The sequence below is a fragment of the Azolla caroliniana genome, unplaced genomic scaffold (assembly GCF_043228905.1).
Source record: "Azolla caroliniana isolate FFs.n. ecotype wild unplaced genomic scaffold, voAzoCaro1.0.p SCAF_193, whole genome shotgun sequence".
NCBI lineage: Eukaryota > Viridiplantae > Streptophyta > Polypodiopsida > Salviniales > Salviniaceae > Azolla > Azolla caroliniana.
In genome coordinates, this window is record NW_028230628.1 from 1 (window position 1) to 55707 (window position 55707).

Consider the following 55707-nt stretch of genomic DNA (forward strand, 5'->3'; position numbering starts at 1 on the left):
CATGCGATAATGTTGATTCCCAAAGGGAAGGTGAAGACCAATGTTGATTGTGTGATTGGTTGTACTGCCATCCTTTTCAACATTTAATAGGGACATTGAGCCAAACTAGGAATCCCACTTTATGGAAAATGGCATGATCCCCGATGTTGCTAACATGTGTAGGGGAAGTTGTTTTATTCGTGATATGAAAGCTAATACTGCTCGTGCACTAAATGATCTTCAAGTGTCACGCCCTTGAAGTTGTATAATGGCTTCTTGTGTCAGCATACCTTTGGGTGATAGGATTCTAACTCTCGAGATTTCCTTGGAGGAAGGCATTCATTGTGCTCATCTAATGGAGGTTGCATTCCCTTCACCACGGTGAGTGCTAACACTATCCAAATGATCATCAACTCTTCCCCATAAGAGCAAAGATAATATTGTATTCGACATCATGGGTTTGAGCATAAGCCCTTAGAACAATGAGGGAAACTTTTTACCGGTTCACAGTGCCACTAGAGTTGTATACTTCACTTTGTAGACATGTTGACGACCAATAGGCTTTGTGCGTGGTAAAGACAAAACAAGGTCCTGTGCTTTGTTGCGTAGTGATCTTGCATCTCTTTATCTATTGCCTTCACCCATTGAGGATCTTGGACCGCTTGCACCAAGTTATTCGTCTACTGCAACCTTCATTATGAAGGCATGGCGGTGTGGTTGTTATAGACGAGTTGTGTCACCGATTGCTTTTGTGCTTTTCACAAGTCTTTCGTCACGCTAAATATCCTTACAATAGACATACCTAAATTGTCATCAATTTAAAGGATCGAGCATTGTAGTTGCTTTTGTGCCTTTCACAAGTCTTTCTTAAATTTACACATAGACATAGACATAGACATAGAATAGACATAGACATAGACATACACGTACACGTACACGTACACGTACACATACACGTACACATACACATACACATACACAGACACAGACACATACACATATACAGATACACATACACGTACACATACACATACACATACACATACACATACACATACACATACACATACACATACACATACACATACACATACACATACACATACACATACACATACACATACACATACACATACACATACATATACACGTAGAGATACACGTACACAACGTACACGTACACATATACAGATACACGTACACATACACATACACAACGTACACGTACACGTACACGTACAGATACATGTACACATACGCATAGGCATACACATACGGATACACATACGCAGACTGGACAAAATACATACACTCGACTCCCTCCATCAATCGATCGTATTTCTTCTCCTGTCGTGTAGCAGATCGGCAGAACAGGGGGCCTCTTTTCTTCGCTCTCCCTCTCTCTCTCTCTCTCTCTCTTTTTCCGCTGCAATTCTCTCTCTCTCTCTCTCTCTTGCTGACCGTTACGTGGCCGTCATCTGCTGACCGTTACGTGGCCGTCATCTGCTGCCGCCGTCGTCTGCAGCCGCGTCGCCTGCTGCTGCCGACGACGCCGCCTGCTGTCGCTGCTGCTGCTGACGCCGCCGCCGTCGCCTGCTGCCGTCGTCGCCGTCGTCTGTCGACGGTCGTTGTCGTCTGCTGCCGCCGTCTGCCGTCTGCCGTCTGCCGACTGTCGCCTGCTGCTGCCTCCGTTTTCTGCCGCTGACGTCTGCAGACTGCCGCCGTCGTCTGTCGTCTGCAACTGCTGTCTGCTGCCGTCGTCGTCTGCAACCGCTGTCAGCCGCCGTCTGCTGCCGCTGCCGACTGTCGCCGTCCGCCGTCGTCTGACGTTTAACGTCTGCCGCCGTCGCCGTCGTCTGACGTCTAACGTTTGCCGCCGTCGCCGTCGTCGTCGGTTCTTGGCCATCGTCGTCACCCGTCGCTGTTGTGGGAAATCGGTGCCCTTGTCGCCGTCGTTGTTGTCATCGGTGTCGACCGTCGCTATCACCTACACCTCTTACGGCGTCGTGACGAGAGAGTACAAATGTGCTTCGACACTTGTACCTAGCGCGCAAGACATCGATGCTCGGCTAAGTTTTTTCTGCCCTTTTTGACTTTTTTCTTTCGTTTATTCTTTGAATTACAACATGACTTCTCGACGAAACCATAAGGAAACACACGACGAAATGATAAGTAAGGAAGAATTTTTAGATGTCCTTAACCGGTTAGTAAAATTTGAAAAATGGGCGAAAGAAATTGAAGCTGAAAAACAAAAAGATAAGGAAGAAAAAGAACTACTTTTTGCGGAAATAGCGAAACTTAAGGTAGACAATGTGAACCTCCGAAAACAAGTTAAGGACCTCGAGATATCTAGGGAAGATGGTGAAATATCTTCCCTAGAGGATATTAAGGACGAGATAAAAAAGGTTAAAGAAGAGGTTAAAAGTGATATGGAATTAGCTAAAACTGGGTGGGTTGATGTAGTAAAACGTAATATTAAAAAAGAACTAAAGGATGAAAACATTGTAAACACCACCCTCGAGGAAGAAAAAATGCGTCAAGCTCGACGCCTAAATGTACGAGTTACTGGGCTCAAGGAAGGGGCATCTCCGGATGAAGATGCACAAACATTAGGGAAAATGTTAGGGTACGAAGCCCTACCAATCACTAAAACCTGGAGGGTAGGGCGTGACACAACTAGGAAAACTCAGAATCTAGAATCGCCTTTTTTAAAAAGAGACCAATTCTTCGAGGCTTGGGCGGGGAGCCTATCTACCTCGATGAAGACTTGACCAAGATGCAAATTGAGCATCGTAAAACTTGTATGCCGCGAGTCATACAAGCTCGTAAAGAGGGGCATCGTGCTTTCTACCGGGACGGACGTGTCATAATAAATGATCGTGCCGCCAATTGACGGCGTGTGGCCCATGTGACAGATAATAAACTTAGGATCACTTTATGGAACTGTAACGGCGCACTTTGGACACATCCTGGCCGTCTAGAGGAGATTTTGAAAGTGTCTGATATACTTTTTGTAGTAGAAACACATCAAAGCCCAAATCGAGGACTGCCACGAGTTGACGGTTTTCGTTGGGAATCTGTCTTTAGACAAACCTCACGTCGACACACTACTAGAGGGTCTGGGGGGGTTGCGATATTATTTCGGAAAGAGATAAATAATAGGATAGAAATACTAAAGTCAGACCCAGAAGCCCATTTTATGTGGGTGAAAGTCCTCACTAGTAAGGATCAGGTGATATTTATCGCAATTTGTTACTTCCCCCCGAAAGGGTCCCGCTACAATATGGCTGGAGAGGCGAGTATAGTTGATGAAGGAACGCCACATGGGCCTTCTCCATACGAACCTTTGTCGGATGACATAATCCGATATTCTTCTCAAGGGGAAGTCTTCCTGGTAGGAGATTTCAATGCGAGAACCCAGTCCCGACAATGCACAATATTTCAGATGGATAGAAACCTAGAAATGGTGAATGTCGACCCTTTAGCCTTAGGCATAACATGTACATCGAAGGATCAAGGTGCGGATGCCACAAGCTTTGGCCATCATCTGCTTGAACTTGGAAGCCGACACCAGATGATCATATATAATGGCTTAGCCAAGTGGCCGGGCTCGGAAGAGCTCACATGTTTCCCACATGGAGGAGGGGAAAGCACCGTTGATTATCTAATAGGACGCCCTGAAGCTACCCACATGGTTAGCTCCTTCCGGGTGGCCCCATGCCCCATTGGGGCAGACCATACCTTCCTATACTTTGAGCTAAAATGTGACACCTCCCACACCACCAACTCTAGTAAACCAACCCATCACACTATAATACATTTCACGCATGAGCTCGCGGACATCTACTCTCGACATGTTCAAGCCCATCTTTCCTCGTTTGATTCTTCCTTGCCTTTAGAGAACCTCACTACAGAACTCACACACATCCTTCACTTAGCCGCCACTAGTAGCTTCCCATACACGAAAGACTCCAATCATAGTAGAATAGGGTCTATGCCACAAAACAAGTGGTATGACGAGGATTGTAGAGAGTTGTATAGACAACTTAAAGTATCGCGACTCAGTGGTACTATCTCCTTAGTACAGGCTCGCAAAGAGATGCGCAAGATGACACGTCGTAAAAGACGAGCTTGGGAAGCATCTCAATATTGGGAACTCTACCATATGCTCATGAGTAGGGATTGTGCCCTTGCATGGAAGAGACTACGGGAACCGAGACCACAAACACCCATCGAGGATCCCAATATTTGGCACACATATACCGAGAGACTCTACCATGTCCCGAACCAACCACCCATTCCAATGCCCTCCACACCTCGACCTACCATGGGGACACTTTTCACGACCTCTAGGGTCACGAAGGTCATAAAAAAATTACAACATAGGAAATCCATGGACCACACAGGATTGCGAGCCGAGCACATCATATATGCTCGAGAGTGCCTAGCTCCCCTTCTCACTCTAATCTTCAACCGCGCCCTCACCGAGGGTTTTCCACCACAATGGGCCATGAACACTGTGGCCCCTATACATAAAGGAGGGGACCCAATGGACCCAAATACATATAGGACCATTATGATAGGTCATACGCTTGCTAAACTATATGGTGCAGTAATGGAAGCGGAGCTCAGTGATTATATGGAAACATTAAGTCTTCGAGCACCTGAGCAGGCTGGCTTTAGACGAGCCTTCTCCACTATTGACCACATCTTCACACTTAGGTGCTTAATTGACCAAACAAAGGCTCGTAAGAAGAAACTATATTGTTGCTTTGTGGACTTTCGCAAAGCCTTTGATACAGTACCTAGGGAGAGGTTGTTTGATAGACTTAAGAGCTTGGAGATACCAAATGACATGATTTGGGCCATTTATGCCCTATATGAGCAAGTCTATGGGCGCGTAAGATGCCCAGGTGGCCTATCCGATTGTTTCACTAGCACCATTGGTGTAAAACAGGGTTGCCCCCTATCACCGACTCTTTTTGGGATCTACATTGATGAGATCACTGATTTTATTGCTCGTAAGGGAGGCAAAGGAGTGGCTATTGGGGATACGCAAGTTAGTCTCTTACTCTACGCAGACGACATTGTCTTGCTCTCGGAGTCGGAACACGACCTACAAAAGCATCTTAATGCCCTAGATGACTTTTGTACACAACGAGGACTGGTAATGAATCTAGCGAAAACTAAAGTCCTTATCTTTCATACATCGCCCAGAGTTAGGAGTAAATGTCACCTCATCCTCTCTCATAAATTAGTTGAGGTGGTGGGATCTTATGTATACTTGGGAGTCACTTTTAGTGCTCGCTCAGGTAAATTCTCGATGACCCAGGCAGCCAAAGATAGGCTAACGAGAGGATATGCATCCCTCTCACTCTTAGAGAGACAATGCCACCAAGCATACTTTCAAGAGCCACGGACTAAGGGATGGCTTTTCGACTCATTAGTGACCCCGTCCCTCATGTATGCATCAGTAGTATGGGCTCCAGGTCTACCATCTTTCATGTGGACGCAATTGGAGAGACCTTTAGTGGTGATGTTATCACGTCAACTCCGAAGCAAATCGACAGTACCACATGACATTATTAGAGCGGAGTTTAGCCTACCCCCGATGTTAGTAGAAGCACTCTTTCAAGTGGTAGCTTTTATTCATCGGATACATAGTCAACCACAAGATAGGATATCCCGTCGAGCCTTTGAGGCATCCCGATCCTTACATGTGTCTGGAGACACCAACTCTTGGTATAGCATTGTGGTGAGTTGGTTATTTGCAAATGGCATAGACATTAATAACCTACCTCCCCTTAAGTACAACCATGGGACTGATCAAACTTTAATCTCTCGTGAAGATCGTAATAAAGTGATACGCCAAGAAATATGGCAAATCTACACTCGATACAAATGGATCACCCCACGAGAGCCACTCCCATCTAAAATGGTGTACTATAAGGAACACTTCTTGCACTTCTCTAAGTTAGGGTTTATTACACGACCAAGATACCTAGATACTTTCTTATCAAATGCACTAAGGGTGGCCATTGGACGACTTAGGATATCATCTCACCAACTTGAGATTGAGAATGGTCGAGCTAATAGAGTCCCTAGAGAGGAAAGGCTATGTAGGTTATGCCACATAGAGATAGAGGATGAGTATCACTTCACATGCAAGTGCCCAACTTATGCCGAGATACGGGCGGAATACCAAGACATACTAGGACCCTCTCCCACCCTCTCCAAACTATTAGATACCCCGAGTGTAAAGAGACTAGGTAGGTATATCTTAGAGCTAAAACAACATAGGGAGGATAAATTACAAAGTGTTAATCATAACCCTTTTACTACTCATCAACATGTACCTAGTGTAATTTTTCAGGAACATGGGGAGACGATGAATGTGGATACACTTATGCCGCTCGGCCTCTCCCTTGAGGAAGCAGAAATACAAAGAGCAACCAAACGTCCTCGGATGTTGGGCTTCAACACAAGTCAATGTGGAGTAGAAAAGATTAAGAAGATAAGGGAACGTGAGCTACGTCGACTCGAAGCTATGGTTGGGGTACCTCTTACATGGGGACCACGGGCCACATCCACATCATGGCAACCCTTTGACCCCCCGCTTCTCTTCGAGAGACTTGGATGGAAATGAAATTAGGCCTAGTATAGAATCATTCTCATTGTAGAACATGTTTTTTTTATATAGAACATGTTTGTTGTTTTCTTAGAACTATTTAGCTTAAACTCTATTTTATCTTATTTTTATTTTTACTTTCGATGAATGGGTAAATATCCCATTTTTGTTGTACACCATTTGTCTCATGGGCCAATTTTGGCCTTAGAAGACGTTAATATATCTTTCTTTCTTTCTTTCTTTCTTTCTTTCTCCTCCTCCTCACCACTGCTGCAGACACATACAGCAACAAATCGACTCCCTCCCTCCATCGATCGATCAATATTTCTGTCCCTGTCGTGGAGCAGATCGGCAGTACTAGGCTTCTTTTTGATTCCCTCTGCTCGTCTTCGTCCTCCTTCTAATCCCCCCCCCCCTCTGCTGCGAATGACGACAGAGCTGGTCCTGAAATCCTCGTGCTGTTCGTGCGGCGTTACATCAGACCTTTATGGTAGCTCGTGTAGGCACCTCACACTATGCCCCGCCTGCGGCAAGACCATGATCGAGAACGCCTCCCCGTGCCACGACTGTGGCGTCCCTCTCTCCGGGTTAATCCGAGTTAGTCTACTTTTCTTGGGAAAAACCTTAAATTTTATTTAAATTCATTAATTTTCTCTCGTTGTTGGATTTCTTGCTTTGTATGAAAGCAGACACCTTATGGACTGGTTTAGGCTTGCTTATTTATTTATGCATTATTCTCATATTTTTTTTCATTTTGTTACATTTCATGCCTAAAACATCAAGATTTGGCGACCAAGACGTTACTTGGTATGAGAATCAGTTTCTCTCTTGTTGTGCTGTATTACTCAATTTGTTAATGCCCTCAAGGTAGCCCTGGGATTGCCCTTGATTGTTAGTTTTTTTCAGACTATTCTGAAAGTCAAGTTAAACTATTGGAGATGTCTCTGTTAGTGCTAAACACGTGATTGTTAATGTGTCAAGGTATTTTGTTGTAATTTTGGCCTACTCTCTCTAAATACAAGGGTTAAGCATAAAGACTCGGATATCATGGTTTTCACAGAGTGCAGGTTGTGCTATGATTTGATTATTAATGTCTTGAGGTGTAGTCTTGCAAAATTCACTTGGTTTTTAACTTCCCCTTCTCTCTGAACACATTGGTGAGAGCTAGAGCATAGCTTAAAACTTAGTAAAGGTATCATGGGTTGTCATAACTCTTGATTGCTAATGTCTCAATATGTCACCTGGCAAAAACATTTGAGTGTTTGTTTCAGCCTACTTTAATATAAATACACTCGATAAACCTAGGGATTTGGCTATCACAGGGCAAAACCTACTGAAAGTATCCCGGGCTGTGTGAACATTGGGTTGTCAGTTTTGGCCTACTCTTCCTATCGATAAACCTAAATTAGTGGTTCACTGATTAAAACCCATTGAAGCTATCCCATTCGTGCTGATATTTTTATGTAGCTTTGCCAACTACATTTGATGGTTAATTTTGGCATCCCCTCTGAATTCATTTGGGAAACCCAAAAATTAGGAGTCTATAGGTTAAAAATAACTGAGGTATCATGGGAGTAGCCTTGTGAGTACACTTGATAAGTTTGGCCTACTATTTGAGCACACTGAGAAAACCTAAAAATAAAATTTTTTACTGTCTCAAAGTCTATTCTTACTGGATATGTAGCCAATGGTCGGAAGCTATGGTATCTGATGTGACTTGTATTGGAGCTTAAGAAAATCACAAGAAGTTAGACTTGTTTGCTAATTTCTCCAGGTGTAACGTTACCTGAAGAAGTTTGATAGGGGCATTGTCAATGTGTATAGCCTCCCAAAATTCTATTCTACATTTTACTAAAAGACGAGAAAATTTGGTGTCAGTGCCTTTAATTGTACAGGGTAATTTTGCCTCAGTTTCCATTGTCATTGGAAAGAGGCAATGATTAGGTGTTCACATTTTAAAACTACTAAAGAATGCAGAGAAAATTGCTCATGGCATTGGAACACACTCTCCAGAATACTTGGGTTAAAGTAACAGTCTTACAATCCCTCAAGCTGAGTAGTATTTAATCTCTTCCCCTTCTTGGAGGTTGATATGAAAGTGGGCTTTTTGTAACTAACAAGTACTTATATTTAACTCCCGAGATTGTTATGCAAATTAAATGTGAAAAAGAGTTAGAACAAGCTATCTTATAGTTATGATTATAAAATCAAATATATTATGCTCACAACTTCTGGAATCGGCATATTTCTCCCCCCATGACATAAGTTGCAGTTACATTGATCTTAGGCATGTAGTGTCTAGATTCATGGTTGAACCCCACTCTCTAGAGTGCTCGGGTTAAAGCAACAGTATTATGATGCCTCAAGCTGAGTGGTAGATAATCTTGTCCCCTTGTTGGACGGTAAGAAGGTGGGCTTATTTATGCAAATTGTTTATCACAAGTACTTATAGTACACTTTGGATAGTACTATGCAGATTTCATTTGAAAAAGTGTTAGTACAAACTGTATTATAATTATGATTATTGAAACAAATAGGTCATGCTGAAGACTTCTGGAATTGTTACATATTTCTCCCCCTTATGAAATAGATTGTAGTTCTATTGTGTTTAGGCAGGTAGTGTCTAGATTCTACACCAAAAGCACCCTTGAAGTTTCTGAATGCATAGAGATGAAGCTCTATCCTCCTTCAAGGCTACAATGTTGTGGCATTAAATGCCATGCCGCTTTGATATTTCTGAATTCAAAGAGATCAATCTCTTGGCTGGTTCAAAACTACAATCTTGTGGCAACAAATGCCTCACCCCCTTGAAATTTCTGAAGGCAAAGAGATGAAGGTCTAGGCTGCTTCAAAGCTATAATGTTAGGCAGATCTTAAACACCATCGGCATCCCATACCACTGAATGTTACCTAAGATCATACATTGGATGAAAAATTCACAGCGGTATTGTTAAGAAGAGCCTTGCCACACCACTAGTGTCTCGCCGCATTATGATAGATATATTTGTCTCCTCCCAATGAGGTTAGCTACGCCTCATTTTATGCTTGCACCTTAGGTCCTTGGGTCACCACATGTACTTTCCATGCATCATTACCTTATGTGAATTGCCTTGACTTTTAATATACCTTTAGAACCATTAGAAATTTGTCCCTAAATAATGTATTAAGGTTCTGCATGTAACACAAATTGAGCTCAGAGTTAGGGATATAGGAATTAAAAACATGTGCCATTCAATAAATAAGTATAGAAAACCAATTCCATCGCTGCTATACAGATATGTTCTGTTTAATCCTTAACATGATTTGGCACGTAAAGTCTCATCCACATCGAACAAGGAATTTGTATTTTATCTGCACAACTCTGTTTACCTGTCTAGAGATTGTTGTGCTTCAATATGAGGGCCTTTTAATATGGTCTATCAACTCATAAATGAGAAACTTAAGGAGTCCATCCCATGCAAATCACTCAGAAGAGGCCGGAGTCTGCACAAAAGATTTTCTAACTATTACAAGACCCTTGATTGTTAGAAATATGTGGTTCTAAGGTCATGATAAATAGGATCCTTACAATGACATCCAACCCATGGAATGAAATGCCTAGGTACCATTAGCCACCATTTAAACGAGGCATTCGATGAAGGTATCGGTTTTAATAATGGTAAAAAACATGCCACACTAAATGGAAAGCCTATTTACAGCTTTTGTAATCTTTGCCCACATTGCATTCACAAATGAATGTTTGCACTTGTGAAGACTGTGGACCGAAAGTAGAAAATGGTGTCATGTGAGCAGAAAGTTATGACTCAAGCTTGAGCTGGAGTTGGTAGTCCTTTGTCAACCACAATGGAACTTTGGTGGCAAGATAATAAGGACATGCTCAGCTGGCTATTTAAAATTAAAACTGGGCTGACGATCAGTATGAACTGATAGTAAGTGGTTGTGGAGTCGTCAAAATTGGTTGCATAACTATCATGGTGGAAGCAACATGATTGTAACAGCTTTGGGAACTCTTTGGAATATGTTAGCAACATTTGGTCTACAAGTTGCAACAATTTGTAAACGGTTGCTTCATAAGAGATATTTTGCAGTAATCCGACACACGAATGTTCCAGATCAAATTATGATGGAGATAATACATTGCTTATTTGACACACAAGGGTATAATTTAACTGAATCCCCCTTCTTGGTTACTTCTGCAGATTAGATAGTTGAGCTTTAGCTTCTCTTAATAATAGAAAAGTTTTCTTTCTTTAATTAAGTGTCACTCTTTCATGGCTCTCCAAATCCTCTTGGGAGAGAACCCATAAGGGTATGGATAGATTGTACTACGAGTAGTATTGTCTCTCTTGCGAAGCTTCAAAAAGTCTGGAGTCATCTTCTACAGAACAATGTATTTCATATGATATCTATATCTAACTCTTATGATTCATGTCACTCTTTCTCCAGGAGTTCAATGTAAAGGCTCATCCAGTCAGCAAGCCACATTTTGTGGGTAGATTTTTACAAGGTCTTCCATCATTATCAAGAAAGAAGAGTGGTGATCCAAAGTGGACCATGCAAAGAGAGGGTCTGCAAGGTCGCCAACTTACTGATGCTCTTCGGGTATTTTTCTTTTTTATGTTGCTTGTACCGTTTATGTATCAATTGTATGTCAGAATAAGTTAATAATGAATGGTTTGGAATACAATATTTTCGAAGAATCATTTAGAGAAGAGGATGCAAAAAATTATATTGGCATGCACATAGTTTGACAATATTTTAGGTCATACTACAGATTTCACCTATGGTAAGGATAGATCTTTGTTAGCAATTCAGTGAATATTTTTCTTCATGCTGCCTGGAGTAATTTTATAATCGTACATACCACACTGAATTGAACATAGGTGCTCTTTTCCATGAGATTGCTGCTTTGATTCGTTGTGTCTGTATGTCAATTGTCTATGTGCTTGGATATTTGGATATTTGATTATTCATTTCATTCTTGAAAACAGATATGAAAAATAAAAAAATGGATTTAAGGCCCACGCTTATTGTAACGATACCTGAATATAGGAGAAATATAAGGCAAAACCATGGCTCTTGGAAGACGACCAAGTAATTTTATAATCGTACATACCACACTGAATTGAACATAGGTGCTCTTTTCCATGAGATTGCTGCTTTGATTTGTTGTGTCTGTATGTCAATTGTCTATGTGCTTGGATATTTGGATTTTTAATTATTCATTTCATTCTTGAAAACAGATATGAAAAATAAAAAAATGGATTTAAGGCCCACGCTTATTGTAACGATACCTGAATATAGGAGAAATATAAGGCAAAACCATGGCTCTTGGAAGACGACCAAGGACATCAGTCATTTCAAGGGGTACTAGAGGGTGGACAACAAGCTTCTTATTACCTTTTAATGATGCATGGAAAAGACTTTCTGGCTATGCCTGCAGGTTCTTGGTATGAGTTCATCACTTTTTTAAGATCTATTTTACATAGTTGCCATCTGCATAGAAATGTTCCTCACTTACATGATCCTATATGTGAATAATATACAGAGGTATTTTAAGGAATCAAATATGGATGCATAACAGGAAAATTGACGTCTCGTAAAAGTCCAAAATGACCCACAAGGCTGAGCATGAGAAAGAAAAAAAGTAATAGTATTGTCTACAAAAGGCTAAACTGACTTATGAGACCAGAACGTTCTTAGAAATGTTTTAGCACACACATGATTGTATCTAGTCATAAATATGATAGATTGTCTGTAAACAAGTTAAAAGCTAAACTTGAGGTGTCCTCAGTATCCCTTATTTGTTATTTTATTTCAGAGGGTTTACATTAGTGTCGTCTATGGCTTCTATGGCAGGCTTTTTGAGATTGTAAGTGTGGGGAATAGGTTCTCAAGGTATTGCCTGTTTCCTCTATTTAAGGTGACTCCTCTAAGGTGTGTTCTATTGTTTGTTGAGGGTCAGAAGTTATGTGATGATGAATATAGGTGTTGAAAATCTACTTCCTAAATTGCAGCACTTTATTGTTAACATAGTCCATTGAATCTTAATGTTTGGGATATCTTTGATGCTTAAATTTATAGATTGTTTTTTTTCATTGTTTATTGTATCATATGATTCAAATAGGGCTTTTGATGGTTCAAAATTACACCTATTCTCAAAATTGTAACATTTTATTGTCATTGTGGTCTACTGAACCTAATGTTTGGGATATCTTTAATGCTTAAATTTAGTGATTGTTTTTTTCCCACTGTATGTATCATATTGTAAATACACCATCCTGGTACACCACTACACCACATATATGGTGTTGTATGACTTAACAAACTAGGTGCCCATTCACATCCATAGTTCTCCTCTGTTTCAAGCACTTGACCAGAGCGAAGCTTGGCAGCCCAGAGATGGTCCAACTAGAATTGACTTTCAATATGCGGAATTGCATTCAATTGTAAAGTTTAACCCTATAATGTCGCTTCATGTTAGGTACTCATACCAATGTTAGATCCCTCTGCTCTTCCACAACTCCTTCCTTCACATTTTCCCACTACATCATACTCTTTGCCCCTTCAAATCACTTTCTCTAGGGCCTAGGATGTCTACCTTTCCAAAACTTCAAATTTCTATTGAATAATAGGATAAATATCTATCCCAAACCAACAAAGAGAGCAATGGTAAAAATCTCCGTAGATCTGTTCAGGTGTAAATGTAAATTAACTCTTGGGGGTTTAATAACATCCATCCCAGTAATAGCAACTTTTAAGGAGTTTTTTGGTTCACATCCCTTATCACAATTTCTAGACCAAACCAATCCACAATCAAAACTAGTTCATAGAAGGAGAACTTGCCTATTTCTAAAAGAGGAAAATCATTTGCAGGTATAATTTTCATAAAGTAGCGAATTACAAGCAACTTACACTAGAGGAAGCCGAAGAGCAAATGAAGAATCGACGTAAAACTGCAGATGGATATCAGCGTTGGCTGATGAAAGCTGCAAACACTGGTGCGGCTGCTTTCGGTGAAATTGAAAAAGGAAGTGGTGGTGGTGGTGGTAGTGGTGGAGGTGGGGGTCGTGGTGGTTTCCGCAGAAGGGCTGATGATGAAGACGAGGCTGCTTTCTCTGATAAAGGAGAGGAAGATGCTGATGATGAGGAGGATAGAAAGAATAGGCTTGGCATGAACAAAAAAGGAGGTGATGAAGATGGAGAAGAGCCTGCTAAAAGGGATGACTTTGAATTCGATGATGAGGATGCAGAAAAAGGTATTTGGTCTTAGGGTTATTTGAGAGTATAGTTTCTATAAATTGATTATGATTGCCGTCTATATTGTTCCTGGCAATTTATTGCAGGTGATGATTGGGAACATGAAGAAACTTTTACTGATGATGATGAAGCAGTTGGTAATGACCCAGAAGAGAGAGAGGATCAAGCTCCTGAGCTTCCTGCTCCACCTGAAATCAAAGAGGTGGCCATTAATAGTATCAATATACTCCATTTTTTAATATTTGCGTTCACAATGAGGCTACACCATCTAACATCTTATTTACAATATTGTGGTTTCTACGCTCTTAACTTGTGTTCATGAAATTGGGTTAGTCCAATAATATGTGAATCTGTTCTAAAACATCATAATTTTTGCAGCTACAAAATATTTCTATTTTTCCTGAAATGAATTTTGAAGCTTCTTACATGTATATCCATGCTATCTAACAACTGTATTTCCATGACAGGAAGAAGAAGACGCAGAAGGAGAACAGGAAGATGGGCAGCAAGATAAGGGTGGTTTAAGTGAATCAGGGTTAGAGTTAAAGAAGCTGCTTGGAAAATCTGCTGGTTTAGATGAATCAGATGAGGAGTCCTCAGATGAAGATGTAAGTAGTAATTATATGGAAGCTATAAACAATGACAAATATATCTTTCTGACGAGCATTATTTATTATGTAGACTGTTATCAGCAAAATGCTGATTCTTTCTATGAGTATTTTTAGATTGATATGGACAATGAGGACAACGTATCTCCTGTTCTTGCTCCGAAACGAAAAGAAGTACCTAAGGAAGAATCCATGGAAACTACACCTGTAAAAGCTGCCGCTGTAGCAGCAGGACGCACAACCCCAGCATCTAGTGTGGCACCCAAAGGCAAAAGGAAGGCTGGTGCCGATGAATCAAAATCTGGTCCACCTGCAAGTTCTAAGAAAGTCAAAGCAGAAACTACACAAGAGGTTAAATGCTATAACTCTATCAGTATAAAAACACCAAAGTATCCCTAACCTTATGGATGTTGACTAGAGTACCCCCTAAGTCTCCAAACGTACCAAACTCCTGTTTTGTAATGCACAAATTTATTACTTCAGTGAACTATTCTGCTGATTCTTAAAACTTTTCAGGATATTCTGAACTTCTGGTAAAATGTCAATTGAAGACTTCATTCTAAGGATCCAGAATTTTTTTCTATAGCAGGATGCCAAGCTTTTGAAAAAAGAATCTTCTGTATCCACATTGTCATCAACATCAACAACCAAGGGAATTGTGTCACCTGCCAAAGGTGGAGGTGCAATGCAAACAAAAACTGGCTCCCAAGTGCTTGGAGGGGTCACTGAAGAAGATGTAAAGGCAGTGCTGAAGCAATCTGGACCTATTAAGAGTCACGACCTGGTCAACAAGTTCAAAAGTAGATTGATGACAGCTGAGGTTAGTTTTAAGGATAAAAAAGGCCTTAATATAGTTTCGTTTTTGTATGTTGTTGATGGTTACTGTGTAAATATTGTTGGGATGCATTCAGATCAGTGTTCTATGCTTGTGCATGGCTTCCTTTAGAGCCATATAAGATTTTGTATGTGTGTGCATATTTAAGATACCATTCATATTATCTTTTTCTTCCAAAGGTGACACTAACAAATTCTCTATTTTTAGTTAGAGAAAGAAAGAGAGAGATATATTAACATCTTTTAATAGGCCAAAATGGCCTATAAGACCAAACAAGAGATTACATCTTATCAGAACATTTAAGATTCTCAGATCAAAAAAATTGTAATTTTTGTTTTTGAAAGGTCTCTAGTCTAGGTTGATCCAGAATGTAAAGGTCTCTGAAGCAAGGGAAGCACCTGCAATAGCGGGAGATAATAGCCTTTATCTGTCAATGACAAAGGGTGAGATCGTGGTCCATGAGGCCAGGCCCTACATGCACGACAACTTGCTCTTGCCCGATCTATTGTAGCCACTTTGTTATGTCCTGGTTGGGAACCCATTTCTGTGGCCCTTGATTTGAGTGATGGGGCTAAAGAATGTTGTGATTGTCCTTTGTTGATGAGTTTGTGTAGCTGTACTGTTGTCCTTCAACAACTTTTCCATGTGTCTCCTGTGTTCTAGCAAGAAAAGACTAAGCATCTTTTGTCCTCATATTCCATTACCTTCCATATTGGGTCAAAGCCTTGGTTAAAGAGGCAATGGTATCTCCCTCTTATTTCATAAAAAACGCTACAGGATAAACATAGTGATGAAGTTCGCAGCTGCCCTATCACACTGTGCAGTGCATAGGATAGATGTATGTCCATATAAACGAGAAAGATACACTAAGGCTCCTAGAGCCCAAAATTGGCCTATGAGACAAATCATGATTACAAATATGGGTGAATTCATGTCATCCCTAAGAAAACAAGAATAAAATTTCTAGGTTTCCTAGAGCTATGATCAATATCTGAATGCATGTGGTGGAATGATTCTGAGATGTTCTACAAGCAAGAAGGAGAGATATCTTGTTCACGGATACATGGATTTTATCATGCAACTATTTAGGACTGCTCTTCTAAATTCTTTGGGCCTATTCCCATGAATATGTAAGGTTCATTCATGCATAAACCTTTCACATACGTATGGATTATCTCCATCTACATATTTGCTTACATTCCTTTAAACAAACCTTAGCATACAACAGCAACTGAGCTTTTCCCCAATATATGGGTGGCATATGGAATAGTTCGTTAGTTTTATGATGTAGTTATGAACAATTATGTAGTTTTGCGATGTATATGCAGGATAAAGCAGCTTTTGCTGGTGTGCTGAAGAATATATCAAGGATCCATAAAACAAATGCAGGGAACTTTATTGTACTACGGGAGAAATAAGCAGAGTAATAATTGTGCCTGAAATATGTATTTTCGACCCGGACCCAAATTGGAAAAGATTGCTGATCACTACTTGTTAAACAAAGCAAGTTGATTCTCATGCTAATACATTAATGGATCAGAGTATTTGTCAGGAGTTGAAAGAATGCTAACAATAGGTAAACCTAACAGTTCGTAAATGTAATGTCGATTTGGTTTTTTCTGAGGTAAAACATCTATATCACAACTTGGTCTCCGGCATCCCAATTTTTGGAATTATACATATAACATGGCTTTTATACATATCCTTGCATTCTGTTTTGACTATTTTTTATTTGCAATTTAACTAATCACTGAATATATGGAGCGACCACACAAAATATGGATTCTCTTTGGCTTCATTGTATAAGGCAACAATATCAGGCAAGTATAATAGAAGCTTACAATATCAGGCAACAAATATTTTCATGTTGATTGTGCTACAAAAAGCCAAATCATGCACCCCACACTTTTATTGATTGGCATAATATGTTGCCTGATGTATGAAAAGTTTTGTTCTATTCATTGAGAAATTATGATTCTGCATGAACTGATCCAGAACCAAACCCTCATAATTTTCTTGGTATGGGAACCTTGGCGAAAACTTGCATGGTATCAAATCACTGTGTGAGTCTGTAAAAGGTATATTATGTCTGTTTTATAAATGGTTATGCAAAATATAATGTCTATCGTAGTGTCGGCTGTGTTTTATTAAGCCCAAGATGGCTTAATTTACAGAATCTTAGCTTTAAACCTATCTCGTTTGGAAGTGATGGTACTTTGGTTAAGGGACATAATAGTTGCATCATGAAGATACCTGATTGTCAAATTCCTCTCAGTTGTCAGTGGACCTGTTGTACTGTTTGATTGATTGTTGTTGACGGATTGCTTTGAAAATAAAAGTAAGATTTTAACTGTGGGGGGTATACAGCTACTGTTCTCACCAAGGGCCCTGAAAGTGTGATATTGTGCTCTCAGTTAAAAAAGTAAATACATCACTACACTCACTGAAGGGAACGACATTAATTTCGTGATGCCAATTATTTAAAGATTGTGTTCCAATAATTAATGAATACTTAATTATTATATTTTATGGAATGCAAGGCTTGAACATGAAATATTTTATAAAATGTGGGTTTAAAGAATCTTTATTTTGTTTCGCCGCATCTCTCATATGAAGTATGGTGGCATGTTGAATTGAGTGGAAAGTGCTTTGTGAGTCTACCCACATAGGCAAACCAATAAGATACCCATAACATTTGGGATATAATACATATAAGAACATCCCTTAGTTTGTGAGAATGTGCTATAGCTTCATACTAATTATTTTATAGCTTATTGCGAATCTAGTAATTGTTCAAAAGGCTAGGTGTATTTTGTGGTCTTGCCCAAAATAAAATTGAATTATAGGTATTTCATCTTATGCCTACCTTGTAAGAACCATAGCATAAATTTGTCTTGAGTTTCCAATGTGCAATTGTAATGTTTCGACAATATCTCACATAATGCTCTCTTTTAGATGGTTTATTCCAACTAAAAAAACAGGACATTATTTCCCTTAACAATCAGCAAAAGAGTTCTTTACGTGATACAAAGAATCCAACCATAGACACGATGAAAAACCTACATGACACACTTTCTCAATACACAACAATGTTCACAACATTCCATACACTTACGATGAAGAAACCATCCATGCACCGAGACGAAGAAACGATTGCAGTGCCTCGTCCATCCATCACACGCCATGTTTGATGCGATCGTTAGTGATTCTCGGTTTGCTGGTCGTAGTGTGGTTTCTGCTACACACGCTCGTTGACAAACATGAAGCGTTTTGGAGCCATGAAGAGATAGAGCACAAATGTGTCTCTTCGTCGACAAGCATTCTTCGGCATTTGTCCTAGAAGACGGCCCTCATTGTTGAGAGTTTGGAGTAAGCCTATGGTTTGTGTGGAGTAAGAATCCCCTCCCCGCCCCCCCAAGGGGCAGTTTCTCGAATTTTCAAAAACCAAAAACCCTCCTGCGTCTATCTATCTATCTATCTATGTAATTGCGTTTCGATCGGTCGCGGGTTCGAATCCCCTCAGAACGAGTTTGCGTGCGATCCATCTTCTCGCCATGGCTCCAGCAGCAGCAGCAGCAGCAGCAGCAGAAGGAGACGACGCAGAAGCAGACGGAAATGCCGACGATCATCCGCTCCCTGTACATTCCTCCTTCGATCCTCCTCTATCCCTTCTCCAGGAGCTTTCCGCAGAACGAGAAGCGCGGAAAGCTGCCGAGGCCTCCAGGTATGACCTTCAGGTTGCTTTCTCTCGCCTCAAGACCTTCGCGCTCGAAGCCGTTCGTCAGAGAGACGACGCCGTAAGGCTCAGATGTGAGGTTGAATCGTCGAAGGAAGACTTTGAGCAGAGACTCGGTGAAGCTTTACGATGGAGGAATGAGGCATTTCAGCAGAGAGATGAGGCGTTTCAGCAGAGGAATGACGCAATTAAGGAGAGAGATGAGGCTCTCAGACAGAGAAACGAAGCTTTTGGATCATTAGAGGAGGCTTATTTGCATAAGGATATTGCGATTCATGGCAGAGATAACTCTAGATCTGATATTGAAATTGCTACGAAATTGCTTGTTGCTGGAGCGGATCTCATTACTACTAGGGTTTCTTGTGTTAAGAGGTTTCCTAATACACTTCCCAGGTCTTCTTCTTACACAGGTCTTTCTGCCATTGCTTATGGTTTCTCAAAAAGGTCTGAAGAGATTGTGAACGAGTTGCTCAGCCAATATGATAGCGCTGTTAAAAAAAACTATGCCTTCTCAGAGCAGATGGATCGTCAACATAACCAGATTAATCTTAAGGTTTCTGAACTAGAGTCCACCATTGCGGTTTTAGAAGGAAATCTATCAAAAAAGACATTGGAAGTTGAGAAATGTCGAGAGTTAATTGCAGAAAAAGAAGAAAAAATCTTGGAGATTGAACGAATTGCATCACAGAAGATTGTTGAAGATGGAAATGAAAGCCTCAAGCTAGCAAATGCATTAAGGCTCGTGGAATCAAAGGCAGAAAATGTGAAAGTATCTAGCCATGAGTTGTCACAATTGATTTCAAAGATACATGAGATGATAGCAAGTTATGCAAACGTATTTTTCCCTGTTCATTTCCATTCAACCGCTGAAGCTTCTACGGTTGATGAGGCTGATGAGTGCATTCGTGATTCCATCGATAGATTGAATGAGATTCTGAAACTTTTCTCTAAACTAGCAGCAACTTGGGAGGAACAATTAGAGTTGAGGAAAAAGGCTTTAGAGGATACCGAAGGAACTATATCCAGACTTATAGTGGAAAAGAAGGAAATCACAAATTTCCTTGAAAGTGCGATCGCAGTGAAACAAGAGATGCTGGAAGCATTTTCCAAGCTTAGTTTGGACAGTAACCACAATTTAAATACAAAAACCAAGAACAGGGATACAAGAAAAGAGACTATTTCAGGAACCGAGAACTCGCTCAATGAAGAGCTCAAAGTAGAGACATCTGGCAGGGTATGCAATGGTTTTATCATAAGAAACTTTGTTATGAAATCTGTCTCAGTATTTCTAATTGCCTTTTTTTGTCTGGTTTAAACAGATAGCTGCATTAGAGGATAGTTTAAAGAAGTCGAGACAAGAAATCTTTGAACTCCAACGTTTATTAGCTGTCTCCAGGTTTTCTATTGCTTAGATAGCAAAATAATGTTCTATCAAACCATTCTTTCTATTTACGAGTAACCTTGGATTTGACAATGGACAGGGGTGAGGTGGAATGGTTACGAATAACTTTGGAACGCCATGTAAAAGAATTATCAGTCAAGGGCGATAAAATTAAAGACTTTGAAGAGGAAAGGCTCCTTGTAGAAGAAACTGTATGGAATTGCTTGATTTTAAGAACTTGAGAAACTATTGTCTTGAAGGTTGAATCAAGAAACTAAATTTCATTTTGTAATTATGTGGCTTTGAAGATTAATAGTTTCAAGAGAGACTTGGCAGCAGCAGAAGAAAACATATTGCTTTGGAAGCAAGCTGCTACAAAAGAAGCCGAGTCTGGAGCCCATATGCTTGAGGAGTTGGAGAAATGCCAAGAACAAGTAAGTTCAGCAGAAAGATAGTAAAATTTCAAGGATATATTTCATTTTTAATAATTATGGACAAAATGTGGAAATGGTGTATGTTGATTTGCTGACATGATGAGATTCACTTTATCCATTGATTCAAGTTGCATAACCTAGAGTGTGCATAGAATACGCCATCTAGATAGATAGCACATAGTGCAAGTTCATGCACCAGGATAAATGAAATTTAATTTAGAGGAACATAATTCGTATTAGGCGATGAAATCTTGTACACGTGGAATAATGTAATGGGTATATTATCCTCTTCTATTTGCATGCTTATGATTCTCTCACATTCCTTGTACAGATTCTTGCCCTTTTTGTGCAGAATTATGTTCCCTTTGATTTCTTAATTTTTAAGTTTCAGAACATCCTTCCTGTGTGCTGATGATGGTAATGAAACCTTCACCAGACTGCTGTCCTCAAGGAGCAAATACGACAGCTCAACTATGCATTGGAAGATTCCAAGAGCAAGCTTCGGTCAAAAGAGGAGATGGCAACTACTGCCATAGCTGCACGTAGTGCTGCAGAACGTTCTCTTCAGATTGCGGACGACCGTGCATTAGAATTAAGGAAGAAGATTGAAGTTATGACAAGACAGTTTGAGCTCTTGGATGGAATAGATGATGGGATTACTTCTGTAGGATGGCTGGATGCATGTTGGCCATATAAACGGCAAAGTAATAGGATTTCTCAGACAAAAGGCAATCGAAATGGCCGGTTTGGAGCTGAAATGGAAAAGCTTTTGGAGCCATTTGTATAGCTGTAAAATGAGTTACATGTATAAAAGTTACATGATCATGAATAATATAAATACAATTTGTGGAATGCCTGTCATGCAATATATCATATCAAACTGTTAAGAGAGTCAGACTGTTGTATAGTTGAGTAAAGTCTACTTATTGTCACAGAAGGCATGTGCATTATTTGGAAGCCAATTTATTTTATGTTTCATTGATCCAAGACTAGGTATATTACATACTTTTTCTGTGGTTGCCAAGGCTACTAGAGGATGACAGTTTATGAAATCACAGTTGATAACAAAGGTAGATAAAAGAAATCATGAAAATAACCTCTGGAAACTTGGATGTGGAAATTTTCATTAGAAAGACGTCCGGTCCGGGAAGCAGAACATAAAGACTAGATACTGTCTCCTTCCCAAATCCATGGATATAAAGCATGCTTGCTTGGCTAGATACAGAGAGATATTTATTCTGGTATTCTGATACTTATCTGGGCTGCAGAGAGGTATGAATTCTGATATTCTGATACTTATCAATAAACTAGAGTAGTGCGTCAGTGGCAAAGAATGAAGTCATATGCAATATATCATCATGTTGAGCATTGCAATGTCAATTAAGTTTTTGTATAAAGCTGATTGCAGGAATAAGTGTTAAGTACTCACTATACTAACCAAACACAATTAAGTTTTTGTATAAAGCTGATTGCAGGAATAAGTGTAAGTACTCACTATACTAACCAAACATGTTATCCTCTGGGTACAGATAAAGAGAAGAATAGTATTAAAGATGAGTTCAACACAATCAACCCAATTGAAGCAAATTACAAGCATGGGTCTAAAAGGAAGAAATGGCATGGCATATCACCAAGCATGTTAGTTCCATGAATTCTACATAACGAATTAATGACATCTTTCTCTCTTTGATTTCATAACCAGAAGTTTGAATAGGAAAATCCTAGGGTTTTATCTCTAGTTAAAGCTTCAAGTTCTCCTTTTCTTACATGTGATGCATGCACAGCCCCGCCAATTTCCTTTTACAACAAGCTCGTTCTCAACATACTTGGACAATGGGGTATACCTTGTGTTGGTGGAAGATGTAGTAGTCAGCTTCATAACTATGGTATCAGCACGAATAGTTGTGCAAGGATTTTTTAAAGTTTTAGTTGGAATTTGCTTTCATAAACATGGTCTTAGCACAAATAGTTGCTCTATGCATCTAGCAACCTAATGAGCAAAAAGGGCATAGAGAAATTGCATGTATCACATTAGGGGTTCATTGACACGTAAGGAAACTAGTAAGTAAACAAATCGAAGCACCCACAATATTGTTGCTTCTTGTGTAACATGCAAATGATCATGATGCCATTGATCATGGGCATCTAACCTCCATTTGTTGTAGCCATTCTTACGCCTAACCAACTGATTACAAGCAACTAAATGAGTGAGTGACCATAAGCATGTATGTTGGTACCAATGTTTGAGATTGTTCTAGACAGCTAGAACAAATGTGTCTAGACACTAAGATCAAATTAGTAGGGGAATCTTGTCAAGTGAGAAAGGACCAATTTAGAGAACCTTGTTGTTGACTGACTAAGTGCAAAGACCATACTAAGATGTAACATCTTTAGAAGTTTGTTCCCCAACATGGCCACCTATCATTGAGATCCAAGATCGGTGATGAAAAGACCACATCCTTGCTAATTGTATAGATCTCTCCCTTAGTTTGATTCCGAGTGTGCACTCACAATGTAGCTCCCATATCAAACAACATATCTTTCTGACGACATCCTAATGGTTGTCATGTGACATGGTTCATTAATGGAATAAGTCAAATGTGGATCCAAAGTATTGGATATTTCCACAATCTAACTCATCTATTATGCGCTTCTAAGTGCATGATAATGCATAATGCATGACAATTCAAGACATGGTACTCATTGTACTACGTGTGGGCATCTAGCAACAATTCATTGAAATGCACTATGTAGCAATGTTATCATCACCTAGGTTACCTCATCCTTACTCCCCATCACCAAGGCATGCACTTCAATTATGAGAAGAAAGAAAGAAGGATTATGGGAGATGGTCTAATAAGGAGCAAACCATATCCTCTAGTTGTAGGAGGGTAAAATATGGTAATGATGTCATATGTCTTGGCTATAAGAAAAGAAATTTCATACATACATACATACATTATTACAATTTACATATATATAAGTCTATAGATATATGATTTGCTTTAGAAAGGAAAAGAATGTCGCCTAGTTTTTTAAACTTTTTGAGTTGGAGCTTCCCATGTATGTACTTACTATACATATTCATATTACAATGTAACTAGGGCACGTTCTTTACAGAACAAGAAGAGCATATGCCATAACATATACACACAGAGTCATAGAAAGGAACAGAGCATTCCTCAAGGGCAGAGCAGTGCAGAGAGAGAGCGAGAGAGAGAGAAGCAGAAGCAGAAGCAGAAGCGACTGATAGTATGGGTGGTGGTTTACAGGGTTTTGTGGAGGGCGGGATGGCGTCGGTTGCAGCCGGCTGTGCCACTCACCCCCTGGATCTGATTAAGGTCAGAATGCAACTCCAAGTATCACATCAGCCCTCCTTCACCGCCACCCATTCAGCCTTTGCCCTACAACCACAACCTTCTCAGCCTCTTCGTACTCCTCTCCACCCTTCTCCTTTTACACCTTACTCCTCCCACGGACCTTTCTCTATGGCCACCCGAATCATCCGCACAGAAGGTGTCCCCGCCCTCTTCTCCGGTGTCTCAGCAACCATTCTACGCCAAACCCTCTACTCTTCTACACGTTTAGGAATATATGAAACCCTCACCGCTTACACACGGACCTCCACCAACAACCCTCTTCCCCATTCTGGACAGACTATGAAATTAATGAAGAAGATAGGGGCAGGAATTATAGCTGGCGGTGTTGGTGCAGCCATAGGAAATCCTGCGGATGTGGCATTAGTTCGAATGCAAGCCGATGGCCGGCTCCCATTTCATCTCCGACGGAACTATGCAGGAGTTGGTGATGCCCTCTTCACAATAGTTAAGCAAGAGGGGATACACACACTGTGGAGGGGGTCCTCTCTCACCATCCAACGAGCCATGGTTGTTACTGCAGCCCAGCTCACCACCTATGATGAGGCAAAAGAACAGTTGTTAAGAAGCTCGGGGATGAAAGATGGAGTGCCTGTTCATATTGCTGCCAGTTTCTTGGCTGGCTTGGTTGCCTCAGCTGCTTCTAACCCGATTGATGTAATCAAGACCCGAATCATGAATATGAAAAGCGAGTGTGGCCCAGGCTCACCGATAACTTGCGGTGCTTTAGATTGTGCTATTAAGACCGTGAAATTGGAGGGTTTCATGTCTCTTTATAAGGGCTTCACCCCCACCGTCATGAGGCAGGGTCCATACACTGTGGTGCTTTTTGTCACTCTAGAGCAGATTAGGAAGTTGTTTGGGCAGCCCTCATCTTGATTTGGGAAGGGAACCTAGGGGTTCTGTGGATGAATTCATGTATACAATGAGGGATGTGTGCTTGTGGTGAATTCGTGCTTGTATGCATAAAATTGTTTTTGTCACACACTTAGGAGGGTAGTTGTCTGAGCAATTCTCATCTTGAGTTGTGAAACGAACTTCAATGGATGGGTGGCTGCATGGGTGCATTCAATATGTGGACGTGTTCATGTATGCAAAGGGAGGGGTTTTGCACTTAAGTGAATTTATATCCATGTTTAAATGGATATATACATGTAGAAGGATCCCATGTGTGAATGTATGGATGCATATTCATGCAGAGATGATAGAAGAAGAATGATAGACCGATTGCAGGATTCCTTTGAACATAACAAGTAGGTGTAGAAATAAACCCATCTTTATATTAAATCTGCAAGTTATGGCAATTTTGGCAGAGAGCCATAATAATAATCTGTTCATCCATTATTTGAAATATGAGCCACATTGTAGATTCTTTTTCATGGACATGCCATGCAATACATGTACACCTTGGTATCTTCTTTGTCTATATTCCAGTACGTGTTATTGATAAAAAGCAATTGATCAATAATGTTGGTTTTTGATTGGCAATGTGCGTGCATGCTCTCCCTGTAGGACATTGCACACTTCTCCAAGAGAATCTGCATCTTTTCCAATGGGTTGTATGTTATGTTTGTGGAACTTTCTGATTGATGAGCTTGATGTCATCTATAACTGATTCTTTTAAACTTTAATTAACTTGGATACAAGAAATTTGAATGCTTAAGAATGAGAAACATTTCCAATAGAATAGTTTAATATCTTCTCTATGCTTCTCAAATGGAACACTTAGCACCATGATGTAAATTAACTTCTTATAGTGTAATATCTTCTCTATGCTTCTCTGATGTAAATTAACTTGTTAGTGTGAGAAACTTGCAGAGAGCCATTTCATTTTCAACAATCACATTTTATCCAATGGGGTTTTGCTCTGTTTTGTTTACTCACTACAGATACCGAGATAACATAACAAGACCTGAAAACTAACATCTTCCAGATTCTCTAATTTCCAGACCCACACTCAGTTTGCTGTTAATTTTACCGAACTTCTAAAATGTGCCTGTGAACTTCCTGCTTTAAAGCACGGGCAACATTCGCATTACATAAAGAATGAAGAGCGGCCAGATGCATTTTAAAAATTTTACATTTGCATTACCACTTTTTTCGCAACGGATGCACATAAATGTTGTATATAAAGAGACTGGATCCATATCCATCATTTGAAAATTTCCTGTCCCCATTATGAAATGAGTTAAATCGAATACATATCAAAAAAATATCTACTTCTGAGGATAAATAAACTAATCCACAGCCTGTTTAAAATCCAGGACTTCTCAAGACTACAAGGATATGATAAGATACATTAGCTCTTATCGCTCAAAATATAGTTTGACCAATTTCTCATGAGAGGAAACATTCATGAACCCACGACCCCCTCTGAAACAGAACTTTCAGATGCCGATCCTCTGTAGGTGTGAAGACCCTTGCCAAGTAGAATAATAACAACAAGACTTCAACAGATTTTGCCTATTGATAGTCCCAGTCAATCACATTTTATATTCCTGTAGATTCGCCTCACAAACATGGAAGAACCCAAATAGCCAACAGCACCTATAGACAAGCAAAAGCCACATGATCAAGAAACAGAGAAATAACGTGTTTAATGGCTACCAGTAAAAACTTCACTCACCACAAAGAATTCCAAGGCCAAGGCAGAACATGAGTGTGTAGCCAAAATAAAAGCTCGTCTGAAAGAACCCTGTCATCTTGGTCTTCATGTAGTAATAGTAGATGGCGTACAGGTAAACATAAACAGAGGTGGATGCCGCGGACAAGAAGGATGTCCATTGCCAGTGATAGTTCTCAGCATTAAGAAGAAAGTATGTTCCCACGATAGTAACACAAATGGTGACAATTGTGAGTATTACAAACACCAAGAGCATGAACCCATAAACATAATAAACCTGCAGCATAAACATAATAATCAACTTTATGCATGCAAAAAATGTTAAACATGATTAATCCACAAAAACGTGAAGGTTTGCACACTGCTGCTACCTTGTAGTTCCAGAAGGATGTGAACACAAAGTACATCTCGATAAATATGCTTCCAAACGGCAATAATCCCCCCATCAGAGATATGACAGATGGTGTCAGATACCACTTCTTTTCAGGAATTGGACGAGGAATAGTTTTTACACGACAAGGGTTGTCTGGGGCACCAGACCAGTTCCTACCAATCACGGTACCAAGTAATGCTAAAGGGAAAGAGATGAAGGCCCATATAACAAATACCACAACCTACAATAAAATCAAACTTAATAAACCAGCCATCCTGTTGGTCAATGCAACAAATTAAACAGTGAAATCTGCATACCATGGTACCAAATGGAATGGCTGCTAATGAGTGGTAATAGATAGCTACGAAATTCAGCACAAAACCAATCCCAAAGCACATGAATGGGAAAAATGATGCCGTCAAAAGCATAGATTTAATCCAATACTTCCCTGTCAAGTGTGAATCAAGCAACTTAGATAACAATGGCAGAAATCACCTTAGTTGAATATGCAGAACTGCAATTTTAACAGAAATTTGTTTACCATCATTCTTTGAATAAAGACTGCCGCTCACATATCCAGCAATAAAGGATGTAAACGCATAGCAGACAATAAAAGCTGTGACAATTGCTCCCCTCCTGGGATGGAAAAAAGCCAACACTTTCAGCTATGAACTATCAGTATTAAAGTTTATTAACTGTTTCTTTGCATCATCAGAAAACTAACTGGCAAAAGACAACACGGCCTTGACACTACTTTATGCTGGGTCTGCTGGCAATCAGGGATATATCACATTCTAATTCAAGAGCAATGGACTATCACATAATACAACTAAATGATATTAAAGCACGTCTTTGGAATGTCGGAAACATATGAATACATGGCATGGAGGGTTGGGGCTGTGTACTAAGACTCGTGACACTTTACTTCTTTGGAGAGTAAGACTCATGCATGGATTTCACAGGCTTTATTACCCTTGGTTATGAGAATTCTTAATAAAAAAATTGGGGCCGTTGTATACCACTTAAATCAGCTGGCCTTACAAAAATTTATGAACAGGAGTTTCCAAATTCAAAGTTCAGACTGATAACCTTATTCATACCTCTTTACAATACTTCTTTTCTTTTGTCAACATTAATAAATCTCAATTAGCAATAGTATTAAGTTGGTTGAAGTAAATATCAGGATTTATAGAACATACCCAACATAAAGCATCCCGACTATTGCCAGCAAGATAACCACAAAAATGAGTGCTGTGAGTTGAGCACCTGTTCCGATCAGAGCTGACAGTAGGACTAGATGTCGAGGTGACCTGAAAACATCACCATGCACAAGCTTCCAGCCAGATTCTTCATTGACATCTCTTTCCTAGTTTAAAAAAAAGTAACAATTAAACCTGTAGGCATGTGATTGCTATTTACAGCAAAAACAATGTTCTACAAAAGATCATTACCAGTGAATCCAGATCATCTTCTTCTCTAGCATACTTAGCATAATCATTGCGTAAAGTCCTCATCAGGATCATTGATACCAAACCAGTTAGAAATATGACCATCATAAAGGAGTTGAATATTGAGAACCAATGAATCTGAAAAGCATAATAAAGTTGGTTAATGAATGAAGGCAAAGCAAAAAAATGGTATGCACAAATAAAATATCACAAAAAAACATAATAGCTAAAAGACAAAAGGAATTGAAAAGGAAGAGCACATATGGAGAAGACGCAAACAACTTCCATAGAAATACAGAACGTCATCCATCATTAAACCTAGCTAAGACTGGACACTCAATGGCCTGTAATATCTTATTGGCTGTAGGTGGCAAGGAAAACTTTATAAAATAGAAAACATAATTCTCCCAATGTCATTTGCAACCATGCATGATAGCTCCTGCCAACAGAGATGTAGTTTAGCACTTACAAGTCTCCATAAGAAAACAGCTGTTTCTTAATTTCAAGGTCAGGCAATCAAAATAGGAGTGACTAGGAAGAAATGCCTAAACAAAGTTATGAGAACTGGGGCAGCTAGAATTCATGATAGAACCATTCAAACTATCTTGCCACAAACAAGAACTCTGTCATGGTTGTGGGAAGCACTAGAAATCCTATAAGTAACTTAGCTATTACATTTTGCAGCAATCTGCAAAAGATTGATGAGATAAAGAGTTGCTTCAAAAACTCAGAAAGAAACAAATTCATGTGAATTTACAGTCTTTGGACTCCAGATAAAAAAGTAGAAAAGTAGAAAGGAACCAAACTGTTCACATGCATATATATTGGAAGTCCATCTAAATGAAATAACACAGAAGAAAGCAACGCCTAATGTAAAAAGTATTATTTTATATGGTCAAATCTATAGTGCAGTTGATGTATGTATGCACAGCCATTTTTCTGCTGGAGTTTAGTAAATACAGCAGTTTCAATGATTCCACCTGTAGAGAGAGGTTATATAAAATCCACCAAAAACCAAAATCACAAATGACTAGGAGTATGCGTAATCATACCTGGTGCTCAAAGAAAGGATAATCCAAGTATGCATCAAACCGCCTAGCAAATGATATGTCTGTCTCCAACCAAGTTACTGAATAGGTGAATTCCAGGGATTTCCCAGGAACCAATCGTACTGGACTGTCTTGTGTAAGATTGACTTGAATGATCTGTTTTGATACAGGCAATCCACCTCATTTACATGCCTCATGAACACCTATATCATCTTTAACATCATTTACAATACCTGGTTGTTGTTGTATTTGATAACAAAATTCTTATGAGTATAAAGAAGATGCTTTGAATCGTCATTCTTTCCAGGATGATATTCACCAACAAATCCTGTAAAATCAAGCACCCATCCATAAGTATTGTTCTAATATTAATTTTAGAAAACAGAGAAATATATAGTTGACATACTATATGTACATACCCCACAGAGGCAGATCATCTGCAGAAACAGGCATCATTGCAGAAGATCATTCACCAAAAGATATAATAAGTAGCTTTCAATTGAAAACAAATATAATTGAAAGAATGGCAGGCATTTGTTCAATTTCATACCCATAAAAAATTCAAACCAGTAAGTATTTTCGATGGCATCCTTAAATGCTTGAACATTTCCATTATCCGGTTCAAGCTTACATATTGTAACCCTTTCAACATCCCCTATAATCCATGCACAGTGTTAACATTAGCCGGATGAAATACATTCTCTTTGACAGAAATTAAATTTAAAAATCTAAAGAACGGATCTCACGTTTGAATTTTATGTCGATTTGACTGTCAATGAGCTCATTTCCTTCCAAGACCTCACCTAGTCCACCCCACTTATGAACAGGATTCTCATTTCCTGATGAGCAGAATGGTAAACTATAGTAATTGTAAGTCTCTTGAGGATTGTAGTATGGCCCAACCTTATTAACCCACAGTGCCACACGCTCTTGATCTGTATACTGGAAGAAGAGATTCAACTTGTTACTTACATTACTTACAATGAGAATTCAGTGTGTTCTAGCACATAAGTAATTATCCATCCAAGGAACTCCCGATTAATTTACAAAGTAGACATCTAGTTATCTATGTTGCATTCATGAAGTGAAGGGAACATCAATCCTAGTGCTCCAGAGTGAGATTAATTTAGTCAATCACGCTGATTGTGTAACATTACATTCAACAATTCTTTAAATGCACTTACATGTTAAATATGTAAAATGTATACACATCTAGGAGACTGCAAATCTGGACCTTGACATCCATCTTCTTTTCAAAAACTTAGCATATATAAAGGAGGGGATTTAAGATAGATTGTCTTCCATTTTTACTCCATCCAAGCATCGTAAGGGGCTCACAAGACCCTCTTCCATTTATAATCCATGAGATGGCATTCAAATAATAAATCGCAGCTATTATCCTTTCAATTCAGACATCTGTTTAAAGGTACCTGGCTCAATCAATGCACATACACAAGATTCGACAAGAAACTCCAGGTTTAGTATCATGCATTGTCATCCAGACAATTCAATTATCATAAAATTCAGATACTATCCAGGTACAGGTTTGGAGATACAGATCAAGGGATTCATTAAGAAAATATTCCACGTTTAGTCCACGAAATAGCATGTGTACAATGCTCTATACATAAATGCCAAATACATTGTATATACAGATCTTAGTTTGAAGATCCACATCAAGGGATTCACCATGAACATGTTTCCATTTCTAGTCCACGAAATGGCATAAATTCGTACAATGATCTATGCACAAATGTCATTCCACATATTCTATCAGATATTATTTGGGGCTCTCTGCCACTACAGAACTGAGACTGAGGTACTTGACATTCTTCTTGAGCAATGATTCAGGCATGTTTGGAAATCATGCTCACAACATCTCAACACACAAGCTCAAAACTTCTGATAAACATGTAAAAATGTACACATATAGGAGACCAAAACTATGGCTAGCAATCATCTTAATTTTGTGAAGTGGGGCCTCTTCCTACACTATAGCTCTCATAAGAATGAAAATTCTGCAAGATCTTATGCTCATTGACAGAGACTCCATCTTTTTTCCGGTTTTGACAATTTAAAAACACTATTGTCTATAGGAGCCTAACATTTCTGTTAATAAGCTCTGCCTACAGTTACACCTGTCACAAATGCAAAAGTTCGGCAAGATCTGAAGCTCAGTCATCAAAGAAAATTTGTTTCTTAATCTTTAAAAACATTTGCTCATAAGATCTCAACGCATATCTGAATGCTTCTGAAAAACTATGCCTATATTTTATCCACAAGATATGAAGCTCAGTGGAATAGAATCATTCACTGATCAAAATAAAATTGTTTCTTGAGCAAAGATTTTGACTCTTTCAGGACTATCGCTCATAGGAGGTCAATCCAAAAGTTGAGGCCTTCTAAAAAACTGTCTACATTACAACAACAAGATCTGAAAATTAGTGAGAGCTTTGGCAAAACTATGCCTACGTTATATCCACAAGATATGAAGCTCAGTGGAAGAGACTCTGTCTCTGAACAAAGAAAATTTGTTCCTTGACCAAAGATTTAGACTCTTTCAAAACTCTTGCGCATAAAAGCTCAGTACAGAAGTTGACGACTTCAGAAAAACTGTGTCTGCATTACATCTGCAAGATCTGAAGCTCAGTAAAAGAGAATCTTTCCCTGATCTTAGAAAAGATTTAGATCTTGCAAAATAGTCTTGCTCGCAGAAACTCAACGATTCTAAGAATAAGCTCTATGTTGAGTTAAATCTGTCGTGAGAAAGGACACTTTTGCAAGATCTGAAGGTCAGGGAAAGAGAATACTTCCCTGAGAATGATTTAAAATATTTTTGTTCACGGGAGCTCAAAGTTTCTGATATTAAGCTCTCCATTTGGTTAAATCTGTCGTAAGAACGAAGAATTTTCGCAAGATCTGAAGTTCAGTTAAAGAGAGTCTTCTCCTAATCAGATCTTGTTCAGGAATCAGAATCTAAGCAGCATTCTTCCAATAAGAATGATCAAATGTTACAGTGAAGCAGAAATCCAGCGGGTTTTACCTCATGAATAAGACAATCGAAGTCTCAATCTTCCAAGGGAGGAGTTCGAGTAGCGCGACAGAGAGATGAGAAAAAATAAACAAGCTAAATTTACAGGCAGAAGTAGAAGAAACCTCAACTTACCCTGTGGTCGTATTCTCCCGCAGAAACACCGTCCAAAAAGTGGAGGAGGAGAAGGAGAAGGAGAAGGAGAAGATGAAGGGAAGAGAAGGTGAGGTGCGATCGGGATGGGAGCATGGCGAGCGATCTTCTCCGTATCTCTTTCTTCGGCTACAGAAAACCCTAAAGAGAAGGCAGTAGCGGGTAGGGAGAGAGAGAGTTCTTCTTCTTCTTCTTCTTCTTCTTCCCTTCGTCTTCTGCAGAAAAACGTGCTATCGTGCGCCAAAGCTATGGTAGAAAGTAAAAATAAACAACACAGATAATAATAATTTCTCGATTTTCTTTCTCTCTCTGTTTTCTTCAAAACTTTTTCTTTCTTTTTCTTCTTCTTCTTCTTCGTTTTTAACGTACTTGTTGTTGTAACTTGTTACTAAGGCAAGGAAGACGTGTGTGTGCTCCTCAATCTAGCAACTCTCTTCTGGTTCCACGGGACGAGAACAAGAATAGTTCTGGGTTCCCTCGGCCACGAAGACATGTGCGCTCTATCTAGCAACTCTCTTCTGGTTCCACGGAACGAGAACAAGAATAATAGTGCCGAGTATCTCAGCCCGTGAAGTCGCGTGTTCTCTCCATCTAGTAACTCTCTTCTGGTTCCACGAGACGAGAACACGGAATAGCCCCAAGTCCCTTGGCCACGCCCGCCACCACCGACTTTTCGTCCACTTCTTTGTATGTATCTTCCCCACATGCTAACTCTACGTACGTACGTACATACATACTAACAATGTGCAATCTATGAAGCATCTCATCCAATGACGGGCCAGGAAAGTCACTAAGATAGCGATGATCATGCTTTGTTCGCAAACTGCGGTCTGGAAGAGCATCTCAACGTCGCATCATCACACTTGAACACATGCCAACACTAAAGAGCCGTGTTACTAGAAGAAAAACCAAGTGCATGTGTTTTTACTACACACACCTCACATCACAATACGAAGCAAATGTTTCAATGGTAATTCATCATTCTACACTCATGAGTGTCAGTTTCTTAATACTTTTAGAGGCAGCCCTCTATATCTAGCTTTGTTCTACTCCCCTTCTAGCTCAAAAATGCGTTAACAATAAACTTGATAATTGTTGTTTTTATTAATTTCATGTTTCCCTTAAAGCTCTTATTTGCCAAATTTCAACCTTTCACCATATCCCATTCATAGATTGACACATGCGTGATATTCGTGATATTCTCCATGCGCAATATTCTCAATATTCGAGAATACAAAATGGCCCCAAGAATATTAAAAAACCATTCGTTTTGTAAAATAAATATAAAAAATTATTTATTTATTTAAATAAATGTATTTCACCAAAAAAAAACAATTATTCATTAATAGATTATAGTGTCAAGAGAGTTTATGAAACTTATTTTAATTAATTAATTTTTTTAAAACTAATATTTTTATATTTATTATACAAATATGATTAGTATGAACTTTGAAGATATGATTAGTTTGAAGTACCATTTTTAATGTCAAGATAAAAATATCCATAAATTTTGAGGAAATAAAAAGTGAGAAATTAATGAGCCTTTATTTTATTTATTTTATTTATTAAAAATAAAACGACTATACATTTATTATAAAATTTTAGTAGTGTCAAGTCCCCAAAGTCACTCTTTTATTATCCTTATTTATTGTTAAGTTCTTTTTTTTTTATCTTAGGAAATTTTAAAAACAAAAGTTTTTTTTTTTTTTGGGGAGGGGGGTGGGTTAAACGAATACTTGACTACCCATTCGTATTCGTATTCGTTTGCATTCGAATGGGAACCCCACGAATGCGAATATGTCAATCTATGATCCCATTTATACATGATCCCTTTCTACAACCCTTCTTCTTGAAATAACAGAAATAACTTCTCTCGGGAAAGCAATATATTTCTTACTTGAATGGTGAATGCAATATTGTGACCATAACATTCGTCAAAGGAAGTGCACATATACATTTTCGGCTAGCTAGATGCCCAATCTTCATCAACATGTAAGACACATTGTTATATAGGGGTTATCTATCACACCAAGGTGTACAATGATGGAAGTACAACATGTAGAGGAATTTGACTAGAATAAAATTACAACTAATTAGCTAGTTAAAATGCCAAATACTAGAAATTGAATTGATACTTTTGAAACAAAGGTTAACCATGCACATGTACGAGCTCCCATGAATGCAAGGACATAGAAGTACTCTTAACTTAAAGACATGGGATTTAATGGTGAAGTTGCATTCAATGCATCACCTCCATTGTACTATGATCTCCACAACAAACTTAAAGATGACTAAGGAATTCGACCATGTTTTTGGCGGTTTAGTTGTGCCACCGTCATCAACAACGATGATAACCGTGTTGTGCATCAAAATCGAAGAAAAGTGTGACTTGAAGTATGTGAAGGGACCATCTAACAATGGAGAGAAACAATCCTTTAGGGATTGGTTGAACCTCATCAACAAATGAGCCAACAATGTCCAAATGAGAGCCTAACACATAATGGAAGAGGAAAATTAATGGACTCAACCAAGCACTTCTTTTTAATCACATTTACAACTATATTTGTTTGAGTCCAATCCTACATATTTTCTCTCGTTATTGTCCCGTCTCATCATCACCCCTTCATCATCCTATGGAGGAAAAGGTTACAAAAAAATCTGCCAAGGATCAACATCAATTCTTTGAAAACTTGGCATTTGAGTTAAGGACAAAAAATGGGCAATTGCATGGAACTTGACTCGCTTGGAAGTTTATATCCGAAATTCTAATTGTACTAAAATGCATCGACGGCATGGGTCAATGACCCTACCAAAAGTTTCACGTATACCTTTGAGGACTAGACACTCCATATGATGCCAAATTGTCACATTGGTTATCAAAGAAAGCAAGCAATGTTGGCCCATGAGATAGTAACTCTATGAGAGCAAGTCATCCAATTGAAGTTGGAAGTGAAATGGATAATACGAGCAGGGCAGTATTGGGGGCAAATATGCTAAGAAGGAAATAGTTGAGATATGGACCATACTTATACCTCCTTGCACATGATATTCAAGTAATTAGAGAACCATTGTAAGTGGCTAAAGTAAAACTAACCAAATCAACCTTGCTTGAGAATTGTCGAGATGGAGAACATATCACAAGTGTAAGATAATACTTCAGTAAATAAAATCACCTTGTTTTTAGTTGAGAATGTGTTGTGTGGTGCTTTTATTTTTTTCTAGATAATCAAGTACCAAGTGGTCATGACTACAACTAGGGCACAATGTGTTATGTACAACTAAGTCTTGCACAACCATGTATTAGAACCAAACAACTAAGTCGTGTACAATGCGTCATGAGGAAGTAGATGGTCAATTGGTGGTAGGATATTAGGAGGAATACTTTGTGGAGCTCTAGGAGGTGACATAGGTGTTGCATGTATGGTTTCTGGGCAACTCTCCTAGTGGTGCCTTCCAATAGTTCTTAGGGCTATGTGATATGAATGCCTTACAACAGTTGTGAAATTGTGTAGTGCACTGATGCAATAATGGACATTCATGCCAATGTGGTGGTCTAACGGAGAACATATGTGTAGGTTATGTAGTTTTCGTGCAAACACCAAAACATGTTTATGAACAGATAAAGTTTTACCTCCATGTTGATATAATTGAGAATAAGGATTCAGACCAATGTTTACCTTGGAGTGGTTGTCAATCACCCTCGAGGCTCTAGCTTCACAAACATAATCTAACTCGCGCACACACACACACTCTCTCTCATGCATCAACTCTCTCTCTCTCTCTCTCTCTCTCTCTCTTAATAGAATATTATCACTTAGAAACATATACACATGAGAAGATCTCAAAACAATATAAGCGTGTATCTACAAGCGTGTTGTTGACGAGGATCTCTCTCTCAAATCCCTTCTCAAAGATTTCCATGTGTGTTTGATGTAGCCTATCTACAGCTCTTGAGCTTCCACATGCTTTTTTCTTCTTCCTTTTTTCAAACAAAAGATACACCTTGGTATTATAAAATCATTAGCAATACAAAAGTTGATGGCTGGTTCAGTGAGAGCTTCCACATTCTTTCGAGATGAAAACAAAGGTTCATTAATGCTTCTTGACCAAATCCATTATCAACATATCCAGAAAGTAGAACATTTCATAACACATCATCCCGTGTGTAGAGAGACCCTTGAAGATAATCCATGCTTCATGGGTTGCACCACATTTTTCATATAAGTCGACCAAACTGCTTCCAACAAAAAGATATTTTTCATATCCTTTCAGAAGGATTTCAGTATGTATTTTTACCTTCATAGAGAGCATAAATGCTACTACATGCTTTTAAGACTGCAACATATATGCCACAGTCCACATACATATTTTTTAAATACATTTTTTCTATATAGTTTCCTACATGTGAGCTATATCCACAATATAAGAATCCAATAATTAGTGCGTTCCATGAGATGCCATCATGTTTAGACTTATCAAAAACCATACATGCATCTAGAAGATACTCGCATTTGGCATACATATCAACCAACATACTAGCAATAAACATATCATTATCATATAATGGCAATAAGATTTGGATATGTATCTTTTGTCCAATACTAATTGACTTCAAATTGCCACAAGGTCTCACTATACATGCCAATGTGATAACATTAGGAAATAAACCATCTAACTAAATCAGTATAAAACAATGTAACACTTTGTTATCTGGCCCAAACTTGTCATATCCTAAAAGTAGCGTGTTCCACAAGAGTAGATCTCGATTTGGCAATGAATCAAAAATATATCGTGCCTTTGACATCAACCCAAGTTTAGCATACATATCCACTAGAGCACTAGCTACTAAAAAATTTGAATCATAACCCTCTTCTGCAATCTCCATGTGTAATTTTCGGCATTTTGTGCATTTCTTGGCCCTTGCATAAACTTTCTATGTTCCGACAAACTTTCAAACCATATACAAATGTGAGGGCATCTTGGGAGATTCCTTCTAGCTCCATCTTCCCAAAGCATTTAATCTTAGGCACTTCTTCAATATGGATCAGTTTCTAACCCCTTTTTGCAAATTTCAAAATGGGAATTCTAGCCTCTTAACTATGTCGTAGCAACGACACATGCTTTCAATAGGTAGACATATGCAAGGACATTTCCAACCATACACTACATTCCACATACATGTCAATCAAAGCATCTCCAATCACCGCATTCTTCTCAGCCTTTGTATGCAAGTATTGTCCCTTGAGAATGTCTACTTTGTTCCTACGAGCATTTAGGACACTTATATAGGTCACTGCATCAAGAGGGAATCCCATCATTTCCATATGTTCTAACAACTAACAAACATAGGGCTTCTTCAGTTGGCCCATATTTAGCATATCCACTAATAAGGGTATTCCATGGTATCACATGTTGACTTGGTAGACCCTCAAATACATCCCATGATAGCGTAAGCAAGCCACATTTTGCGTACATGTCTATCAAAGCATTACCAAGAAATTGATCTCTTTCATACCCATCTTTAGCAATCTCCAAATGTAATTTTTGACCTTTGTCCCAATTACCCATCTTTGAGCAAGCAACACTCATCCTTATAAAAAACTGAAGAAGTATGCTTCATCTTTCCACATCAACCATCTCGCTTGTTACCACCAAATTCTTGTACATACAACAACAAAATGAGTCTAGTTTCCTCATCTCCTCATGATCATATGCTTCGGCCCCACACCATCATCACTCATCCTTATCAAAAACATAAAATATCTTCAATAAGTCCACATCAACCATCTCGGCGATTACCACCAAAATCTTGTACATATAACAACAAAATGAGTCTAGTCTCCTCATGAGAATATGCTTTGGGCCCCACACCAACATGCTTTTATACCTATTTACAATGAGGTTGGGCTCTTTTCATAGCAGGGTGACCATTTCACTACAAGCATTTTTTGTAAGATTTACTCTATCCCACGCTTTTTCTATCATCCTCTTGAGCTTTATGTACATTCTTGGTGCCAATGTCTTCATGGTTCTTGATTCAAATGGCAAAATTTCCTTAATAAGGGTTTCTCCATTTCCTTAGGTTGAGTGCAACGATGGAAGGACATGAGATTTGTCCCCTAGGATTTGTTGTTAATCATGATTTACAAACGTAAAATGCAACGAAAACAAAGAAAACAAAAAATTGACTCAACAATTAAGGTTGGTGCTAGTTATTCCTCACCTCCCTAACTTATACATAGTCGTGGGGGCTTACGAAAAGCCCACCATTAGCTTCGAGCGGTGGTTTTAAGCCTTCACAAGAATACTAAATATGTAGAGTCTTTTAATGTTTGTATTGAAAGCTAGTGTTACTCATGTGTTCTTCTCGAGGACCACCTTGAGGTCAATGGGTGGGAACATGTCATCATCAACCCTTTTATATGTGAGAGTGAGTGTCAATCACCCTCAAGGTACAAAACCTTAATCTTACTCCATAACTTAATCACTTACACAAAACTAGATTTTACCACTTAATCATGAACATACTTTACTATGTTTTCGTATAATCAAAGAAGAGTGAAAGGTTAAGAAATGATTAACAAGCTCTAGCTTTCATTAGTATGCTTCATATCATTACAAGCTTTACAATGGGCTAATGATGGAGGGATTGGGAGTGTCACTCCCTAATTACAAACGCCATGTTATACTTGATTGGATCGAAACACTTTCCTCTCCACTTCATGGAACAATCCAAGTGTTGAGGGTGTTTTAAGCCAAACTAAAATTAATACACAACTAATCACTATATTATTAAGGATATTTTTTTCTTAGTTAAATAGATAACTATAAGATTAAAAACTTATGAATTGTATTAATTAAATAACTAAATAAAAAACATGTATGTCGCAATTAATTAATGTGGAAAAGCTACATGGAGGGAAGTAGTTCTTAGTTTATGGAAAAGGGAGAGAACAAGTATCAAAAGGTGGCCATGAAGTCAGGGCATAGTTCATTTTTTACATGAGAGCTCTTACACAAGTTGGAAACCCTAAAGGGTTCCTTCCAAAATACAAGCACATTGGGCGCAAGCCATTGTCACCTAATAAAGAGTACTTTCCACAAATTATATATGTCAATGGTTTCAATCAATATTTGGCCTATGACCAATATTCTTGATAGAAAATGGTAAACTTCATAGGGTTGTTAAAATCAAGGAATATAACTATTTCCTTAACATAATTCTTTTTGTAAAATCACGCAAAATAACATGTTGTGAATTGTAGTACTCAATAATATGAGTGTTCCTAATAAATATTCTTCTATTAGTAAGTGCTTGTAATAGTGTGGACTTCACAAAACTTGTCTCGTATTTGTAAGTGATTATGTCTACCATTGATACAAATAATTAGCCTATGTAACTAATGTATAGTTTTAAATATTTCATGCACACTCTACTCATGTTGGGTGGCTTCACTATTATTCAGCCTTTACATGAATAGCTTTAATAGACAATTTTAACTAATAAACCACTTTTAACTTTGATTGTGTAAAGATATTGCTCAAACTAATAGAGGTTCGTTTGATGCTATACTAAAGACGAAGGGTTTACAAGAAGATTTCATTGTATAATATATAAAAGGATATGGCATCGATATAAATATCCTTTTGGAAAACCTTGTATGTTTTTTTTTCAAGATTCAAACATGCACATGCATTTTAAAATTTGCCTCGTGTCCAAAATATTCGTAATAAATGTGTCAAAGTAAGTAACGTACAAAGTTGTCAAACACAAACAAGTAGTGAGACAATCAAGCAAGATTTTAAATGAGGCTTTCTCACTGATTTACTCATAACCATTTCATTCTTATTTGCACTTGTTTCATCATCTTTGTAATCATGTTCATGTCAACCTTGACACTAGAGAAGTAGGGATCACACAATATGTGATCTTGTTATGAGTATATGATCACATAACATGCCATCCACATTATGTATGACTTTATAGACAAAATATTTATACAAGTACGAGATCATACCGCACGTAGTCCGCAATATGTATGAACTCATCTTCAAAATCTTGATCCAAAGCCACAATCACTTAGTTGCTAGTTCATCGTATGTATCGAATTGTCGAACATGAGAATGCTATATAGAACACCAAATAACGACGATATGATATGTGGATGTTTTATAATGTTCTAAATTGAGAAGATAGACGTAAACTTGTGTATGTTCATTAATAATCAAAAGAAGCTCATAAGTAATCTTAACTTAATTAATCATCTAAACATTCTTCTATATAATTATTACATTTTATGCATGGGAATTTGCCTTTTCCCAATATAGTTATGATGTGAAGTCTTAATAATTAACAAGGCATATGAATTAGGTTAGTTAAAGCTAAGTCTTCTTAATCTCAGGTAAGGTCTATTCCCTTCAAATTTTTTGAACACTGCTTTCAACTATTACCAGTTTCTCAGAATGTTAAACTTTGGGGATTGGTTTTTCATTGTAGTTTTCCTGTGTATATACTTGACCACTTCATGACATGAGTATTTCCATTCATCATCTTCCTCATCTCATTCCCTGATGGCTCATATTGTGTTAAAAGAAGGGATCGTGCCTTTGAATCCCGAGGAACCTCTTCTCCACCATGCAAGCTTGCCACGTTCTATCCCATAGATGTATGGCCATCACACATGTTGATCTATTTGAACACACAACAAATTTTGAAGTGCATAGATAATGCAAATAAAGGTTTTTAGGACACAAGGGATTTGCGCAATCCAAGGAAACCCATGCAGAGTCGATGATTCTTGATGAAGTTGGAGAACCCACGAACATGACTCGTATATATTGTTGATCCATGACAACTTTCTTTCAAGTCTGAACCACGAATCTCTAGACATAACTTTCTTCATGTCCAAGCAAGTGAATTTTGGAAAATCGATGAATCGTTATACATAACTTTCTTCATGTCCAATCAAGTGAATTTTGGAAAAAACCAATGGATCTCTATACACAACTTTCTTCATGTCCAAGCAAGTGGATTTTTTGGGAAATCGATGAATATCAATCAAGTAGTACCTGAATCTTTCCGTCCATCATTCTCACGATCAAATACATAAGTTTGTCTTCTCGAATTAGCTTCGTAACCATTCTCGCGGTCAAATGCATAAGTTTGTCTCGACCTAGTTGCCGACGCTACCGATGCTTGCTCTTCGAGGGTATGTACCTTGTCCACAAGCATGGCCTCGGATTTACGCAAGGATCGTACTTCCTGGGTCAATGCCGATGTTTTCTCCTTCTCGAGCTGCATCATCTTGGAGAGCTCCCACAGGAGATGGTCTGAATTCTCCTGTTTCCGTTGCATGGAGTTGATGTGTTCCAACATAAGCTCGAAGGATGAGGAGCTACCGATCGAACCATGGCTGTTCTCATCACCATAAGCCCTTCCTTCGAGGGAGAGAACTCTTTCTTTGAGGAACTTGTCCGACATGCGGAGCACTCGGATCTCGTTCTCCATGGCCCGGATCCTCTCCCTCTCGGCGAGCAAAGTAAGGTGGAGATCCTCGATGACTTCTTCCAAAGCTTCGGTCGGGACAAAAGATCGAGTGGCAACCGCGAATTCTGAGGAACTTTGTTGTTGTTGTCTTCTTCGTGCTGTGGCCGAGAAGCTCGATTGGCGAGTAGGATTGGAGGAGGAGGCGATCGGCTTCTTGAAGAAGGCGTTGATCAGTATCTGTTTGCTTTGTTGAGGCAGCAGGCCGGCTATGGAGGAGAAGTAAGGCACGCCCGCGGAGAAGACAAAGAAACTCAAGGTAAAGAGAAGGAGCTGGAAATTCATATACAGGAGGAGGTGGAGGATGGAATCGAGAGGTGAGACGAAATCCGACTGGACTGTCTGTCAAGGGTGAGGGATGGGAGGCAGATAGCAAGGCAATCTTTTCTGTTCATGGAAGGGTTTTAGGGTTGATCCATGTATGAACATATTCAGAACGCCATCATATATCACACACACATATATGCACACCAACAATTAGATAGCCTGAACAAAACAAAAAAATTTATCTGGTAATCAGAAGGATCCCATTCCCTTCCAAAATTTCATCATCATCATCTTCTCCTTATGATTATTATAGGTTCAAGATCTTGGATGAACATATTCAGACCGCGATCATATATCACGCACAAATATACACACCTACAATTAGATAGCCTGAACAAAAAAAATAAATTTATCTGGTAATCAGAAGGATCCCATTCCCTTCTAAAATTTCATCACCATCATCATCATCATCATCTTCGTCTTCTTCTTATGATTATAGGTTCAAGATCTTGCAGGGGAGGGAAGACAAACAGAAAACAAGGCGAAGAGAGGAGATTTCCTTGTGTAGGAGAGGCATGGCATGGCGGTCTGTGGTCTGTGCGTGTGCGAGTGCGTGTGCGTGAGCGTGTGTCAGCACGTGTATGTCTGTGTGTGGTGTGAACGCTCTGAACAGGAAGGAAATCGCAGGAAATCGCAGGGGAAACTTCTCGTGGGGTTTCCTCTGTTTAACGAAGGAAGAAAATAGAAAGAACAAACAAGATTGAAATTTTACTCAAATAAGAAAAGGAAGAAGAAAGTCAAGTCTCTAAAGGAAGGGAGGACCCAGAACAAGCTCGGACTTCTTCTTCTTCTTCTTCTTCTTCTTCTTCTTCTTATATTTTCCCAGTCCATATGTTGGTCCATAATTTCCCCTCTAGGCAACTGTACGCATGCACTCATTTGATTCGTCCGCTCCTCCTTTCGTTCTTTCCTTGTCCATTCGCTCGCCCATCCTTTCCCCGAAAATGCCCGTGCGTGCGCTTATGTTTTCACTGTTCGCGCTCCTCTTCATGATTCCTATTTCTCACTCTCCGGATCGGCCCCTTTCGAGACTCATCCCTTTCTTTCTTCTCCATCCATCACAACTGACGCTTAATGAGCTCTTTTTATATTTGCGTCGAGTTCTACCCCTCCCCCCATTTCTTCTCTCTTTTAGGGTGGGGGTTGACCGATTCACACATGGCAAGCTCATTTCTCCACCTCTCTCTTCTTACAAGGGGCAACTTGACCAGTTCACCACAACAATAGGGTCCACCATTTAGATGATGTGTGGACTACTGACATGGTACATGCATGAATCTTTGGCTTCCCCAAATACCCTCTCCATGTTGATGGACTTGATGGACGTGACACCAAGGTTCTTGATCAAACAACAAGTCATTGTTGAATTATATCCCCAAACCTAGAAAAGACAATCTAGAGCCAAAAAAATGCGACCAATCACCAATAGTGCACTTCCATTATCATGAAATCAAGGAACTCGTGAACCCTTTATTAGATGGTGATGTACATGAAGAGTACAACCTTCTGTCCATAAGCGAATCATTTAGTAAATTCTACTAATAATGGAAAATTGAATGAACTAGGATCACATGCCCAATTCCATCCTTTAGGAAATAATATCACACCCACCCAAGGGGTGGACTTTTTAAGTCCCGTTGAATGACTTTATTGTACATTGTAAAGTATGTTGGGCTATAGAGTCTTGACACTTGCATGGTTATCAAACTTTTTTAGACTACATGCATAGATCATGCATTGTAATATGATGATGTATAAACCAAATGAATTAGAGATTTGAAATCAAAGCCAACCCATCACAGATATCAAATTTACACCTTGTAACGTGCTCACTAATTTGACATCTATTCTCAAATGCATGCAAAACTGGATAGTTTCAAACTAGAGGTTTATAGTGATATAATATTTCAAACAAATCAATGAAAGACAAATCATATTTCAGTAATACATTAACCAATTGTTCATTTTATGTTGACGTCTATAGGTTGAAATGCATGCAAAACTGGATAGTTTCAAACTAGAGGTTTATAGTGATATAATATTTCAAACAAATCAATGAAAGACAAATCATATTTCATTAATACATTAACCAATTGTTCATTTTATGTTGACGTCTATAGGTTGGTGTGACTTCTTCCGAGATTATATTCTAACTCTAGGTGAAGCGGATTACATCCTAAATCTAGTTCAAGCTTGCCATGTGATCTTCATTGTGCCTGGGAAGGACTTCTTTGCACAATTATGGGATTACAAGCTAGCGTACGCCCCAATTCCGACATGAGTGCCAACATTCAGACAATGTTTCATCATAAGCAATTTAATCTCATCTTTGCAGCACAAGCATAGAATCTTCACAAAATGTTTGTGGGGTACACTTTGCAACCAATTCACTCGTAAGCGCTAGAGACACAAATTTGAAGACTAAGTATTTGATTTCCCCCCAAATTTTTGTCCTATAAACTTCACAACCCATTCCACTTATAAGAATGGGTGAGAATAAGTTTGAAACACAAGTTTCCAATTCTAATTCCTGTAAACTTTTGACGAAATAAACTGTACAACGCACTCAATTATAATAACTCGAGATGCAGAATTTTGGACCAACAGCTCTGATTCCTGTCAAGCTCATCCATTGTACATAATAGCATTGCTATAAATATAATTCTGCCTTCCCACATTAACATGCATAGCCAGGAGAACAATAATGGTTGTATAGAACAAACTAAAATGCTGCCGAAAAACTGATTCTCTTTCCTTGCAAGGTGTTCATCGAATCCAGTAACTGATTCTCTTTCCTTGCAAGGTGTCCATAAAATCCAGATTGACGAATTTACAAACTCAAAATTGCGATGCATCTTCAAACTCAACCATATACATCAAAAGATCGAAGATTTTTTACAAATTCATGATTCATCCTTCACTAGAAGTAATGTCACTAGTGAATCACAATCACCATTCATCTTCAGCAGTAAAGTTAGTAAATAAAATAACAGCACAGAAGAGAATGAAAGTGGATGTGAAAACCATGCACATCGATCCCACTTGGATGAGCCCAGTATGGCACAAAATCGAGGGGATAGCGATGCTCCCAATTCCAGAGAAACCGGTCAAGAATTTTGCTGCATCTGCCCAGCTTTTCCAGAAACACCATGGAAAACAAGATGCAACAAAGAAAGATTAAGGAGATGTGGATCCTAAATATCCTCGCTTAAACAAACAACATACCAAAAATATATGAAGAAAGAAGAAGGGGCGCCTACTCTCCAGCATCCCCTGAACTGATGAAGTCAGCTGAGCCATTTTCAACAAACAAGCATGGAATAGGAACCATGATGTACATAAGAACTGCAATCACCATTGCCTTCAAAATGAGCCAAAGAAATATGGAAGGCATACATGTGAATGTGGATGTGTAGATACAAAGAAACAAACACACCACACACACACACCTAAGGTACATATATGCTCATACTTGCATACAAATATGTATAATCAATACACTTTCAAACTTACACATACATCCATACATTCATAAATGAAAGGTGTATATGTGTGTGTACAACGAGAATTGTGGTTGATGATGGCCATGGCAGAGAAAACATGACAAGTTTCTTCATTAGGATTACCTGTCAACATGGGCCACCAATTGTTGTACAGGGCACAGGCCTAGCATATGGGAACAAAATCTGATGTTTTCATGGTGTTACATTTCACAAAGAAAACAACATAAAAAAACCCAGATCTTCTCAAGCACAGAAAAAACCCGCAAAAAGAACTAGAGGATCTCACCAGAATCTGCAGAAGACAAGCAGAGAAGAACATGAGGGAGATAGCTGCGAGGCTGAAAGATTGAAAAACAGAAACAAAAATAACTCTGTTGAATCTGTGTCTGTTTGTGTGTGTGTGTGTGTGTGTGTGTGTGTGTGTGTGTGTGTGTGTGTGTGTGTGTGAGTGAGAGAGAGAGAGAGAGAGAGAGAGAGAGAGAGAGAGAGAGAGAGACCGAGAAACAGAGAGACTTACACAGTATTTCTTGATGAAGATCCCATGCTTGAAATGTTAAGCCTTCTTCTTGATTTGGTTGGTGAAATCAAACACTTGGGAAGAGTATTGAAAAGGGTCTTCCGGAAAACTCATTGCAATGCTAAACTAAGACATATCTTGATTTGATGAACTTGGGCGCTTGTTCCGATAAAAATACATTTGCCATACCATGGTAAAGGAACAAAATTTACTGAAAAAGTAAACCAGCATGGAGTTCTCTATATCGTTTTTGGTATTTTCTTGTTGTTCTTGATCGATTTTGATCATTAAAAAGGAAACTCTAACACTATCAGAACATTATTTTCCTTCAAACAATGTCTTTACTAGAAAATTGCAAAGGTTTTTATAAAAACATAAACATTTATCATCAAAGACTACAAAGATGAACAGGGAAATTTGTACAGTTTCTCAACATTGGGTAATAAAGGGAATGTTAACAGTTTTGAATCGTTGGGTTGTAAAACAGGAATTCGCAAGGTCAAGACTTTAATATAAAATTAACAACCTCCAAATGTAAACTTCAATGCACATTTCAAGAAGAAAGGATAAATTTGGAAGCAAAGAAATCTGGAAATCTGAAATCTGGATTACATACAGTAATGAGCTCACAAACCCATCGCTTCTAGTGTACAAATATTCTACTCTACCACGTTACATACGCATGTGTTTGGACGTCATGTGATCGTTTCTAATATTCATTTTCATCTCACTATGTCTAAATTTTTTGTCAACTTCTGAAACCTAGAACACCATATACAACAAAATTTAAGAAGTAAATTTCCTTTCAACATACACCATCTTCCCAACAATGACAACAAAATCAATACCAATTCTATGAGTGAGTATCAAAAATTTATTGTTAGTTCAATAAACTTCATACTTTTGCATAAAAATATGACATTCAATAAATAAACATAAGCGCACTGTTGAGAAGCATCACCTATATATATAACAATCTTCCAAGATTTTCACCTGGACCTGAAGTTGCTGAACAGAGTTCTTCATTGGTTTAAGAATAATAATAATATACAGGTGTTTAGGCAGAAAATTACATTTCCAAGCCTTCCCATCCATAAACCAACACAATGAAGAGAAAAAATAGCAAATTAGTAAAAAGAATCAATCTGCAACTGTGGCTCCTTTAATAAAATTTTCTATCTAGGTCATGATCTGCAATTTGCAGGATCTTGGTTAATGTAAGGAATTGGCTTAAGGTAATTGCATGGGCTCACAGCAATGTATTCTCTAGAGCCATGACTCAATGTGCCTAAAATCTAACAAAAAATTGTGTAAGATGGATTTCTCTTTCCCTCCTATGTATTGATTTTCTGCGACCGTGTTATCGAAGAGAACCTCTGAATTTTTTTTATCTCGTAGGGGGACCTGGAAGAAGTACAACACATTGAAATGTCGATCCCTGCAACTTCCATTGCATTACGCACCCACTCCGGTACATCTCCTTGAGGAAACTATAAAATTCAATTCATGAAACAACATATATTACAGATGATGGAACTTCCTTTCCTTAGTTCAATATTTATGCAAACAAACGACATACACACATATATAACAGCTTTTTCACCTGCTTCTGTAGAAAGTCTTGGACAAACCTGTGCATCAAAAAATCCAATTTACCGAGTGTGTCAGTAAGTATATTTTTGTGATTCATAAGAATGTGCATATACCATAGATAGCTATATGTATGGTTTTTATAAGCATGTCGAACGATTCAATAAACACGGGCAGGGCGGTATATACAATATATAGCGAACATGTCCAACTTATACAAGAATGTAAAATGATTCAATCAACCTGGGTGGTATAAGATTGGCAAACTATGTCCTATCACTAGGATAAGAATGCAAAAAACGAATCCTTTCCATCAAAGGGATTTCAAGTGGAAAACACGTGATATATGTTCCTTTTTGCTAATTGTTAAAATCTGGCCAAATCAATTCATTCACCAGCAGATTATAGATACAGGTATCTTATCTTCAAGACTTCCTTAGTCTCAAAGTACCAACTAATAACGCTTCATTAGCAGAAAGGGATGAATCTCATTTGCTATAACCCGTAGTTCCAGACCCAGTACCGTCAAGAGGAAGCGAATTAGCTTCTATTTCACAGCCATTGATACATTGGAGGATTGAGAATCCTTTCTAACGTTGACACCAGAACTACCTTTTCATCTATAGTTCAGTATGCACTTAAGTTTGTTTTATTCTATTCAGATGTGATGTACACTTTAATTCTAGTCAGATGTGCCATACACTCTAATACTAGGCACATGTGCCATCTTCTATTCGCAAATATTTCATGTTTTCCTATAATCTATCAGCTAAAGTTACGCCTAAATTTTGCCATGAATCATATGCATCCATTAAATTACAGACTTTCATTCCATTATAAACTAATATTACTTCTAAATTTTATTAAGAATTATATGTATCCAATTTACCGACATAAAACCTGATGAACATACCAATTTTAATATTTCTATTAATAAATATATTGACTATCACAGCTTACTCTGGAAATCGGCCTTCTAGGATAGATTGGTGCAGATCCCGACTCAACTACAAGACACAATTTTTTTTGTTAGATTTCTCTTTTCTTAACTCATAAAAAGTTACTCCTATCAAACTAGGCTTACTCGCATCATATACGCAACATTGTGGTATGAAACAAGCTGAGATCCCATGGCCTCTTTTGTAACAAGATTATGAAGATAAGCCCTGGTATATCTTTTGCATACCTGGGTCAAACAAAGAAAAAACTCATTTTAAATTCTAAAACTTAGGTAGCTACCAATTCATGTAAGCACCAAAAGATTAAAATCACACCATGCAAGAGCAGCTTTCATCCAGAGGTCGAAAATCCGATGCCATTGATGCATGCTTGAGTTTTACAAGACCCTGCATATCATTTTTACTTTTAACTCCCACTCAAATAGCAATACTAGCAGATTTCCAATCTTTGTTTATCCAAATTTTATTTTCCTCTACCACTCACGTCAAAAAAGACAAAAGATAGCATAATTACCTCAGGAACAAGAGCTGTTCCAAACCTCGCAGTTCGTGTAGGGTATACACAATCGTACATATCAGCACCCAACGCACTACAAACAACTATGTCCAGAGGAAAGCCAACACCCTGCATTGCAAATGATTCCATAATTAATTCTTCCATTTCGCTCTTTCCAAAACATCCATTTTTCCAAGGTCATGAAAGCCACTGATATAGCCAATCACATTTGTTTAGTTTCACTGTAAAGACCAGAACTGCAATAGAATTTCCATTAACTGTTTTCTGATGAACTTAGAGTGAGACAGTAAGAAAATGCAGCCAATAAAGTTGGAGATGAGAAACAACCCATGTTATTATTTCTTCTGATACAATTCATAAAGATGAGTTGTGGCTTAAATACTAGCTTTGCATTATACTGCTAAAAATAATCAAAGCCACGTCATACTCATACAAATAATCAACGCACAAAATTGATGGGAACCAGATAGTTGACATCCATTTCCAACCTGGTTTACCAGAGTTCAAATGCCAGAAATAGAAAACAGACATCTCGCTCAAGCATTTAATTACTATACGTAGGACTAACTTAACAGTATCTCCCAGTACAAACTTAATCCGTGATGTTTATCCTCTGGTAGTGACTTGGTGACTATACCTACCACATTGCTTGTTGCAGAAACACACATCTATCTTAACAGAATCAAATCATCACTAACAGCACAGACTTGATCCATGAAGTTTATCCTCTGATAGTGACTTGGTGACTATACCTACCACACTGATTGTTGCAGAAACACACGTCTATCTTAACAGCATCAAATAATCTCTAACATGCTGCAAGTGTACACTAGTCTAATTCTAAAAGCATCCTGCCTATCCTGACTCATATAAGACATGTTCGGCAAATCTCCCCATGATGCAAGCTTGTGTACAGCTATTTCAGCCATTTACATTCATGATAGTGTCAGGACCCTCTCACAGCAAACCTATGACGTTCTATACCCAAAAGATTTAGATCACACCTAGGGAATCTTTTCCCTCAAAGATGGCCAATTACAAAGATCATTTTATGAACATCTCCAGGATGGATTCATATAGAGATCAGGATGCATGGACATATCATCATGTCGCATAGTGCTCGCAAAGCAATAGGCCAACTCAGACTTTCCTCCCACTAGATAGAGATAGAAGCAGCTCAAGAGATTTGCATACCAAGAGCCAAAAAATTTCGTAAATTATGTGAAGGAGAATTGTAAGCAAAGAACATTGTGTGCAGAGCATATCAGGGTCAGTCAAGACTTTGAACTCAGCTCCATACATATAGTGAAGCCATGTCTTAAGTGCATGGATAATCACATACAGCTCTAGCTCATGTGTGGGAAACTTCCTATGCAGCGCAGAGAACAGCTTGCTCATTAAAGCTAGTAGATTTCTTTGTTGAATAAGAACAGCCCCACAACTACATCACTCTCATCAGTCTCTATGATATAAAATAACTATGTCGACAAATCTTATTATGGGTGTAGACAATATGGCTTTCTTCAACTGATCATGTGATCACTTCCTAGTAAGAATCTGGTCATAGACCACATCAGACTGCAACAAATCAGTCATAGGAGCAACCAATGTTGAGGTGGGTTATGTTGTATTGATGGCCATCATATGACATCCATTACCATCATCACATCAATGCACACTATACATTACACTTCCTAATGTTTGTTGGACAGGGGTTATCTTGTATTATTAAGGGCCATCAATAGATCCATTACTGTCATCAATGCAGACTATCTACGACATAGTTATCTAGTTCATCCAGAAATAGCATCATTTCACAGCATGATCATACCATGACATAGCGAGGTTTATCTTCAGGCAACCCTGCTGTGCACTGTGCAACAACTCTCCAAAAGGCGTCTTTTTCTTCACCGCCTGCAAGCCCCCCAATGGCATATCTGAAAGATAACAATAGCTCAGTATGTTGATTATAATGTTCATAAGATACTACAATCAACACTTACCCAGGCAGATCTTGTGCCACTAGACCCTTCACACAAATGTCTCTGCACAAAATATTTATCATGTTCAATCAACCTAAATAAAAATTTCCACCGTCTTCTACAGAGTCACCTTTACCTGAGCCTTGGATCCAAACCTCCTTGAACTATCCCAAACAGATTTTGTTCAGATGGCCTCTTATGTGCTACAGTAAGGAAAAAGAAAATGATAGTGAAGTTAAGATTCCACAAGTATTTATATGATATCAATCATCCAAAGTGTAAGCAAGAAAAACTTATGAATAAATGGACAATCAACAGAATAGGTGCTTTTAAAGAGTGAAACCCTTGATGCAGCGTTCAATCCAGCGAAGAGTTCGATACATGGCTTCCTCAACTCGAGGCCCTGTTGTCGTAGTTTTCACGACATCATCTAATGCCATAATTATGTCTGCACCAATTTTGTTCTGCAGAAATTTTCATTAGTACCATTATGGATGCCATTAATTGTTTGCAGATGAAATATTCACATATGAAGAACCTGAATTGTAATTGACTCTTCCGGGGTCAAAAGCATTGCCTTTCCATCCACGGGTGACTGAGATGGTCAAATTTACAAATCGTGAATGTTGATGAAACATGCACCCAGAAATAAATTGTAATAATAAGTTGAGGGAGATAATACTCTCAAGAAAGACAAGGTTACTTATATAGAACAATATGGTAGAACTTTAGCCAATAGCGAACCAAATTGCAGTTTGTCAAATGTACTTGTGAATCACTACTCTAATGTCTCAAGGGGTGTTCTTCCATATATTAACAAGATGTCTCAGACTCATAACTTCCCTCATAAAGACGATTAGAATGTTTCAATTTTGTTTTTCATTTAAATCTTCAGAGTATATTTTTGCCTACTGTTCAAGGTGTGATTATTAGTCCTTTCATTTCAGAATTTTTTAAGTTAGCATTCCTTGTGAAACTATTCCTTTGCGTACCATTTCACATCAACAACAGATATCATCCACACTGAGCAGTTGACTGAGCTACAAATTCTTCATGTCGTTAGAGATGTGAGAGTTATTCCTTGTGAAACTACTCCTTTGTGTACCATTTCACATGAACAATAGATGTCATCCACACTGAGCAGTTGACTGAGCTACTTTGAACTTTGTTGGTGCAAATTGGTAATTCATTTGAAATGGATAATTCATGTTTAAATCTGTAAATCAGTACATTTTCTTATGTTCCCTTGATAAAGATTTCAGACCCAGATCTCTTCTTATCACAACCTCTCCAGTTTCTCCCCCGTCAAATCTGATTTCACAAATAAGAAAGTTTATGTACGTTTTTTCCATGTTTTTATCCAAATAAACAGTAGACCCTGAAAAGACATGGTAACACACTATTGATTGAACTTGGAATTGGCAAGGGTGGGATGAACCTTTAATGTGCCATATACTTAATAGAAAGGGAGAAAGAAGGCATTACAAAAGACATGGATAGCCTTGGTCAAAAGGCCTACCTCTGCTCTATCACTATATGAAAGTAATTTTTAGTGTCTTTATCATCTGGGCCTTCCTCACATTCTTTCTATACCCTGCCTGATGTCCATCTTGTCACCTGCCTATCTAACCAACTCATAACTAGACAACTAGCTACAGTATTCTAAAACTTATAAAGTTAGATCCCAACATTCTCAAAACTTAATCCACATCTTGAAACCCCATGTAAGAAGAGACTCAGAGAAAAATATGCAATTCCATGCAACCAAGAAAGCTAGGTAATTGGAGATACTCATGAGTCACAAGCTACATTAAGTGCATCCTTCTGTGATTGCATTCAGTCTGAAAATAGATACCTGCCAATAAACTACTTTCCTGTTCCAAACAAACACAAAGAGAAAACAGGAGCCAATATGCAAATTCGCCAGATATGGACAAAGTTGTCTTATTACAAAATACAGCTTTTCATGAGCATAAGTTGACCAGCAGTTAATACATACCTGAAAAGTTACGCCTTCCTCTGTAATATCTGCCAAGTGTAAAAGTGAAACCTGGGGCAAAACGTTTTTTCATCAATTCTTCAGATTGAACACAAATTGAATCCCATAACTATGCAGTAGCAATAGTTGCTTTTAGAGAGATAGTTCTAACACAAAATACTAGACATTGACACAAGGACACTAACTAAACTTAGTTTGGACTTGCTGAAGCTTCAATACAATCACCCAACTGTAACTACTTTAGGGAATGGGATGTGATGACACCACTGCCAAAACACACAATCCTTTCATTGATCACTATATAGTACCAACTAGACTCTTCCAAATATATCGCTTGGCCATGAATTCTTCATTCCCTTCTAAGCCAATTACATCACTCAAAAGTTCAAATGCAAAGGAGTTCAACAAAATCACTGGACACATCAGGCTGATCACTACTGGGCAACCATAGTGGACAAGTAGGCTATTCAAGCCTAGAGTAACAGGCGTGGAAATCTGATTAAGCAGCTACTAAAGAGAAGGTCGAATCTGTCTCAGATGGCCCTCTTTGAGGTAAAAAAATGGGTTGCTTACATTTCAATTCAAAAGTCATCTTGGAGTTCCACAACTGTGCTTCCATCAGCATCACAGTGCTACATAATGTGATCATATATAAACCTCTACCTACCTCACACAAACTCAAAGAGGCAAACAATATTCCACTTCAAGCAATTGATGTATGTCGAATGGATACAACAGAAATGAATAAATTACTTCATGAATCAAAAACCATACCATTTGAAAGCCCCCAGAGTCTGTCAGTATTGCCCTCGGCCAATTCATAAAGTTATGCAAGCCACCTACTTGATCAAGCAACTCTGCACCTGGCCTTAATTCTAGATGATATGTATTCCCCAATATTATTTGGCATCCAATATCTTCAAGTTGTGTGTTTGTCAATCCTTTGACGGTGCCTAAACAACAATGGGAGACATGCACATCAGTATAAAACATAATACACTTCAGAATTTAGCATAATATGTCCAGTTCCTATAGATGTCTAACCTTGGGTGCCAACGGGCATAAATAAAGGTGTTTCACATTGAAAATGAGGTAAAGTAAGGCGCGCTGCTCGAGCTCGATTATGTTTTGCCAAAACCTACGTTACAAAACAATGTATTCCTGAGAATATACATATACTCAAATGACTCGGCAACTATGCAAAAGTGTCTGATGAATACCACTTTTTAAACACAGCAGCTGTTTTTTACCGAAGATAAATATAAGAAAGGTCTATTCTAACCATCATTACAGGGTCAACAGGTGGATAACAAATTAGTCATCCATATTGAGCTTTGAAACTTAATAAATAACTACAGTAATAAAGCCTAAAGATTTTAAACATTGCAAAATAAAACTCAAATAAATCCCCAGGTATAGATAAATTATACATAGAACATGAATGATGTAGATAATTTACGGTGATACAGAAATTTTGAGGGATCATACAAAACTAAATTTGAGGGTCTATATTCAAGTTTAAGTACTTTGGGCATACCTCAAATTGTAAGCTCATTGTTGCCCAGTATATTCTTTCTTCTTAGGCTTTTGGTATTTAAGAAATTAATGATTTCTTTTCCTTTTCTCTCTAGCTATATACATGCTGCCTATGCAAATGCAAAACCATAAGATTGCCATTAGAAATAATACAATTACAAAAATGCAAAAATAAAAACGAAATACACAGCAAAAATCAAGTCTGAGATTATAAACAAAAAAGAGAGAGATGCCAAGGTTGCTCGAATAGGATACGCTTAAAGACTTGAAATGATAAGAACCAGTAGCAATGCGAATGAAGTCGAAAAAACAAAGATT

General features: G+C 38.4%; 7 protein-coding genes across 8 annotated transcripts; 3 read left to right on the forward strand and 4 right to left on the reverse strand.

Moving 5' to 3' along the window:
* The first annotated feature begins 7000 nt into the window (after positions 1-7000).
* On the forward strand, positions 7001-17010 carry LOC147848872 (transcription initiation factor IIF subunit alpha-like). Of its 2 annotated transcripts, none has more exons than XM_087338002.1 (9): positions 7001-7204; positions 11054-11209; positions 11912-12057; positions 13484-13866; positions 13954-14069; positions 14335-14475; positions 14593-14826; positions 15062-15295; positions 16639-17010. In XM_087338002.1, the coding sequence occupies exons 1-9, from the start codon at positions 7034-7036 to the stop codon at positions 16726-16728; spliced, it is 1671 nt and encodes a 556-aa protein (XP_087194128.1). In that variant the 5' UTR covers positions 7001-7033; the 3' UTR covers positions 16729-17010. The 2 variants fall into 2 exon arrangements, with proteins under 2 accessions (XP_087194128.1, XP_087194127.1); XM_087338001.1 differs by having other exon boundaries at positions 7004-7204; positions 15065-15295.
* A 1824-nt stretch (positions 17011-18834) lies between these two features.
* LOC147848873 (uncharacterized) lies at positions 18835-21713 on the forward strand. The gene is made up of 5 exons (XM_087338004.1): positions 18835-20280; positions 20366-20442; positions 20528-20639; positions 20736-20861; positions 21298-21713. The coding sequence occupies exons 1-5, from the start codon at positions 18865-18867 to the stop codon at positions 21646-21648; spliced, it is 2082 nt and encodes a 693-aa protein (XP_087194130.1). The 5' UTR covers positions 18835-18864; the 3' UTR covers positions 21649-21713.
* Positions 21714-24070: 2357 nt separating this feature from the next.
* On the forward strand, positions 24071-25600 carry LOC147848874 (mitochondrial uncoupling protein 5-like). Its single transcript, XM_087337998.1, has 2 exons — positions 24071-25092; positions 25234-25600. Exons 1-2 carry the CDS (start codon positions 24116-24118, stop codon positions 25244-25246), a joined length of 990 nt encoding a protein of 329 aa, XP_087194124.1. The 5' UTR covers positions 24071-24115; the 3' UTR covers positions 25247-25600.
* Positions 25601-26350: 750 nt separating this feature from the next.
* On the reverse strand, positions 26351-33134 carry LOC147848875 (transmembrane 9 superfamily member 1-like). Its single transcript, XM_087338000.1, has 13 exons — positions 32898-33134; positions 30478-30673; positions 30282-30386; positions 30151-30168; positions 29965-30059; positions 29735-29887; positions 28686-28820; positions 28434-28600; positions 27776-27870; positions 27552-27682; positions 27233-27475; positions 26865-27138; positions 26351-26785 (listed from the first exon to the last, which is right to left on the reverse strand). Exons 1-13 carry the CDS (start codon positions 33009-33011, stop codon positions 26718-26720), a joined length of 1794 nt encoding a protein of 597 aa, XP_087194126.1. The 5' UTR covers positions 33012-33134; the 3' UTR covers positions 26351-26717.
* Positions 33135-41148: 8014 nt separating this feature from the next.
* On the reverse strand, positions 41149-42889 carry LOC147848876 (uncharacterized). Its single transcript, XM_087337999.1, has one exon. It carries the CDS (start codon positions 42742-42744, stop codon positions 41974-41976), a length of 771 nt encoding a protein of 256 aa, XP_087194125.1. The 5' UTR covers positions 42745-42889; the 3' UTR covers positions 41149-41973.
* A 2732-nt stretch (positions 42890-45621) lies between these two features.
* LOC147848877 (vacuolar protein sorting-associated protein 55 homolog) lies at positions 45622-47012 on the reverse strand. Its single transcript, XM_087338003.1, has 5 exons — positions 46807-47012; positions 46576-46627; positions 46413-46452; positions 46047-46131; positions 45622-45919 (listed from the first exon to the last, which is right to left on the reverse strand). The coding sequence occupies exons 1-5, from the start codon at positions 46830-46832 to the stop codon at positions 45736-45738; spliced, it is 387 nt and encodes a 128-aa protein (XP_087194129.1). The 5' UTR covers positions 46833-47012; the 3' UTR covers positions 45622-45735.
* A 695-nt stretch (positions 47013-47707) lies between these two features.
* Positions 47708-55546, reverse strand: LOC147848878 (uncharacterized). Its single transcript, XM_087338005.1, has 15 exons — positions 55391-55546; positions 54898-54991; positions 54628-54806; positions 53854-53904; positions 52393-52449; positions 52198-52318; positions 51991-52057; positions 51876-51917; positions 51704-51809; positions 49870-49980; positions 49671-49742; positions 49481-49582; positions 49357-49403; positions 48410-48437; positions 47708-48296 (listed from the first exon to the last, which is right to left on the reverse strand). The coding sequence occupies exons 1-15, from the start codon at positions 55406-55408 to the stop codon at positions 48141-48143; spliced, it is 1251 nt and encodes a 416-aa protein (XP_087194131.1). The 5' UTR covers positions 55409-55546; the 3' UTR covers positions 47708-48140.
* Between the last annotated feature and the right edge of the window lie 161 nt (positions 55547-55707).

Bases quoted from the DNA above. Each gene is read 5' to 3' on its own strand.
- LOC147848872 (XM_087338002.1), top strand. From the start codon at position 7,034: ATGACGACAGAGCTGGTCCTGAAATCCTCGTGCTGTTCGTGCGGCGTT. The intron at 12,058-13,483 runs GTATGAGTTCAT...AATCATTTGCAG, and splicing joins GCTATGCCTGCAGGTTCTTG to GTATAATTTTCATAAAGTAG. The intron at 14,476-14,592 runs GTAAGTAGTAAT...GAGTATTTTTAG, and splicing joins AGGAGTCCTCAGATGAAGAT to ATTGATATGGACAATGAGGA.
- LOC147848877 (XM_087338003.1), bottom strand. From the start codon at position 46,832: ATGGGATCTTCATCAAGAAATACTGT. The intron at 46,628-46,806 runs GTAAGTCTCTCT...TCAATCTTTCAG, and splicing joins TCTTCATCAAGAAATACTGT to CCTCGCAGCTATCTCCCTCA. The intron at 46,132-46,412 runs GTAATCCTAATG...TGGTGATTGCAG, and splicing joins TTGGTGGCCCATGTTGACAG to TTCTTATGTACATCATGGTT.
- LOC147848875 (XM_087338000.1), bottom strand. From the start codon at position 33,011: ATGCTCCCATCCCGATCGCACCTCACCTTCTCTTCCCTTCATCTTCTC. The intron at 28,601-28,685 runs GTAATGATCTTT...TTTTTAAACTAG, and splicing joins AAGATGATCTGGATTCACTG to GAAAGAGATGTCAATGAAGA. The intron at 27,476-27,551 runs GTATGCAGATTT...ATTTTATTGTAG, and splicing joins CCATTCCATTTGGTACCATG to GTTGTGGTATTTGTTATATG.
- LOC147848874 (XM_087337998.1), top strand. From the start codon at position 24,116: ATGGGTGGTGGTTTACAGGGTTTTGTGGAGGGCGGGATGGCGTCGGTT.
- LOC147848876 (XM_087337999.1), bottom strand. From the start codon at position 42,744: ATGAATTTCCAGCTCCTTCTCTTTACCTTGAGTTTCTTTGTCTTCTCC.
- LOC147848873 (XM_087338004.1), top strand. From the start codon at position 18,865: ATGGCTCCAGCAGCAGCAGCAGCAGCAGCAGCAGAAGGAGACGACGCA. The intron at 20,281-20,365 runs GTATGCAATGGT...TGGTTTAAACAG, and splicing joins AAGTAGAGACATCTGGCAGG to ATAGCTGCATTAGAGGATAG. The intron at 20,862-21,297 runs GTAAGTTCAGCA...AACCTTCACCAG, and splicing joins TGGAGAAATGCCAAGAACAA to ACTGCTGTCCTCAAGGAGCA.
- LOC147848878 (XM_087338005.1), bottom strand. The intron at 52,319-52,392 runs GTTCTTCATATG...AAATTTCTGCAG, and splicing joins AAGAGTCAATTACAATTCAG to AACAAAATTGGTGCAGACAT. The intron at 49,981-51,703 runs GTATGATCATGC...TTTGCAATGCAG, and splicing joins ATAAACCTCGCTATGTCATG to GGTGTTGGCTTTCCTCTGGA.